Genomic DNA, 71878 nt, shown 5'->3' with positions numbered 1-71878 from the left:
CAGAGACAGATCTCACATCGATGAGACGCTGCGGCTGGCAAATGAGGAAAAAGCAGCAGATTATGCAGGTGAGATGGAAAAACTAATTTTTACCGACATGTGACGTATCTCACTAGTTTCTCAAGACAAGGACCTGTATGTACACTGTGATCTCAAAACTGGCCCTACATATTCTATTCTATTCTATTCTATTCTTATTCAAGATGTTTGCATCTACAGTAGGTCAGTGATTCAGATATGAGAATCACATGTAATTCTGAGCTCTATTTTCTTTCCTCTTTTTTTCTGTTTCTATTTTCAAAATTTCATTATTATGATTTTACTAAGTTTATTCTGAAATTAAAGACTGAAAAAAATTGGGCAAAATAAACCAGCACTTAATGCTAAGATGCTATTTTTCTATTTCCATTAAAACTATGAAGTGGATCAGATAAGGATTCTGATTGGTGTACAGAAATAAACAGCAATCGAGTATATTTAACCACAGGTAAATACCATAAGGTGAGGCCTGAGAGGAAACAAAAGCTGATTTTTGGGGGTGATGTTACGTGTTGTGTTCCAGCGGCCATACAGAGGCTGAGGAAGGTCTACCACACGTCCATCAAACCAATGGAGCAGGCCTACAGGTACAATGAGCTGCGGCAGCACGAGATCTCAGGTACGTTACCGTTACACGTGTGTCTTTGTCATTTGCCTCCCTCTCTTCTGTCCTGCGATGTATTTTCTGTTTGGGTGTTTAGACTTTTTTATATTGTGCATAAGCTTTCTTCACTTAGGATTTTTGTGAGTTTAGAAACATTTATCTGTATTATGCAGTTATTGGTATCACACCTGTGATCTCACATAAATGCACTCATTTTATTCTCTGTAAACATTTTTATTACTTTAGTCATCACATCATTCTAATCTCCACAAGAACGTCTAGTTCTTTTGTTTGTTTGTTTTTCCTCTTGTAGTTTAGCAGATTTAATTTGCACGCAGAAACATTTTATTTCTACCTTGTTTGTAAAACAAAAATGCTCTTTTTGCAAAAGAAAGTAAAACTATGTGATTCCCTGACCACTTGGCCACATTATCCTCATGCCGGCGGACATGTTTGACGAGCTGCGAGTCAAATATGTTACAATGAATTCCAGTCATGACCTCTCACTCATTCATGAACACTCTACCCTTCCTCATTGCTTGTAGAAACCTTACACCCTTACCCTTACTGAGCTTTCCTTCACCTCTCTGTACTCCACCTCTCCTGTCCTCCCCTCACCCCCTCTCCCTCCATCTAACAGCATACCCCGGACGAACCCTGGGGGACTCAGCCACAGGTGGGTGCAGGCAGGCCTTGCCTGTGCATGGCACTGCCTGACGTGCTAAGCCCCTTCCTATCACCCTTCATTGTTTCCTCATAAAGTGGCTTTCTGGTGGTCAAATTATGTCAAATGCACTTTGTTTTGAGTAAAAAGGTACAAGTACCTGAATTTGGTTGTATCAAAGTCTAGAGAAGCTCTTTATCTGGCCACTTCAAAGTCTGCCAGTCATTTCCCTTCGGGGAAAGGGGGTGGGGTGGGGGTGGGGGGTGTTCAATCTACAGAAAGCTGCTTTGTGAAACATTATGATTAATCCAAAGGGGAGGACAGTGAAGTGGATATTTGGGTGTGGTTTTTAATTGCGTTAAAACTAAGGAGAGGGGTGCATGTGCAGCTTGTCTTTAGCTAACAGCACGCCCGTCTGAGGGGTGGGGGGACAGGGTGGTTTCATGTTTGTTGTGAGGGCGTATTAGCATCAGAAAAATGCCTTTGGAAGGTTCAGTTGCATGTGGAAGAGCCATGTTGAGCAAAAACCGTTTGGCTCCTCCTCCTCATGATGGTCTCATTTTGGAAAGGCATCTGGGACGGAGCTGTGGGTCAAGCCCAAACAGCATGCCCAAGTTGATCCTATAAGTCAGGGCTATTTCATTCCAGGCCTGGAGGGCCAGTATCCAGCACGTTTTAGTGGTTTCTCTGCTCCAAAGCACTTTATTCAGTGGTTGAATCACCTGTGAAAAGCTCGTCAGGCTCTGCAGAAACCTGTTAATCGCCAGCTGATTGAAATCAGGTGTGTTGAAGCAGGGTTAAAACCTGCTGGATACCAGGCCTCCAGGCACAGAGGAGAATACCCCTGCAGGTGTTCAGTTGAGTTGAGTGGTCATTCCGTCCATTTCATTCCCAAACTCTGAAGGAACTCCTGGGTCTATCATCCAGGAGGATCGTCAGACCCAAGAGCCTGAGACAGGGATTGCCACTGACATCTGACATCATTAACATCCTACGTGTCTGTGCATCAGGAGCCAGTCAGATGTCAGTCATTTTTGACAAAGCTAGAAGATAAAAACAAAAGTGAATCCCAACAGGAAAATGTAGGAGTGGATTTTAAAACGCGTGTGTTGCTGATTCCACAGACTCCGTGTTTCTAGGTACAGCTGACTAGTAATCAGGCGCTCCAACAAACAGAGATTGGTTTTTAAAGGTTGGACTGAAATAATGTTTCCAAACTTTTTGAGGAGTTAAGTTTTATTTAGTTCATCTGTTGAATATTTTTATGGCATAAACTATGCTACCCTCCCCCTCCAAACCACATCCACTCAGCTGCTCCAAACCTTCGTTAAGAGTGATGTTTTTGTTTAAAATACAGCTGCATGTTGTACCTGGCTCTGTGCTGCTATTCTCTACACTTCAGTTTCATTTGATGAAATTACTTTTATTCTTGTTGCTTCTTCTTCTCTTGCCAAGGTTTATCTGGGTCGTCTGTAGTTTTTATATCGTGTTTTCAGTTAAACCTCATTTCTCAAAGAGTTTGGATGCTGTAGAAAATATCAAAGATGACATTAATGCCCTGTCCACACGTAGCCGGGGATCTGCCAAAACGTAGATATTTTTCTACGTTTTGGCCTGTCATCCACACGAAAACGGAGTTTTTTCACACGAAAACGGATCTTTTTAAAAACTCCGGCCAAAGTGAAGATCTGCGTTTTCTCCGTTTTGGGTGTCTGCGTGTGGACGGACAAAACCGGAGTTTTAAGGTCCGCAACGTCACTTTCCGCGACAAAAAATGCTGACATCACGTGTGCGACCTGTGTTTACACTAGCCGGCATCACGGAAGCCTTCAGAGCTGCGCTCTGTCACTACCCGATCCATCAATTGTCCAAGCGCTTTCTGCTTGTTTGTTTTTGCAAGTGGAATTACTGCTCCTTGCGGAAGACCACAGACGAAGGACGAGGTTAAGACCGGGGGCAGTACTGCCGCCTACAGGTCTGGCATGTCCTTAACAACGTATTTATCCGGATATGTGTGGACAGAGTTTGTTTTTAAAACGCGGTGGTGTGGATGCAGGTTTTTGGAGGGGCGGATATTCGTTTTCAAAAAACCCCGGCTATGTGTGGACCAGGCCTAAGTCTACGGAATTATCCCACGTTTAAACACATTAACTGATTAAAGGTAGAGCAAGGATCTTTTTCTTCCGGGTGGATCATCTGAACCATTGGTCTGCTTAACTGTCAATCATTCTGGAGAAACATTCACGCAAGGCCGTCGTCATACGTCGTCGTACGTTGTTGTATACGTTGCTGGGTAGTTTTCACTTCCTGCGCATGAGCAAAGCGAAGGTTGGGCTTCCCACAGACACCTCTGTTGCCGGTTTTCTGCTCGACAGGTAAGCTAAAGTTCAGCATGGAGAAATTCATTTCAGATTACTGCTTGAAGAATTTGGCTGCAAGGCCGGCAGCTTAACTGGGCGTGCTTTCTCATGCACATTTTTTTTCCAAAATGAGGAGAGGGCGGTTCTTTCCTGAAACTCAGAAACATCCTCCGCTATACCTTTAATTTTGAATCAATGGTTCGCTCTAAACCAGGTATCCTCTAAGTGTCTCGCTCCTGTCAGCGTGCCCCAGGCCAGCTGTCTGTCATCACCATGACTATGTGAATGGATGAACTGTAGGGTAAAGTGCTTTGGGGGCCCCAGACTCAGAAAGGTGCTGTAGAAGTTCAGGTCATTCATCATTTATTTGCAGCCATCTGAGTTATTTTGTGCAGCCTTCACTTACATTTCACAAACGGTGGACCTTTGCCCCTCCAGCAGCTGTTGATCCATCCTTTTTAACATATTTTTGTTCTGGCTTTTTCTAATAAGAATTTTTCACACCTTTATGAGCAGTCCAAATAAAATTATTCACCATCAAATAATTTTGCATTTTTTATTTAACGTTTTCTTGACCTGTGATGATGAATTTGGCCCCCGGCTGGAAAAGTGTGGACACCCGAGCTCTAAACATCTCGTTGTTTTCTGAAAAACAAACAAATAAAAGGGCATTTGGGAGCTGATGAGGCTGTTTCAAGATTTTTAGCTTTGACTGATTTTTGCCTAAGTCTTTTGTTTTTGCATATTTTTATTTTATGGACTTCTCATAAATAACAGATAAGTGCTTCAGCTGTCTGAAGTCTTCTGTTACATTCAGCCCACTTGTTCTTGAGGCATTAAACATAAACTTTATATTAATTGGCCACTAAGTGTGCAGGAACAAAACAAAAAGATTCTGAACAAGTAAAAATTTTCCACATGATTTGCTGAATGTCTGTGTCTCACCATTAATGACACGAGCCAAACCATGAAAGGACATTTTCTTGTTATTTTTTTTTTACAAATTTTGCAGTAATAATAATAAAAAAAAGATTCTGTTTAACCAAGAAAAAATAAATTCAACAGATACACACTAACAATAGAGAATAACAGAGTTAGTTATGTTTTCTAATTACTTAAAAACTGATTATGTTGTCTTGAGACCGAACTTAAAAAATAGCATTCTGGTTTCTTTCTCCTCACAGAGAATAAAAATTCAAACCGTTTTTATTTTTCCACCAACAGAACACAAATAAGATCAACATTTTATTCAAATGAACAAGTTCAGTTGAATTAAATAATCTGATGTAATTTTCTGTGACAGTTTAAGGCTCTACAGTCCAAATAATTAGGGATTTAATCTTTATTCCAAGTATTCTGATATTTAAAAATGTTTTTTCTGTAAGTGGAGGAAAAACTGAAAAATGAGGTGATGCTCCTTAAAAAAGAAAGAAAGAAAGAAAGAAAGAAAACAATCTTTTATATAGCGTTTCTCAAGATAAAATTGACAAGGTGCTTCACAAAAACAACTAATTTAAAATATAAAAAAGAAATATAAAAAATGAATAAAAATATGTTTAAAACGACAGAAATTTTAAATTGTGATTAAAAATGTAAGGAAAGGGAGAGAGAAAATTAATAGGACAGAGGGAAATCAGTAGATCCCGGGAAAGGCGGAATAAGAGCAGAATAAGGAGAGGGTGGTGATGAAGGACAAGCAATAGCCAGCTTGAACAGGTGAGTTTTCAGCTGCTTTTTAAAGGAGACCACTGAGTCCACTGTTCTCAGGCTCAGGAGGTCAGGTCCTGACATGTATGCTGCCGGGAAGAAGGCGGGAACATGCAGCAGTGCTTGGCCCAGGCTCAGGGGCCTCGGATAGACCTTGGCTCCTCTGCTGTCCCATCACGAGGGAGGGGGATGTCCAGGAGGGGAGGACCCAACCTTACCAGGATGTCCCTTGTCTTATATATTCTGGAAGCTGTGTAAATGCAGGGATGGGAGTAGATATTCATGGACCCCATTTCCGCATTCCTGTGGCAACCTGCCCCCCAATTTTATTTGCACATTAATCACCACCAACGACATTCCACGCAAACACACACTTAGGGCCTTGGGAGTGAGCACACAACGGCATTTGGCAAGGGGATCTTTCAGCCTCATCCCAAGTGCCGGTGCCCACTTCCAATTTTAAACTGCACTTAGACACAGAGGACTGTGGGGGGAAGAGGGGTGGTGTGGTTACATCAGCTGGCGTAGGCCAGACGATGCCTGCACTGCCCGCTCACCACAGCCATGGAATACACCTCATCAACACGCACCAACACTGTGTTGGAGCAGGCGGAGGGAGACTAGGGGTCTTAGCACACCTCTGTTGTTGCTTGGCTTCCTGGGGCTGGAGGATAGGAGGGGGATCTGGCTGTCTGGTTGGGGTCTGGGGTGGTGGGTCGCTTTGCTCGGTGTTGGGCAGGGGGGGCTCATCAGCACCCCAGCAGAAAGGGTCGAACTCTGGGAACCGGTGATGGTTGTACCCTTGTGCAGCAGTACCGGGACCAGTGTGAATAGGGTGTTTATGGGGAGCATGAGTGGGTGTCTTGAGTGCATTTTTGTAAGTCTTAGGTTGTATGTGTATGTATGAGCATGAGGGAGGGAGTGTGTGACTGTGTCTGTGTATGACTGTATATGTCAGGTGGGGCCTTTGACTCCTCCCCTCTCCTGGGACTTCTTTTGATGCTATACATCTTCGCCTCCCCTCCCCCTGCCACACTAGGTGTGGAGTGTGGTGCCTCAGTCTCCCTGAGTGTTCGTGGCTCCCGGGTCAGGGAGTTTAAGATTTTTGGCATCTGCCTGATTAATACGGGTAGCTGCCTGGTGGGATCTGAGTCCCTGGGCTCTGTTGGGTCCCCAGCGGTGGTGGTCGCCCCTGGGTCCCGGGTCGCTGGGTTTCGGGTTCGGCCGGCTTGGGGGTGGGAGGCTGCGGGCGGGCCTGGGATTGCTGCTGATATCCCCCAGGACTCTGCCAGCTGCTGGTTGTGACCCCCCGGGGCAATCCTCTGCGCCTCTCGAGGGGGGCAGGGGCTTTTCTGGTCGCAGTCTCCTTGGGGTCCCTGCGCTCTGGGGCAGCTCCTGGATCTCTGAGACTTGGAGCTCCTTCCAACTCCTACACATCTTTTTTTGGGGGGAGGGGGGGGCAGATATGTGGCCCCTCACATTCTCTATTGGATGCTCCTATAGAGAAACCTTACATAAACAAGCGCGTGTACACACACAGGTGCTCACATGGTGCTCTCATAAGTATGGACTTGGGCACGTTCAACACATGTCTTAAGGCTGTGGTTGACACTTAATGCACTGTGATTTATTATCATTTGATTGTTCAGTAAAACAATGTTGATTTTATATCTCCTCATCAGGTTGACGCAGTGATAGTTTGCTCCTGTTGTATTGTTGTGTACCTTTTCATTTTTTCTCCCTCTGCAGGTCTAGAAGCAGACTCTTTTTTTTTCATCTTTGACTGTTTATTTTTGTGGATCCCCCCCCCCCCCCCCTTGTCTCTTCCTTTCTCTTTCACCTCTGTGTCTGGTCAGAATTACAAGCATTCAAAAAAACAATAACAATAAATTTTAAGTGTCTGGCATGACATTGAAACCAGAAGCTTTGATGCTCCACCTGAGAGTAAAGATGTAAGGCTTGTCACAAGCATTCAGACATCAATTCTGTTTGCTTCACAGCCAGAAAGGACACGGGAAAAAAAAGCAAATGATCTGTCACCTTTGGTCTTTAGCCTGGTGCACTGCACAACCAGTATGCTTTGGTCACTGGACCTCAGGGACCTGCTGGGGGTGTAGGGACAGAGATTATCACCAATGAATGACGGTGGTTGTCCATGAAAGGCCCTATAGACCGGAACTAGGATCTTGAAATGAACCCTGAAGTTGACTGGCAGCCAGTGAAGCTGGAGGAGAAGCGGGGTTGATGTGGGTGTGTTTGGAGGACTTGGTCAGAAGCCGAGCACAGGCATTCTGAACCACCTGTAGACGGTTCAGGGAGGTTCTGCTCAGACACGTGAAAAGAGTTACAGTAGTCTAAGCGTGAGGAGATGAAGGTGTGGAGAACTGTCTCAAGTTCAGAGCGGGACAGAATGGGACTCAGCTTAGCAATGTTCCTGAGATGGAAGAAGGAAGAGTGAACAAGAGAACTGACATGAGAATCCGGGGTGAGAGCTGGGTCAAAGGTCACACCAAGATTCTTCACAGAGGGATTGGTGTGAGAAGCAAGCTGACCAAGAGTGTTTCTTACTTTAGGAACCAGCTTGTCTGGGGCCTGTATGAGGATCTCAGTTTTGTCTTCATTCAGCTGTAGAAAGCTTTCAGCCATCCAGGTTTTGATAGAGTCTAAGCAGGAATGTAACAGCTGCAGCTTAGACATCTCATGGGGCTTAAAGGAGATGTACAGTTGGATGTCATCTGCATAAAGATGGTAGGAGATTCCTTTGAAGAAGCTCAGGATTTGCTGAAGAAGAAGCAGATAGAGGAGGAAGAGTAGCGGCCCCAGCACAGAACCTTGTGGGACACCATGAATGAGGGATGAGGTGGAGGACCAAAACTTGGAGAAGGCCACAGAGGAGCGCTCAGACAGATATGAAGAGATCCACTCCAGAGCAGATCCTGTAGCTAAACTGCTACAATGAAAGATAAAAAAGCTTTTACCTTCAGTCCTGTCAGAGTCTATTTTCTTTCAAATGCATCAATTGTAATATGTACTTATTAATAATTTCATGTTCTGTGCCACTATAACATCATCCTTCAGGTTAAATTCAAAGATGTTTCTGATTGTGTTCATTTTAATTTAACTTATTTTATTGGGTGGGCTGTGTTTTAACTGTGGTGTGCTTCAGAAGGGTTTGTAAACCTTTAAGAGGTTTTCAATGGTTAATTGTGTCCTCTAAAAATTACAGAGCTAACAATAAAATAGCATCTTGACCAGTTATATAAAGGCAATGTAAATGTTGCCTGCTTTACATTTTACACAGCATCTTGACATTTTTACAAATGGAATAGAATTATTAAACTGGAAACCCATCAGATGACTCAACCAAACATATGCTTACCTTACATTGTACATTTTGGACTACGCCGAAAGTTGTTTTTTTTACACCCAACCCTGTTAAAATAACAATTGCATCCTTTTATCTGACAGATGGAGAGATTACCTCCAAACCCATGGTGCTATTCCTTGGACCCTGGAGTGTAGGAAAGTCCTCCATGATCAATTACCTCCTAGGCCTGAATGACAGCCCTTATCAGCTCTACACAGGTACGTAGAAATATTTGTTTTTTTTTTAAGTTATAATAAACTATCCAAATCCTGAGCCTTTATAAAAATGAACTAACCCTGAAACGTCAGTGAAGATATAAAAATGTTATATTGACTAACTAGATAGAAGAAAAACATCAAAGCCATAGGGCTTTATTCCTTTTTCCATATCTTTTCTCCCAACTTTGCAGAACTTCCTGCTCATTTTTCCTTCTCTTCATCCTGTAGGAGCTGAGCCCACTACCTCTGAGTTTACCGTTATCATGCATGGGGAGAAGATTCGCTCCGTTGAGGGTATTGTGATGGCAGCAGACAGCTCTCGCTCCTTCTCTCCCCTGGAAAAGTTTGGCCAAAACTTCCTAGAGAAACTAATTGGGATTGAGATGCCCCACAAGCTGCTGGAACGGGTGACTTTTGTGGACACACCGGGAATCATCGAGAACCGAAAGCAGCAGGAAAGAGGTGAGGAGATTCAAAACCTTGTTTCTGTTTTTCAGAAAAGTAAATAACAGATTTTTAGTAACCTTTTGCTTGGTTGCTACCCAGGATACCCCTTCAACGATGTTTGCCAGTGGTTTATTGACCGTGCAGATCTGATCTTTGTGGTGTTTGACCCCACCAAGCTGGATGTTGGTCTAGAGCTGGAGATGCTCTTCCGCCAGCTGAAAGGTCGTGAGTCCCAGATCCGTATCATCCTAAACAAGGCTGACAACCTGGCTACCCAGGACCTAATGAGAGTCTATGGAGCTCTCTTTTGGAGCTTGGCGCCCCTCATTAATGTTACAGAGCCTCCCAGAGTCTACGTCAGCTCCTTCTGGCCATACGATTACGCACCCGACACCAGCCGTGAGCTCTTCAAGCGAGAGGAAATCTCCCTCCTGGAAGACCTCAACCAGGTGATTGAGAATCGTATGGAGAACAAGATCGCTTTCATCCGCCAGCACGCCATCCGTGTACGCATCCATGCCCTGTTGGTGGACCGCTACGTCCAGACCTTCAAAGATAAGATGAGCTTTTTCAGTGACCCTGAGCTAGTCTTCCAGGAGATCGTTGATGACCCAGATAAGTACTACATTTTCAAATCCATCCTGGCCAAGACCAACGTCAGCAAGTTCGACCTGCCCAACCGAGATGCTTACCGTGACTTTTTTGGAATCAACCCAATCACCAACTTCAAGCCCCTGACGGCTCAGTGCTCCTACATCGGGGGCTGCCTCTTGGATAAGATTGAGAAGGCGATAACCAATGAACTGCCCGCACTTCTGAGCAGCATCAACTCTGGCAAGCAGCCTGGTCTGTCATCCTGCGAGTTAACCGGCTGTGGGGAGAAGCCAAAGAATCGTTACAGAAAGAACTGAGGACTAAATCGTAACTTATGAGGAGGAAGTGAGGAGTAAAGGGAGGTGAAGAGAAGGGTTCTGGTGGGAGCCAACCCTGCTTCTGTTAGGACGTTTATATCGCTAGGGAGACAGAAATGAGTTTTTTTTTCTCAGGAGAATGAGGGAAGTTCGTTTGGGGACTTTGAGAACATTACAGATTCTAAATAGGGCAGCTTAAGGGCAAAAGAGAAGCGAACGAGCCACTGTTCAGAGTTTTATTAGGACACACACCCTCGTCTCTCCTTGCACAATCACACTGGACTGTCTCGGACTGTGAGACCGAAGTACTGCCGATGTGAAGAAAATTGAAATAGCTGCAAACTAGTAAAATGAAAGCAGACACCAGCTCTCCTGTCTGTGAACAAAACAAGGCAGAAATCTGTGTTGTAAATCCTAAAATGTATTCTCAGCAGGTTAATTCCAAAAGCCTCAGAAGTTTTTAAGGAGTCTTTTTGTGGGTGCTAAAAAAGCCTTTAAGTTGGACTGATCCTCCAAACCTTTTGCTTTTGAACTAGATTGCCTTCTGCATGTTAGATATCACATTTATGTAAACAGTTGCATGGGTTTTTATTCTGACACGAACAAGAAAGAAAATCCTGTCATTTCCTTTCTGTGACACCTCAATCAGTCCTGCCATTTGTTTTTTTATGATTATTATTATTATTAGTCTTGGTTGGTTGGTTTTCACCAACCTGTGAAACAAGTGGAGGTCTGGGGTTAAGGGTAAGAATCTTCAGAAAAAGGAGGATGAATTCATTCTTCTTTACTTCTTCACCATTCTTGTGTTTGAGTCCGTAAGTTTGCCCGTCGTTGGCATAAATTCAAAACTGTGTTAAAAGTATTTTCTCGTTAGTTTGTTTCTTTCCTAAGAAGCTTCCAAACGATATACCTTTTCCAGATGAGTGACCATGAAAGAACCTGGAAGAATTGAATGCTGCCTTTGTACAATCACTCTGTCATTTCATCTGTCGATTAAAATGTTTGTTTCTTTGTGTAACGCTACAAATAGTATTGAACTGTGCAGACGAACAGCAGACCAGGAACTGTCTCTGCAACACGAAAATGGATCTCAATCACTATGAATGGCATAAGCTGATAAAAGAGGACCCATGAGTTGATCCCTGACCTCAACATAAACACTGTATCCCTCAAAGTATTATTGTTTTCTTCTCAAATATTGACAAAGAACACTCATAAAGCAGCAAATGTTCATCTGACGTACTGCAAAAGAGTATAAAGTATGGCGAAGAAACAAGTTTTAGATATCTTTATGCAATATGCTGAGATACACTTATCCTACGGTTTATCAAGTAATCTATAAAACACCAGGTTCTACTTTTCTAAAAAGCAGGTTGGAAGCATGCACACTCATACATTTCCTGGTAACGCGTTTCCTCACGGCTTTCATGTATTAATTGAGACAAGAGGCTCCACTCTGTGTGTGTGTGTGTGTGTGTGTGTGTGTGTGTGTGTGTGTGTGTGTGTGTGTGTGTGTGTGTGTGTGTGTGTGTGTGTGTGTGTGTGTGTGTGTGTGTGTGTGTGTGTGTGTGAACGCAGACCCTGAACATGACCACTAGATGATGCTGTGCTAAAGAGAAGAATATGAAGAGCTCAACATTTCAACAGATCGGATTTTCTATGATGGCTGGGGTTCCTGATGTTAGGTGGTTCTGTGTTTTTAAATCAGTCTACCTTCCTTCACCTATCACAGAATGAGTGTGTCCTTTTAGAATATCTACTGATTCACCTTTTTGAATGACTTTGGCCCCGTTTTTGGATCTTTAATGGAAAACAAATAAAGATTTCTGATAGAATGACTCAGCAGAATTTTGTGGTTATTCTGCTGAAAAGAAAGCCTTCCTGAGGAAAACGTAAATAAGAAAAATGTTGCTTCTCTGACTCTTTCCCTCCTGTTCACAGCCCATAGTTCTGCTGATGTGTCATTTATTTCTTTAGGCTTTGTTACCCAATGTTGAAGTTGCTTTGGGCTTGAAAGCATGTTTTTGTTCTCACAGCTGCAGTGCACCAGTGACTTCGTGACTGAAAGAGGTGAGGAGTTTAAGTAAGTGTGTGTGTGTGTGTGTGTGTGTGTGTGTGTGTGTGTGTGTGTGTGTGTGTGTGTGTGTGTGTGTGTGTGTTTTTCTCCTGCAAACACGCACACAAGCCCATATATGTTTCATGGATTGCATTTCCGGTCATTCTTAAATGTTCTCCCACAAAATCCAAAAAGGACAAACCTACAAACAAAAACAGGATTTTAGGTTCAGAGGTTTTAAATGAGAGATAATTGTTATTTGGGGATAAGTTAAACACAGAATTCTTACTTTTATGTAATCATTTTTGTTTCCAGGTTGTTTGTAAATGCATTGTAGATTTTTTAGATTTATTTATAAATTTTATTTTATTAGGCTACTGTGTCTCTTTCTTAAGCAAGACCAAGAGACATTTGATTTAACAAATGGAAAAATACAGTTGAAAAACTATTATGGAGGAAAGGTTAATAGCTATTTTATGATTGAATTTTGACCTAAATAGCAAACTATGATATTCATGCCATTTGGGGATTTGCAACTCTTTCGTATACTTCTGAAATGTGACCGTAAGCAGTATCGTGCATCAGGCATCCTCTACACGGGTAAAGGGTTTGGAGTTATTTCAGTTGTGGCATGCTGGAGCTTTTACAGCATGCAGTCAAAAGAGCTCTGGCTACCATTAAAACTGCCATGACAAAAACTATTGAGAACAACATCTGAGTTATTATGGTCAAATTATCTGTGAACTTCTTTCAACTCATTAGTAAAAAGACCTAAGCCTTTTTCATTACAATGAAAAAAATAAATCTGATTTCACAAAATCTGTCAAGAGGAGCAAATGAGGGAACATAATTCTGAACTTTAATGCTTGATGTTTGCTATTCCACAAAAAGGTGGAATCAGGTTATAAACCAGAAAACCCCAAACAGGAAAAACTTGACATTATAACAAACGGCATACAGTGGGACAAAAAAGTGCTTAATCAGCCTCCAACTGTTGTTCTCTCAAAGATGAGAGAGGCCATATTTGCAAATTATGGTGGAAAATAAGTATTTAGTCAGCAACAAAATTCCATCTCAATACTTTGTTATATACCAGAGGTGTGCAAGTCACTGCTTTGCAAGTCACAAGTCTTTCCAGTCAAGTCTCGAGTCAAGTCCAAGTCAAAGACAACCAAGTCCAAGTCGAGTCCAAAGTCAATGATGTGGAAGTCCAAGTTAAGTCCAAGTCCTTAACTTTGAAATTTCAAGTCATAATCAAATCATCTGTCCAACTTCAATTTATTGACAATGATAATAAACTCGAGCTTCTTAAAGCTTCATTTATTTGCTCAAACAGAAGAAAGTGCAACTGAACCTGATTATAAACAAAGAGCTGCTGCATTTAGCAGAACAAGATCAAACCCAGAACGAAGAATGATTCATGATTTTTGTCCATGTCTTGCCACTTCTGTGCTAAAATATCAAATATGCTCAAGTCACCATCAATTCAACAGATGCAAGTTGATTCAAGTCAAAGGTAATTGGGAGTTGGGAGTGACATCATCAAGTCAAGTCGTAAGTATTTATAGATTTTATCAAGTCAGAAGTCATTAAAATAATGACTTGAGTCTGACTCAAGTCCAAGTCATGTGACTCGAGTCCACACCTCTGTTATATACCCTTTGTTGGTAATGAGGTCAAATGTTTCCCGAAGGTCTTCACAAGGTTTTCACACACTAGATGTGTTTCCATTATGAGAACTTCAGGGTAATCTCACTGGAATCTCTCGACACTTGACCGGGCCGTTCGAACGGCCATTTTCCGGGTCGTTTCCAGGAGCCTTCTGAGTGTCTGCTCAGAGGTAGGTACTCGGAGTGGCCCAGTAGGAGGGCCGAAAGGTACGTTGACGTAGGAAAACAAAAATGCATACGGGACGGGCGTTTTTGAAAACACAAGTTGTTTGTCGCGTTCTACGCCAATTGATGATGTCCCAATGCAGCGGTCGCAATGTGCTGGCGTCTTAGCACATTCCTACAGGACCAAACTGTAAATGGAGACATGACAGCTAAGAGGACTGGGCCTTCGGATCTCCCAGTCAATTTCCCCCTCGCTGCATTTACCCTGAAGTTCCAGTAAAGGAAACGGCTATTGTTGCAGGTATTTTGGCCCATTCCACAGTGAAGAGCTTCTCTAGAATAATAATATTTTGGGGCTGTTGCTGACAACACATACTTTCAACTCCCTCCAAATATTTTCTATGGGGTTGAGATCTGGAGACTGGCTAGGCCACTCCAGGACCTTGAAATGCTTCTCAGGAAGCCCCTTCTTTACCCGGGCAGTGTGTCTGGGGTCATTGTCATGCTGAAAGACCCAGCCATGTTTCATCTTCAGTGCCCTTGCTGGTAGAAGGATGTGTTCACTCAAAATCTGACAATACCCATTGATTCTGTCCTTTACACGAATCAGTCATCCTGGTCTCTTTGCAAAAAAAACAACCCCAAAGCATGATGTTTCCACCCCATGCTTTATAGCAGGTATGGTGTTCTTTGGATGTAACTTTGGATGTAAGCATTCTTTCTCCAAACATGTAGAGTTTTTATTTTGGTTACGTCTGACCATATGACAATCTCCAAATCCTCTTCTAGATCATCCAAATGGTCTTTAGCAAACTTCAGACGGGCCAGAGCTTGTACTGGCTTAAGCAGGGGACACGTCTGGCACTGGAGGATTTGAGTTCCTGTGGCGTAGTGTATTACTGATAGTAGTCTTAGTAACTTTGGTCACAGCTCTCGGAAGTCCTTTACTAGGTCCCCCGTGTAGTTCTGGGATTATGGCTCACCATTGTTGTGATCATTTTGACCCCACAGGATGAGATCTTGAGTGGAGCCCCTGATCGAGGGACTTTATCAGTGGTCTTGTAGCCTCCCACTTTCTAATCATTGCTCCCACAGTTGATTTCTTCACACCAAGCTGCTTACCTAGTGCAGATTCAGTCTTCCCAGTCTGGTGCAGGTCTACAATTTAGCTTCTGGTGTTCTTTGACAGCTCTTTGGGCTGGCCATAGTGGAGTTTGGAGTGTGACTGTCTGAGGTTGTGGACTTTTATACTGATAATGAGTTCCAAGGTGCCATTAAACAGGTGATGAGTGGAGGACAGACGATTCTCATACAGAAGAAGTTACTGGTCTGTGAAAGCTTGTTTGTAGGAGACTAAAAACTTATTTTCCACCATAATGTGCAAATAAATTCTTCAAAAATCAGACTGTGCAATTATCTGGATTTTTTCTCATTTTGTCTCTCATTGTTGAGGTACATCTGTGATGAAAATTACAGGCCTCTCTCGTCTTTTTAAATGGAAGAACTTGCACAATTGGTAGATGACTAAATACTTTTTGCCTCACTGTTAAGGCAAGCACCACTTAATCAATAGAGAGAAAAAATGGTGTTGTCTGATTAGACTCTGCAATGTTGTTTGGCATTTCACGGCGTACATGAAAGATAACCTGAGAAAAGCAACAAATAAAAATAACAAAACATGACTTTATGAACGAGAGAAGCTACATTCAGATATTTTCTCTATTGACTGAGCTGCATTTCACTTATTTTAGTCAGAAAGACCCTCAAATCAAAGAAAGAAAATAATCTTTTACATAGCGCCTCTGAAAATAAAAATCATGAGGCGCTTCAACCAAAAAAATTAAAATATTTAAAATATTTTTAAATGATTAGAAATATGTTTCAAATGAAAAAGAAGTGATAAAAAATGTAAGGAAGGTGAGTTTTCAGCTGCTTTTTGAAGGAGACCACCGAGTCCACTGATCACAGGCAGGGGGGGGGGGGGGCTGTCTAGAGTCTGGGTGCCACAGCAGCAGATGATCTGTCTCCTTTGGTGACAGCTGGACTCTAGAATAAAGGAAACACATTTTTCATCAAAATATGTAATAAATTAATGTTGAAGTAAACAGATTAATCACATTTAAATTTTTCAGTACCTTCATGAAGGTATGCTTGTGTTTTCTTGCATGTTGCAGGTGAGCTGAGCTCCCACAGGAGATTCTTAAACCAAACTGTAGAGATCTGGTGGTGATGATTAGTATTCACATCAGGTCACACAATAAAAACACAAAAGAAAAGCTGGAGCTTATTCTTTGAACAAAACTATGTGATAAGCTTATTTTTTTTAACTCATCCTGTTCACTAAGTAAGAATTTCATGATGAAGTTGTCCTCCAGTGGGGAGGCCCTTTCTTCTGCGGCTGCTTGCGCGATTATATGACACAGCACTTTATTTGGGGTCTTTGTCATTGAAATCCTCCTCGTGCTTTTGTTTTTCCACCAGGTGCGTGCATGCACCTTCTCCCCGCTCAGCGCTCAGCCCTTCCTCGCCTCCCCTGTGATCACCAACACAGACATCAGCATCAAGTTCAAAGTAATGATAAAACAGGAAGTAGCAAACGTTTCAAAATAAAAGACAAGCACTTGTTTTCAACGATTTAAGCTTGAAATATAAAAAAAGCGAACTAAAAGCCAGGAGACTTTTCAAATAGACTTTTAACAAGTGTCATCTTTTGTTTTTATTTCGTAATGTATAAGTTATGTTTTAATGGCAAAGGATAGAGCGGATGCCATCATTATTTTAATGTGAAATCCCCCCCCCCCCCCCGTCTCTCTCTCTCTCTCTCTCTCTCTCTCTCTCTCTCTCTCTCTCTCGCTCACACACACACACACACACACACACACACTTCTCGCGTCTGGGCGACACACACACACACACACACTTCTCGCGTCTGGACGGCTGTCATCGCTCAGAAGATGGTGGCGGCTGTAGCCACAGCGTGTTGCGCGCAGTAGCGGGAGAGCGGAGAGCGCACACTGCGTTTCAGCTGCTCCTTCATGAAGAAAACGCTCATATTACGCGGAGAGACGGCGTTCATTTCGCTGCACCTCCTTGGAGAGAATGGCGGGAGTTTACGGCAGCCAGAATATCTAATTATTCTTGGATTAAAGTGGAATTACTTGGAGGTAAAACGACACCCACCTCGCCCGAGCCAAATCAGTTAAGATGCTGTGCGTGCGTGCGTGTGCGCGCGTGTGTGTGTGCGTGTGTGTGCGTGCGTGTTTTGAGGAAGGGGGGCGTTTTGGGGAGGTGGAGACCTTTTAATTAGCTCGGCAGGGCTCTGGTCTGGGCCGATGGTGATCCAGCGATCACGGGGAAACTACTTTGAACTGAAGGAAAAATCATCGCTGAAAGCGTCTTGTGTTTTGGCTCAAGGTTACACGTTTTTCCTCTCTGCAGCTGTCAGGTGGCCACCGGGTATGCAGCCTGGAGCAGCCACGGAAAGGACCGGAGGACGTTTTCCCGGGGCGCACTGACCATCTTGATGGATTGGCGACATGTGGAAGGAACGCAGGAATAGAAGTGCTACCCGTAAGGAGCGTCACCTACACGCCCTTTAAATAAACCCTAATATCTCACAAAAGCCCCCTTGAGTTTGGATCAGTGGGTTGGAGACGCAGCGCCGCTGGAGTCACCGCAGCGGGAAGTCAGGAAAGGACGGGGCTCTGTCCGTGGGAACAGCTGCCATTAGGCCCCGGAGCAAGCATGTGGCTGCCCAGCCCGAGTGGCAGGCCTCTGCTCTCTGATGCTGACTCAGTTTGCATGAAAAGTTTTTCCCGGTAATCAAAATCGCATTTGAGTAAGTTTTAGTGCTTTTGCTGAGTGGAAGTGCAGACCAATAAAAAAGACTTGTGACCCAAGTGAGATCTCTAAAGGGAAGATCGTTTTCCTACTCGTTAAGAAGTCTCCTAAATCCATTATTGACTTAATTACCATTCATTCTCCTCCTTAGGCAGTATTTTCTGAGTTTTATTAAATGTTTTCCAATGAGTGAAGCAAAGTGCAGCCTGCTGAGTCAACTTGGACTGGAACAGAGCAGGCAGCCAGTGGACCATCTAGCCTCAAGTGTGTCAAAACAGACGGGAATGTAGAGGAATGCAGGGACTGACGTCAATAATGAGGTACTCAAAATCTTTGGATGGTTTTCTGGTTTTGCTTCAGCCCGAGTGCTGTCACCTATACGTCGGGTTCTGCTTGTGTTCTCTTCTGGGCTGCACTGCTACGTTTCATCAGTTGTGGACACTTAGTTTGCCTTAACTTTCTAATTTCCCACAGATCCTTGTCTTTTCATTTGTGGATAGAGTAAAAGGCAGCATGGCATCCCCCCAACATCAGCAACTGCTGCCTCACAACACTGAGGTCAGCTGTGACTCCAGTGGAGAGGGTGGCGTTTCAGTGAAAATAGGCAGTAGCGTCAAACACAAGCATGGAGGAGGACCACTGAGTTCGATCGGTGGCGGATTCATAGGCGGAACAAAACATTGCAAGTACAGCATTTCCTCTAGTTGCAGTTCTGGAGAGTCTGGAGTGAGGAGACCTGTGGTCAAAAGTTTTCGCGGTCACAAGAGGATGCCTCAGCTGTTTGAGAGATCAGCAGGTCATTTCTGGGATCCAAAGTTTGACTCGTCGATCCTGGAGGAGGCTTGTAGAGAACGGTGTTTCCCCCAGACCCAGCGGCGCTTCCGCTACGTCCTCTTTTATCTGGTTGCTGCTAGTTTCCTCTGGGGATTGTATTTTGCTGCCAATCCTCGATGCGACAGGGTTGTTTTTCTGCTCCCCACTGCTTCCTTCCTCCTCTTCTGCCTTCTGCTCTTCCTCTTAACTTTTACCCAGCTGTACTCTCGCTGCTACGACCAAGCCTCTTTGCTGCTTGTCTTTGTGACCTTTCTCCTGACTCTGGCCCCTCAGATCCAAACGTTAGGTTTCAGAGAGCTAGACACTCCTGCGCTCGAAGCGGAAGAATTCAATGGCAGGAGACGAGCAGACAACCAGTCTTATGAGGATCTTGTGGAAGAAAACATTAGGTCGCCCTGTCTTTCTTCTGTTGGCACGTTCTCCCTCTGTATCGAGGTTCTCCTCTTACTCTACAGTGTTCTCCACGTCCGTCTCTTTGCCTCTGTCCTGCTCGGATTTCTTTACTCTGTCTTGTTTGAGAGTTTGGGCTGGTTGCAACTCACCCAGTCAGAGGAGAGCTGGAGCTTAGCTGCTTCCTCAGACTGGGACACGCTCAGATGGTTGGGGCCAGCCAAAGTGTTGCTTCATCTCTGTGCTCATGCCATAGGCATCCACCTGTTCGTCATGTCTGAGGTGCGTTCTCGTAGCACTTTCCTTAAGGTTGGACAAGCTATCATGCATGGCAAGGATCTGGAGGTGGAAAAAGCCTTGAAGGAGAGAATGATTCACTCCGTTATGCCCAGATTAGTGGCAGATGAGCTGATGAAGCAGGGTGACGAGGAGATAGGCAGCGATTATTCTGCCAAACGTTACTCCACCAGTGGAGCAGCTGCTGTCATCTCCAGCCCCAAAAACAATAAACGGAAAAAAACATCCATCCCTAAAGGCCAGATCATCTTCAGACCCTTCAACATGAAACGAATGGAGCCCGTTAGCATCCTTTTTGCAGACATTGTGGGCTTCACCAAAATGTCTGCCAACAAATCTGCTCATGCTCTAGTTGGGCTCCTAAATGACTTGTTTGGACGTTTTGATAGACTTTGTGAGCTCACTGGCTGTGAAAAAATTAGCACTCTAGGAGACTGCTACTATTGTGTGGCTGGTTGTCCAGAACCCAGACCGGACCATGCTTATTGCTGCGTAGAAATGGGCCTGGGCATGATTCAGGCAATCGAGCAGTTCTGCCAGGAGAAGCGGGAGATGGTGAACATGAGAGTGGGCGTTCACACGGGCACTGTGCTATGTGGTATTCTGGGCATGAAGCGCTTCAAGTTTGACGTTTGGTCAAATGATGTCAATCTGGCCAATCTGATGGAGCAATTGGGTGTAGCCGGGAAAGTCCACCTATCGCAAGCCACCTTCAACTTCCTGGATGATCGGTACCAGCATGAAGATGGAAAGGTCAACGAAAGGATAGGACAGAGCGTGGTGGCTGACCAACTCAAAGGTAAGCATTTTTTATAGCTGTACTTTTTCCCTACGACGTTACAGTATATGTACTTTAATGCTCTAAGTCTGTAACTGACTTGAATACGACGATCCTAATATTCCCTCGCTGACTTTGTCCTTCAGGTTTGTTCTGTAAAACTTTTCTCCCATCTAACCAACTAAATTTGTTGAAGGGCCAGAGTTTTTCAATCAATCGATCAATTAATCGACCGATCAATCGATCAATTAATCGATTAATCAATCGATTAATCAATCAAATCTTTATTTATATATAACGCCTTTCACAACCCTATTCGGGCACCCAAGGTGCTAGAACACATCGTAGAAAGACATACAATCAAGAAAAGAGAAGTTAAAACACAGAAAATGACGCGTAGAGCATAAGACAGAGGAATAAAACAATGAATAAAGGCTATAACAAGAAATAAAACGGCAATTAAAAACAAGGATTAAAAATAACATAAAAGCAAGCCGACTTCAAACATGCTCTGTAAACGCTAAACGAAGAAAAGAGTTTTCAGTCGACTCTTGTCTGATGGTGCAACTGTAGCCGGGTCTGTCCCAGCAGACACTGTGAGGGCCAGATGCTCTTCTAAAATGAAGGTAAAAGTATCTTAACAATATTTGTTTTCCATCTAAACTCTTTTGATTGTAGTTTTAGTTGTTTGCAGAATGTAAACAATTATTGATAATTGGGACATGACTTTTGCCGCAAAACTTCAAAGTCCTCTCAATTGGCGTTAGGGCCCAAAGGGTTGGGGGCCGGATGTGGCCCGCGGGCCACCATTTGAGGTTCATTGCTCTAAATCCTAAATTATCTTAGCTTATTAAAGTCAAAGCAGTGGTTTAGGATCAATTGGATTCCATCATCCTGTTCTGATGTGTTGGCAGAAGTTTGAGTTTGTATCCTATGCAGACGCCATCTTATTTCCCATCCCTCCCTGCATTGAGCCCACTCTTTGGTCTTGTTCAGTTACATTTCCTGTCAGACGTCCTCGATGTTTTAACTTCGCTTTGAACCTCAAGGATGGCTTTCAACGTATGGCTCACCTTTTAAAATGAGACATTTTCCTGCAGCATCTTCTTCCTCTCTCCCCCTCTCTTCTCCGTTTCTCCAAATTGCCTGGCTGCAGGTTTTATTTGATACATTTATGCAAATAACCCCAGTGTGACTAAATGTGTGCTTAATGGATCTTTTCATCATTTTAAAGGTGGCTGATCCATTATCGCTCCTTGTAAGTGAAATGACGGTATGTGACTAAGGTGTTTCAGATGCTGCTCATTTGCTCTTTTTGAGTTAGCATTTAGGACGATTCTTTTTGGTATTTCTGCGTTGCCGGAGGGCTGCATGTTTAATTTTTGTCCTGTGCAGTTTTTTCGTAGGGAATATTATGAACTTGTAATGCACACATTAGTAATTTACACATTAATAATTTGAGATCCATAAATTATCGGTTAATCTTTATGACCACTTGGCTTTTCACAGATGGAATAGCCGTCCCTGGATATAATCAGATCTACCAGTGAGAGAGCAAAACTTAAAGAGCAAGTCACCCCCTACCAGTCTTACTCCACTCCCACTTAATGTTTGAAAAATGCTACAAATGATTTTACCTGGCAGACCAAGAGGGCAGAGCTGCTAACAACACACACACACACACACACACACACACACACACACACACACACACACACACACACACACACACACACACACACACACACACACACACACACACACACACACACACACACACACACACACGTTCACAACAACATTGTGACATCATATTGTGCCAGCCAGCATCATAGGGTACCTCTTAGCCAATAGCGATGGCAGATTTAAATTCAAATGCTGTCCAGAGGTTTTACCTGAACACTTGACAGTTGTAGGCAGCATATTTAAATATTAAGATGCACTAAAGTGCCAAATTATTGACTACATGTGTCTACAGCATGGTTACACACTGAATTACATAGTTTATCAGCAAAAAAAAGTTGATTTGGGGGTGACTTGCTCTTAACCAACTTTCACCAGACAGTAGTGATTTATGGTTGTTTCCTTAATTCTCACAGTAGTTGGTGATTTTCACTCTGTCTTGTTTTTTAATTGTGATACCCATAATATAATTACTTTCCTCCACTTCTCCCATTCTCGACACCTTTTTGCTTTCAGCACTTATTTAGTTCTTATCCACTCCTTGTAGGTTTTCTGTGCCTGTGATGGAACTGGCTGTCAGATGAGAGTTGCTGTAAAACTCCCTGTTCTGTCTGGCTCAGTTGGTGTAAATCACTTGGTTGGCGTTGCTGCCAGACGCGGATCCCTGCTGAGTCTGGTCCTTGTTGCTTCACTCACAAGCAAATCGTGTTGTCCAAGCCACTGATCACTGATCAGCTGTTGTCTCATCTTTGTGAAACTTTTCTTGCTAGTTTTTGTGTCCACTCTGACACTAAACTGGAGAAATAGGGTCTCCTTTCCTTTTGTCAGCCACAGGTGCATATTCTCAGACGTCTATCTCCGGCTTGTCGCCTCGTTTTAAAGGTTCGAGTTATTTTTGGTCGGTTATCGGAGAGGTTTACATAAAGTACAGCAGCATGTGGTGAATTGAGTGTTGCAGCTGCGTCCTGCTGCTTCCTCTGCTCTGACCCGAGGCCTGTGGTTTTATAAACAAATGGAAATGTGGTTCAGTTCAAGTGGCACAGGATTAGATTTGTTGGCACTGTAGCCTCACAGCAAGAAGGTCCCCCTGTTCAAATATTGGCTGGAACATTTGTCTGTCATCTCCATGCTTGAGTGGGGTTTCTCCAACTTAACCTACAGCCTGAAGGTTCACCTGTGGAAGGAGCATTCATGAGGATGTTTGTCTTCTGTGTCGCTCTGTGATGGACTGGTTACCTGATCAGCAAAGATCTGCACATTTCAAGCAAAACACTTTTCAAAATTTCTGGTGTTTGATAATTCTTTGAAATTTTGCTCATTCAGAACGGAAGCCAGAAAGAAGCAAATGATTGAAAATGAGCAATAATATTGATTATCTGCAATAGACTAATGTCTGTTCAATTCAATTCAAATTCAAAAATACTTTATCTATCCCAGATGGAAATTCAATTGTTTCAGTACAGACAATTCCAAGATCAGACATGCATACATAGACACATGACAAGAATTGGTGACTGTGGTCATTCGCAACACGAGTCGCGCTATCGTTATGGATCAAGAGGGTTTATGTGAGGATTGAGTCAGGGGGAGGGAAAAATGTTGGGTCCATTATTATTATGGATGAGCTCAAATCTTGAGCTGTTGGTTGAAATGTGCCAGTTTTCAGTTTTAGAGGTGTAATTTGTGATTGGGCAATATGAAATTAAAGAAATGGATAACACTTTCCTGCTAAGTGCTAATTGGCACAAGCAATAATGGATTTCCCATGTGGACGTTTTTGCTAACATGTTGTAACTAAAATACCGATAATCACTGTTTAAGATAAGTAACAACCAGCCAACGTTAGCACTGTCCGATCAGACCTGTCCAATAATACAAAATCAGAGCTGGCCATTGTAATCAGAATCCATGCATATCTGCCCAGTTTACCTAAAAGTTTTAAATCCACAAAATATTAAATGTGAACAATTTATTTATTTATTTTTTGGTTGTCTCAGAAAACGGCACAATCGTAATCCAAAGCCATCACTTGGTTGGTTGAAATGATCCTCTTCAAAAGCTCAGAGTGCACTGCTGCTTTAGCTCGGCGTTTTTGTCTTTTCAAGGGTCTGAACAAGAATCCAGACCTTGTTTTGTTTTGTCTTACTGGGAATGCAAGCTAAACTTGGTTCCATTTCCCTGGAAAGTGCCCGTCTCTTTGTGCTTGATGCAGAGGGATGAGACCTGCATAAGATTATCCCTTTTGGACCAAACGCCAGCATGGCTGTATTATTCTGCTGCTATGAGTCTAAACACAGCTTCACACACTGCTGTCTTCTCTTCCAGGAAACGGTTGTATCTGGGTAAATAACCTTGTTTGTTGGACGATGACGTGGGTGAATCATTGCTATCGTGCATGTTGTGGCCTTAATCTCTCACTACAAAGGTGTTAAAGATTACAACTCCTACTCTGCATCAGAGAAAACCGTTATATTAATGTCTTTATAAGCAAGAATGAAAGAATGCTCATAGGAAATTGTAATTCCCTCAACCTTTTCCATCTGAAAACTCCTCCTCTGGCACCACGCTCTCACTGGCCATTTCTGTTGTCGCACCTCAGTGGTTGTCATTCTCACAAGACACAGATTCAATCTTGGGTGCTGTATTTTACTTTTGCATACACTCTTTTCTTCCCAAATATAGGTTATGCTTGAAGGAAGTTTCTATTTCTAGAGCCGTTCTGTTTTTTTTTATAATTGCTTGTTTGCTCCACTTAAATGTAAAAAGGACTGATTAGTTTAAGATGTCGACAGCTCTTTTATGTAACGACATATCTTGTTTCTGCTAATGAAGATTATAGATGGGGCTTCTCAGCTGCCCCAGGGTTCATAAGACAGGCTGAGCCAGTGAGTTGACATTGTAAACGCAACTTTCTAAAAGCCAAAGAACAGAGCAAAGTTTAGCAGATACAGCATGGCCTTGGCTCACACCTCTCACCCCTGTCTTACCTTGACTTCTAATTAAGCAGGGCTGAGTAATCTCTCCTTGGCTAAAGTGATTAATGTTAGTAATTCTCCTTCGACATATCTCCTCACACTAACCTCGTGTTGTTCTGACCCGTGAGCACAGCACAGCACCCTCCTGCCAGACGAGCATTTTTATAACCGTAAAGATCGATCGCTTGTAATGAGACTGTCATGGTTGTGTTTATTTATGAAGTGGCAGCAAAAGAAGACAACAATGAGAACAGGTTTCATGTCAGATGGATTTCAAAGGAAACCAGCCAAGGCCAGCGGTCATGATCGATTAGACGCCAGAGGGAATTTGTACATTTGTTGATGGTGTTCATGAGTTTGCCCCGTTTTCTTGTCCAGCTCTAGGTTTTATATCAATAGCTGGTAAAGTAGATGGGTAATATGAAGCCAAAGGAGCGTTTGGCTGCTGTTTGTAATGTCAATGCAAACCCCGTGTCCACTTATTCTACAATAGTGGCCAAAGGTTTTGAGAGTTTGGAGCCTTGGTTTTATGCCAGTTTGGACTCCACATTATTTTCAATTCAAGTTTTCAATTCAAGTTTATTTATATAGCGCCAAATCACGGCAAGAGTCGTCTCAAGGCACTTCACATAATAAACATTCGAATTCAGGTCAGTTCATTAAGCCAATCAGAAATAATGTTTCCTATATAAGGAACCCAGCAAATTGCATCAAGTCACTGACTAGTGTCAGTGACTATACAGCAATCCTCATACTAAGCAAGCATAAAGCGACAGTGGAGAGGAAAACTCCCTTTTAACAGGAAGAAACCTCCAGAGAATCCTGGCTCAGTATAAGCAGCCATCCACCACGACTCACTGGGGATCGAGAAGACAGAGCACACACACACACGCACACACGCACACACACACACACACACACACACACACACACACACACACACACACACACACACACACACACACACACACACACACACACACACACACACTCTGATGGAATCATTTAGAAAAAGCTACATAATGAAAAACAACACTGTAAAACCTGTGCAGGATTCTAGCTCTAACTGAATTTAAAGCCAAGGTCAGCAGATCTGAAGTGGCATGACACACTTTTCCAGAACTGGGTAGCCACTCCAAAGCCATGGTTGGAGCTGGTTTACAGTCCTGAATATGCTAGTTGGAGTTTGAAACTGCAGAAGGTCAGAGAGAGCTCCATCATTGTCTGCTAAAGTGTATCTAGCAGTGGGATTGATGCATTACCAGAGCGGGGCTTGTTCAGGAATGAGGTCTGAGAGCAACTGCACACACACTGAATTGAAGACTTTAGAAGGATGACCAGGGGCTTTTGAAGAAAGGCAGCAAAGAAGTCACCTTTTTCTAAGAAAATCAACAAAAACGAATAGTCTGCTAAAGGTTTGAGGTTTTAGTTTTCCATTGAGTCCTGGGTCATGCCAACAGTAGAAGCTTCTCAGCCAAGGGAGTGGACTGACTCAGGCAGCCCCGAATAAGGAACGGAACCACAAAGAAGAACTACCCCAGTCATATATGAACAGATTGGTGATGATGCCTTTGCCAGTATGGAGCACCATGTCATGAGGCAAAAATAATAACTATGTGGCTTGAGAAACAAAATATAAGTACCGTAAATCCTCTAATATTAGCCTGTATTAACAGCTGGGTCTCATATTTTGGTCGGAGTCGGCGGAGGTGAATAATGGCCGGCATTTTATTGTGGCCGGGTGGAATGTGGTAACACAACACATTCTCACACCCTAAGCGTCGGAAACAAATGCTTGGTCAGCCACCCTCCACGTCAGACCCCAGACGCCAAAAGTGCCCATTTTCGTTACTTATGTGCGAAAAGGGGTTTTCCCCTTTTGTAACTGCAGATCCCAATGCAGCGTAAAACTGACGTGATTAGATATCCGCTGATGCGGCACCGAACCTCATCCTAACCTTAACCCTCATTTCACCGATGCGGCACCGAACCAGCTCATTTAACCGCACCTAAACCTTAACGTTTCGCTATTTATAACCTTCCCCTCTCCCTCATCCTAACCTTAACCCTCTTGCTACCTAAAACGTTACTCTCACTGTGATCAAGCGTTTGTTTCCCCTGCATTCTGACTCTGACAGTCAGAGTCTGACTGTGAATTTTCGTATTTGCCGCCCAAGGGGAACGTTAGAACATACCATCTGGCGAGGGGGAGGTTACACATACCCTCTACTTTTAACCTCCACCTTGGTAGTTGAAACCTCCCCCTCGCGTTGGCTCGGTCCAAACTACCAATCACGAGGCGGCTCCCGCCGTTCTCTTCGTAGAGCCAGCTTTTAAAGCGATCGACACATCACTAACGTGTTCGCTAGCAAGATTGTTAAGGTTAGGATAGGGGTGAGGGGAAGGTTAAATAAGAGGATAAGGTTAAGGTGAGGTACAAGAGCTTGTTTGGTGCCAGTGTAACGCTGCATTGGGATGCAACGGTAGCGGCCATCCCATCACGTCAGTGTAACGATGCATTGGGATCTGCAGTCAAATAAGGGAAAAACCCCTTTTCGCACATAAGTAACGAAAAAGGGCACTTTTGGCGTCAGGGGTCTGACGTGGAGGGTGGCTGACCAAGCGTTTGTTTTTGACGCGCTGGGAGTGAGAACGTGTTGGGTAACAAGCAAGTACCACGGGGGGGTAGTCAAAAACTCCAGCGAACCATTAGTTCATTTTGCTCAAATAGAAATTGAGGCCTGCCTCTAATTCTGGTCCTCCTTCCAATAAAGGCCTGGAGCTTGATGAGCTTGAGTCAAATACAGGCCCGGGCCTGTATTAGAGGATTTACGGTATTTTGATCCATAGCCAGAAAACTCTCCAGAACTTAATCATGTTGAGAACTTGACCATAAAGAAGCAGATGGACAAATAAAAACATGCAAATTCTGAGAAACTGCAAGCACTGAGTATGGAAGAAAGAGCTGCATCAGCCCTGATTTGGGCCAGCAGGCGACTGACAGCATTGTCTAGAGGGAATTACAAACACTGACTCAGTATAAACATCGTGAAAGTGTTAGAAAAGCCTTTGAAACCATTGAAACAGCAAACAAAAATAAAACACAGAAACGGCGGACTTTGTAAAAACCAACGTTTGTTATTCTCTAAATGTTTTATGGCTGTAGTGTTCTCACCGATTTCAGGTCCTGCACAGAGAAATTATTAGATCCATTTGTGGTGTTTCAGAGCCTCACATGCACACGTTCACTTCCATTAAAGCCCATGTGAATTCTGTTCCAAATTATAGCAAATTGTTCTGCATTTGCCTGAAGCTCAGTACAAATGCTTCTACCCGTCACCTTGATCACACTGAATCAGATTTGTTAAGAACTTTCTTGTTAAGTCTTGTGTTTAACCTGAGATCTGGCCAGGTGAATGTGTTGATTCAAGCCGTTGCATTTTCTTTTGTGTTCAAAGACAACACAAGTAGCTCTAACAGCTTGAACCGCTACCGCCAACTTCCTTGTTTTGCTTTTAAGCCTCAGTCTGCTTGATTTAGCAGTACATGAACCAGACTGCAGGTTGGGCTTTCAGTGACCTCCTCAGCTCACAGCTGATTCCCTCAGAGAACACAAGAAGGACTTTTAATGCCAGTTGCAATCCAAGATGGTGGTGGGGGAGTGGGGAAAATCCAAAGAAACGAATGAATCTGAGATTGAATGCTTTTGACCGGAACCTGGCTTTGGTTTGGCAGAGACACAAAGAAGCACATTTATACTTTAAACCACAACGCGCCTGGATCTAGATAAAAAATGGCATACATGTTTCACTTTTTCCCTCACACTCTCAAGATTGTGTGTGTGTGTGTGTTCTGCCTACACATTACTGTACTTAGTGGGGGGGGGGGGGGGGGAGACAGTTTTGCTTATTCGTCCTAATATATTTTCAGCTGCTTTCTCCATCTCAACTGTCAAATGCCTCGCATAATTTTCTTCTAGACTCCTGAGCTCAAATCTGTACACACACACACACACACACACACACACACACACACACACACACACACACACACACACACACACACACACACACACACACACACACACACACACCTCTACTACAGCAGGATTATTAAGCTTGTACTAATTCAGGGGAATTGCAGAGCGACTGTGTTGCTAACTGCTCCGCCCCAGTGAACACAACGGCTTTGCACTAAAGAGGGGTAATGAGTTTCTGAATAAAAGGCAGGAACATCACAAAAACCCGTCGATAATCTTATCTGCGTTCAGCTCTGAGCTTTCTACTAAACTTTTGACGACTTTGCTCTTAGCGTCGCTTTGTCTTGCTTTCTTTCTTCGTGTCAAGTGTGAAAAGGCATCTAATATGACTGAGCTGGTGGAGGAGACAGATTGTGTGAAGCAGGATGCACTGCCAACATGAAGTCTAGTACACCATTTCAATAGGTACAAAAAGCCTTTTGGCATTTTTAATGTCAGCCAGTGTGAGACTACAACATGAAGTAAAATACTGGGGCCCACAAAGGATAAAGGTGCAGGTGACCTTGAAGATAATGGACGGTTTTTGGCTTATTTTATCTAATGTTCGGCCTGATGCGTTAGGGTTTAATTTATGTGATATAATGGAAAAAAATTAACTAAAGCAAAATTATACGATTGAGAGATTAATTTCTTGGCAAAACTCTTAAAATTCAATATATTTTAAGAAGTACTGAACTGTTTTAAACTGTTGCTTGTTTAAAGAGAAAACACCTGCTACTTTATTCCAACCCCTTTTCAGGTCAAATGTGTAATTTTTTAATTATTTCAGTACATCTTGTGTAAAGACTTGCCCCATAAAGCTGTATGGTGATTGTAATCAGCTAGGGTTCCACATGCAACAGTTACAATTCTGATATTTTTCTCAAGCTGCTCTTTGCTGATTTAGGCCACATTATTTTCTTTCAGTCATAATCCTCCAGGTTCTTCTTAGGTGTGTTCTTGCTGTGTCTTTCTAAATCCATGCTTTCGTTCTTTTTTAAACACAGAAACAGTTTTGTTTACCTGTTTGTAGCTACAGTTTCGCCGACGGCTGCCGGCTTCTTCAGGCTGACGCTGATGGTGGCGCGTCACTTCCAGGTTCTGTTGGTTATACAGTACAGGCCAAAGGTTTGGACACACCTTCTCATTCAATGTGTTTTCTTTATTTTATGATCATGATCGTTTACTAAGGAGCCAACAAGAGCTAAACACCTCCAGGAACTCCTTCAAGAGAATGTCAAAAGTGTGCAAAGCAGTAATCAGAGCAAAGGGTGGCTATTTTTAAGAAAATGGAATATAAATCATGGTTTCAGTTATTTCACCTTTTTTGGTTTAAGTCCATGACTCCACATGTGTTCGTTCATAGTTTTGATGCCTTCAGTGAGAATCTACCAATGTAAATGGTCATGAAAATAAAGAAAACACATTGAATTAGAAGGTGTGTCCGAACTTTTGGCCTGTACTGTACGTCTTTGGGATTGATCACAAATTGTCTAAATTAGTATTAGCAGATCAGAGCTGTTCAATTATCAAAAAATGGCATTGGCCCTCAACATCCCAATTGGTGCGTCTCCGATCTTTATCTTTACAAACCATCTTAAAAACAGTTTTTCTTAAAACATCCAACCTTTCATTTCGGTCTGTGATGGCAGATTCAAGTGATTTATCTTTGTGGATTTTAGCTACATTGTTGTTGGTGTAAAACACAAGGTTTGATGTAGTGGTTCTATTCATGTAAGATGAATACTTTTTAACATAAATATTGATGTTAGAGCCATCTACTGAAGCCCAGAGGCATCTGATGAAACAGGAGAGTAATGTGCTCCAAGTTGTTAATGGCGCTGCTCCATTAACCACCACTGAAATGGTGGATGGCTGCAGGCAGGCTAACATATGGGCCATTCCCATCTGTACCGGGTCGGCCCGGGCCGGGTAGTGTAGGTTGTTTACATATCTGGGTGGCCTGGTATTTTTCCGGGCCAACCAAGGCTCATTCTCAGCCCTCTTCTCGAGGGGGTCTGCTTCAGGCCGACCAGGGCCAACACACCCACTGCTGACAGCAAATTCACACCTTCCATTAGAGCAAGCCTCTGATTGGTGGGTAGAATCAGCCCACATGGGCTTAAGACAAGGATGTGTGGAATCAACCGGGCCAGGCTGGGGCCGACTGGGGCTACCCGGCCCGGGCCGACCCGGTACAGATGGGAATGGCCCAATACATAATCCTGTACTTTATCTCTCAGATGTGTGGAGGTGGATATTGACAGTTAATACCATTGTGCTCAGCATAAGTGAGTACACTCCACTACATTTGTCAGCAAACCTTTAGTTTCCTTTCACAATCAAAATTTTCTATGAGATACCAAACTACAAAAACCCACAAATGTGGGCCATTGATTGCAAACAAGATTTGCTCACACAAAGGAGAGATTTTCCTAACGAATCTATTCACAGTTATAGTCTTAGGAGAAAAGTCACACTTAACATCTACAAAATTCTAACAGGCATTCAACCACATGAGTCTGGTCAATTTAAGAGGTGTTAGAGGGCATTACTTATCAAAGACAAACCCTTCCCATTTCATGCTGTCAGCAATGGCCCCACGTGGACGAGAAGTGTCACAAAATTTGAGAAATTAAATCATTTCTTTACACAATAAGGTGAGGGCTACAAGAAGATCAGCAAAGCTTTAGCAAAAGTGATCCAGAAATGTAAGAATTACAGAGCCGTCCAGGCCGTCCACAGAAGTTAACATCTCGACAGGAGCGTCTTCTGATGAGAAGCGTTGATGAAAATCATCGTGCAAGTTCACTGCAGTTGGCTAAAGCAGTAGAAAGCCAAACTGGTGACCGTTTCCTGTGACACCATGGCGCTCACTGCAGAGGAATGGCATGCATGAGTATCGTCCACGAAGAAAGCCTCTCCCAAAGACCTTGCACAGCAAGTAAGCCTAGGATTTGCTAGGGCCCATGCTGAAAGAGATTAAGACTACTGGGACTCTATTCTGGAGTGATGAGACAAATATCAGTTTGTGGAACTAATGGTTTCAAAACTGTATGGTGTTGTAAAGGTGAGGATTTCAAAGAGAAATGCATGGTGCCTACAGTGAAAAATGGTGGTGGTGGTGTCATTATGTGGGACTGCATTAGTGCTGCTGGTGTTAGGGAGCTGCATTTCATTGATGGAATCATGAACTCAGGAACAATGTACTGCTCTATACTGAAGGGGAAGATGCTGCCATCACTCTGTGCACTTTTCCAACACGACAATGATCCAAAACACACTTCTAAAGCTACTGTTGCATTCTGAAGAACAGGCTGAAGGTGATTGAATGGCCAAGTGTGTCTCCTGATCTGAACCCAATCCAACACCTGTGGGGAATTCTGAAGCAGCAAATTGAGCATCACTCTCCATCCAGCATCCAGGCTCTAAAAGAGGTTCTTCTTGAAGAATGGAAAAAGATCGATGTCGCAGTATGTCGCCAACTTGTTCATTCCATGCCTTGACTTGGTGCTGTCCTTAAAAATCCCAGTGGTCATACAAAATACTAGATTTGGGTTTATACTTCTCCAAGAGCTCCGCAATGGAGAGACGCACATGGATTGTCGGAAAGGTTTTCACATGCGAACTTCTGCGCAGGCATCGGAGGGAAGCTAGAGATTTCTTTGCGGCCGGTAGGTGGAACGTCCTTTTCACAAACTAGAAACTCGAAAATAAAGAATCAAGGAAAGGACATCAGAAAGTTGCTTTAAAGAGACAAAGACGGATAGTCAGGTTTCTAGAGTTTGTCCTCTGCACAGTCCATCTGGACTTGGTAAGGACATTTACCATCTGCAGCAACACACACTCACACATACCCAATCTCTGCATCGTGGGTCCTGCCAAGGCTAATTGCCATGGCAACAGGCTACTGAAAGGGGTGAGGGTCAGTTGGCTCTTTTTAGGTGCTATTCCAGAGAGAAATGGGTTAAATACATTGTTATTGAATCAGTGGAATTTGATCTAATTTGACAGTGAGCCCCACAAAAGAAACGTGAAGGAGAAAGCCAAATGTGTGCAGCGATTTTACTCAGACATGTCTCCAAAAGACGCCTACACAGATAGAAATGTAGCACATTTCCTCTGAAAGATCTGCAAACCTTGGCACGAGTAGAAAAAGTGCCTGTCTCCCGTTTTTGTTCTCACACAGTGAGTTAGATCTCCTCCACTACAGCATTTGTTGTGCAGAAACTCTGGTGATAAATTGCTTTCATGAGTTGCTTATGCCATCTAAGCTTTTGTCTTTTTTATTATCAAGGGTACAGAAAAGGCCAGCACGCCTATTAACAATCACACTTTTACTTGTACTGGCACTGACTGATGGAGCTCATTCCTAAGGTGACGCACACAATAACCTCTCACTCCATCTGCTACCACGTCATTCGGTGAGAAACGTTTCATGTTGGTTTTGCCCTTCAGTACAAATAACCACACACGGAGTCCCACCCCGTCCGTGATTGTAGTGGCTCATTAGGGTGCACAGCAGGAGTGTGCATGTGATAAATGGTGGTGTGAATTATGAATGAGTTGACAAAGGGCGCCGGTTCCTGCTGAAGCTGGTGCTAATAGCACACGGTTTGTGCGTTTTCAGCTTGCTGCGTGTATGCATAGATATAATTGATTAGGCAGGTGTAATTAAAGCTATCTCTTTAAGGCCTAGTCCACACGTAGCCGGGTTTTTATAAAAACGAATATCCGCCCCTCCAAAAACTTGCTTCCACACCACCTCGTTTAAAAAAAAAAACTCTGTCCACACGTACCCGGATAAATACGTTGTTAAGGACATGCCAGACCTGTAGGCGGCAGTACTTCCCCCGTTCTTAACCTCGTCCTTCGTCTGTGGTCTTCCGCAAGGAGCAGTAATTCCGCTTGCAAAAACAAACAAGCAAAAAGCGCTTGGACAATTGATAAAGCGAGCGCAGCTCTGAGGGCTTCCATGATGCCGGCTAGTGTAAACACAGGTCGCACACGTGATGTCAGCATTTTTTGTCGCGGAAAGTGACGTTGCGGACCTTAAAACTCCGGTTTTGTCTGTCCACACGCAGACACCCAAAACGGAGAAAACGCAGATCTTCACTTTGGCCGGAGTTTTTAAAAAGATCCGTTTTCGTGTGAAAAATGTGTGTTCCTGCTCCAGTAAACCCAGTTCAATGGTTACATTACCACTTCAGTATGTTCTGCAGAAACCTGTTAACCACCGTGCTGAAGCAGAAAAACATTTAAGAATGCCGTTTCATTTGTCCATGATAGCTTCAACAACTGGATAACTTCTCATCTTTTAGATCTTTTATTAAGATAAGATCATCTTTTATTCACATTCACAAGATTTTAAAGGGTGGCATCACATTAGGATTTGAAACGCTCTGAACAACAATGAGGAATTAATGAGCTGTTTTTTGAGTATTTACAGAAACTTGTTGGGTTTTAACCACTTTGTGGATAATCTTTAGGGTACTGATGAAATGTTTGGTCTCCCTTGGAACGCTGAAATCTTCAGTTTTTTCACTTAAGGAGTAATTAATTACAAATGAAAGAGTTATCGATGATTCCATTTTTGGTTCTTTTTAAAACACAGGAAAGGTTTCTCTTTACCTTGCTGACAGATTTGTTTGCCGACTGCAAAAAATCCTCAGAGCTGACGCCGATGGTGGCGCCACTTCCTACTCCGTTTATCCGCGGGCAGCTGATTTATATACACACACATAAATATACACACACACACACACACACACACACACACACATATATATATATATATATATATATATATATATATATATATACACACACACACACACACCCATGTGTGTCAGTTCTTGGAGGTCATTTAAGTTTGTTTGTGCAGCCAGTTGGTTTGCTCACATTTTTGCTTGAGTTCAGTTGTTATTTTGACCTCTTTTATGAGCTCAGCATTTATCTTTGTTAAATTAAGTTCTTGGGTTAATAATCAAAAAAAGATTAAAAATAAATAAAAACCCTAGTTTTCTAAATTATTCCTGTGATTCCTCATGCTTCACCACCGGCCCCTCACAACCAGGAATCCCCCATGCTGTCACACCTAAAGGCTATTGCCAAACAACATGTGTGTGTGTGTGCGTGCGCGCGTGCGTGCGTGCGCACATGCATGCATGTGCACCAAGTACCTGAAAGATTCCCTACTGAGGCTGCTCTCCCTCTTTTTATCACTTTGAATGAATCTTTTTTCCTTTGCTTTATTTCTTGTTTCCGTCTCTGTAACTGTTAGTACGCTGCCTCAGCCGTTTTTTTCTAATGCATCATCAAAAACGTAACATTACAGCGATGTTCCTTAGCAGCCACTGTATCATATTGATTCTGTCCTTCTTACAGAGACATTGTGAACCCGTTGATTCTCCGTTTCAAGTCTGATGTGGATCACTGTGCAGATCCCCTCCTCATCTCTTTCCAGGGTAGCGGCTGCACTTGTAATTAGCAGCATCTTTTGTTCCTGCTGTAGCTCCAGAGAGAAAGTTGGAGCTCGACCGAACACGTTTCATCATCAACCCCCTGTGAAGTTGCCATCACTCATGTTGTGATTTGTGAACAGACAGTTGGTGGTGCATGGGTGGCTTGCTCAGATCACTCATCCACTGCCATAGTTGTAGTCACAGTTTAATTGTTAAGGCAGCGCTGCCTGCAGCTATTCCGCTGTTCCAAATGTAAGTAAATATGTTGGCAGTGTGTGAATGGCAATTGAATTTTGTTTTAAATGAGATGAGGCTTCCTAAATGGAGGAAAGGGACAACAATATTGCATGACTGCTAACAAACATTTAGCAATATTGGCAAAAGCAAGATTTCTACATCCAGCACAAATTAATTCAAAGGACATAAAACACGTTTTACATTTCCAGGTCACCATTATTTATCTGTATTAAAGTCTTTTTCTGGAGTATTTTTCTTATCCGATGGCACCATCTAGTGGCTGAGAAGCAGTTCACACAAAGAATTTCTCCTTCCGCTTTTTAAAATGATGACTTCACGTTTCTGTTTATTAATGTGCTTCTGTAGCCGACAAACAGCTAAAACATGCTGTTTAACAAGTATTATTCTTATGTCATGTTGTGTTCTCATATATTTATATTTTAGAGTCTTTCTTGTCTGTGAAATGTTCATCAACTCTGCATCAGCTGAGGTACTTCCTTAAATTTGAAGCACTGCAGTAGTTTAACGCTATCGATTAGTTCTGGTCAGCGCTCATTTTCCTATTGCACGAAGCTCAAGGGGGTGTGCTTAGCAAAAGTACATGAGATAATCATTTTTATGGATTTTATGGATTTCTGACAAATCATACATAATTTCTGAAAGGGGAAAACTCTAGAAAATACTTAAAGTCCCAAATAAATTAAGCCGAGGAATAGGGATGTGCCAATGCAACTTTTTTTCACTAAGGATATGATACCGATATCGCAGCCTTAAGTACTGACCGATACCGATATCTATCTGATATAATATCAGCACAAGTCACACATATATTTATGTCACACATTTATATTTCATAGTGTGGAATGTATAGAAGGCTTGATCAAGTGATATTACTTAAACAGAAAACAAAATCTGGCAACAATAAAAACTTGACACATTTTTATTAACCTTTGGTTGCATAAATGTGAACAGCTGAGGTTAGGGACATAAGGAAAAAAACACAACATTATTCACTGACCAACTGCTACAACTGAGTGTCTAAAGTTTCAATTTCACTCACTGCAAAAATCCTCATGCAATGTTTTGTGATCCTGCTTCAAATGCACGATGAGGCTGGACATATTAATCTTCCCCGGTTTTGTTCCACCGCTGGGAATTTGTGCCTAACGAGTGTTGCACCGAGTCAAACTGTCGTTTTCAGACTTTAATGAAAAATACAGCCACATGGCTGACACTGTTCCTCAATACTTTGCTTGCTAACACCGTTCTGATCACGTGGACTTTGCATGCTGGATCTGGGCGCTGATGGATAGAATTGCTGGAATGGAATTTAAAGCAGAACGTACTGCTAATGTCGGACATTTCTGATGCAGTCCGATATAATTCAATACAATGTTTTTGGGCCAAAGTCGATATCGGAACAGGAAATCCCTACCGAGGAATGAAACATTACACATTCCAACATTATTTGGGATTGAATGGACCTATTTGCACTGTGCCAAAATGTTAAGTTGTATCATATTAATTTAATTATCATTATTAATTTTAATTAATTTATTAAAACCCAAACATTCATCAGTGATACATAAACTGGTACATCACCATCAGTCTCAATTTATCTATAATATTTCTGCCAGATTAACAGTGGCAAACGGGATTGAACTAATGACAAATGAAGTGATTTTAACTAGAACTAATTAATTTATTTGCTTATCTTTTTCTTTCTGAGATGGGGATTGTTCCTGCACAATCCATTTTTTTTACCTCACTTAGATTAGCTGCTGTCTTAAGGTGTGATTAGGTCCAAAATCAAGTCAGTAGCTTCAGCATCAAGTATTAGCCTTATCCTCTTATGTTCGGTTCAATCACATCCTGACATGTCTGTCAGGAATAAGTAGAAATAAAGATCTGGGCAGTTTACATTAGAACACAAATGCTGAGAAACACATCGCTGTCATTGTTGTGGTTTCATTGTGTTATCTCACACAGCCGTCACACCTGCAAGTTATGGGTCACCGTCAGTTTCTGGTGAAACTGTTTGGAAGTGTTTAAACGGTCTATTGAACTTATATTTTTCTTCAGAATGCTGCACTCACATTTCGCATTAGGGATTCAGGAATTCCCACTTTGGAAAAATATAACAAATGTTACTTCAAAGTTAATTTCTTTATGTGCTTTTTGTGATGGAAGGTGCTAAAGCTTGTTCAAGTGGGTATTTCTGCAGTCTACACAGGTGTGCTGAAAGGCAAACAGGCCGTATGGTCATCATTATGTGAGGGAGAAGAAGAGCAAAGGGGAATTATCTGTCAGAGCGCCACGCCGGCACGAAGCAAAGAAAGACGTAGACGGAGAGGGAAGCTGAAGCGCTTGAGATTATGTCAGCTGGGGTTATTCTTTGCAACGACTAGCTTTTCATGCCAGGGTGTGTGTGTGTGTGTGTGTGTGTGTGTGTGTGTGTTAGTGAGTGAGTGATTTCAGCTGCATCCATTGTTCTGCCAACAGACCATGCAGCCAGGACCTGTCAAGGATGGAGGGATCACAGGCACAGAATACAAAACAGAACAGAGAGCGTGACGAGACAGGCGCAGCCAAGTGAGCGTTAGTCTTTAGGGAGAGGTCAGAAGTTTCAGTTGCTGCTTTTGAGTGACCTGTGGTAGGGCCCGAGGATAGCCGGCAAAATCACAAAGGCCACCTCTGCGCTGAGTGGGGACAAAAAGAGAGGAAGGATATTGACATGTTGAGTGCAATAGGAAGGGAGACCTCGGGATGGCCTGATGTTTGTGAGCCGACAGGATTCTGACGGAATCTCGGATTAGAGACGTGATTTTGTGCTAAAGCTGGACAGGTCGTGCTGAAGATAACACAGCTGGTATGCAAGACAGTCCGCATCAGCTTATCAGTCAGGCTTATGAGAGTTATCTGGGCTCTCCAGATGTTTGAGAAGAACGTTGTTGAAGTAGTTGTTTCTTAGTTGGACGTCATCATGCAGCTTTAGTTGGAACACCGGTACAGTGTTTTTGTGGAAGGTCTGACTCTGTGCGGATACTTGGTTGAGATTTGGTGAGGGGAAACTGTCTTTTCTTGTTTGACATTGTGAATAATCGTGCTTACGGTGCGTGTCCTCTCAATGCCCAGAAGAAACAAAGTCGGCAGAATTGTCCTGCTCTAAAGAGGAAGGTCACCACCAAGCCCCCCTCTCCCATTCATGCGCGTCTCAGGAGACATGCAGACACTTACTGCTTCTCTGTTCCTGACCGCCTGGGCCCTTCTGCTTTCCCTGGGACAAACACCTCATTCATGTTTTCTAGCGCAAGTTCACTTAGAAACTGAACTATTTTATTTGTTGCTTTTTCTGCACTAAAACTAGTTCTGTTATTGCTTCTCTGTAAAAATGTGATATTTTTAAGACATCATATGTCAGACATCTGTGTGTGTCTGTTGTGCATCATCTTGCCGTGATAGTTTTCATAAACAGTGTGTCACTTTGGACAGGTTTGCCCTTTCTCCATCAACAGGAACAAGGTGTGCTTTAAATCCCTGAGAGCGGAAAAGGTGATGAGAGAAGGAGGGGGCTTCTTGCTGACAGTGCCACATGGCACCAGGACCTGCTCCGCCTAGCAGGGCTTGTTCCTCTGAGCCACCTGGCCCTGATATGCAAACCTGTCATCATGAGAAGATCAAGCCCACGGTGTGTGTGTGTGTGTGTGTGTGTGTATGTGTGTGTGTGTGTGTGTGTGTGTGTGTGTGTGTGTGTGTGTGTTGCGCTGTTTGCTGGTGTTTTTAACAAGCCTCTCTGGGACAACAGTGTTGGCTTTTAGAAGCTGAGCTGCAAATGGAAAGTGAAAACTAAGGTTTTGCTCTGAGGTCTACACAGAGTTTTATACCACTGATGATGGTTCTTTTCGACTTCATTCCTTGAGTGTGTATGTGTGAATGATGTGCTAAAGCCACGAGACTGTGTGTTGCCAGGCGTTTGCACGCCTCTGAGTTGTCCTTGTCTTTGCTCAGGGCCAGAGGAAAGCTATGAGTGTCGGATGCGACCACAGCGGTGTGTGTTGTCCTTTAACAGTGTGTTTGTTTCACACCTCCAACCTCTGCTCTGAGGCACTCCTAGCATCATACAGCGAGGCTTCTGGGCCAATTATTGTTCCATGAGGGCTTGGCAGCGAGCTGGAGTGAGGGTATTTGTTTGCAAAGTGTTTCTCATTTTGCATTCATGTTGTTCTGAACAAAAGGACTTTGAGATGGAGATAATGTGACCGAGCTCTCATAGGTAAAGGTTATCTACTGTTCCCGTCAGCTGATGGCACAAGACAGGACAAATCATGTCCCATAATGCCTAGTGAGGCTGCCACTAATGATACTCTTCAATTAGCCCAAGGACATCTAAGGGGGAAAGGAGCCAATGCGTGCAAAGACCTGCCTCAGAAAGCATCGGAGTAATGTGCAGTGTGACAGACTGATGGAAAAAAATTTCACAAACTGCAGAAGAGAAACTAGCAGCCAGAGTTTGAACGCACAGTGTGAAGTTTCCAGACCTTTTCCCCAGCTGCAAGGCCGAGCACAGCTGTGTTTCGATGATGCTGGGGCACTGCTGCAGTGGGCTGTGGAGCAAGCTTCATATCAGGACCCACAAATCTCAGCTCTGACGAGGCTAGATTGTAGATCAGATTCTCCTCGGCAGGAAAGAAACAGGCTCGCTAACACAATTAAAACCTTTTGCATCCCCTCAGATGAACTGAGGAGATATTCTGAAACTTTGACAGCCTTTGCATTTGATTTATGCTGCTTCTCTGGCTCTTGAGCCTCTGACGTGTAAAGAGAACAATGAAATGCAAACAGCTTAATAAACAATCACAGTATTTTGTGGGAAAAGCAATTATAGTTTCCTGACCTACGCATGACGCATTTGAGGGTCATTTTAGTTTGACAGAATAATCAAGTCAGCCACACTCTTATTTTGATGGTCACCAGGGGTTAAAGGCTCTAGTGATGGGTCAGCTGATCTCACTTGTCATGGCCAGATATGGTTACGAGGGTTTTTATTTTTGAGTTTGGCTCTCCTATTTGGTTTCTTTTGTGCGTGTGTGTGTGTGTGTGTGTGTGTGTGTGTGTGTGTGTGTGTGTGTGTGTGTGTGTGTGTGTGTGTGTGTGTGTGTGTGTGTGTGTGTGTGCGTGTGTGTGTGTGTGTGTGTGTGTGTGTGCGCGCGTGCGCATGCGTGAAAACGCATTTAGTTATCCGTTTGGAAGCAACACGAGACTAAATAAGTTTTCCGGGTTTTCCCCCTACTGGTTGAAAGTGGAACTACAACGGTCGTAAACAACCCTGCAGCAGCATGCTGTAAATAGTGCTAACAACGAGCTAATGCTAACAAGAATCAACTGATTTTTAAACTACCGTAAATCCTCTAATACAGGCCCGGGCCTGTATTTGACTCAAGCTCATCAAGCTCCAGGTCTTTATTGGAAGGAGGGCCAGAATTAGAGGCAGGCCTCTATTTCTATTTGAGCAAAATGAACTAATGGTTCGCTGGAGTTTTTGACAATTAAAATTGCGCCCACATTTTCAAAGTTAAACACATTTCTTTTAACAATGGTAGTTTCTGCTTCAGCCATCTCCCCCCTCCCCCTGCGCAGCGGCCGCAAACTCACTGATGCGCCTGCAGCCTCTCGGAGTTCCTGCTGCTCTAAACATTAAAATAATTATTTCATTTTCTGTTAATCACTTCTGATTACCTTCAACGGTGTCTGTTTGTTGCAACCACCAGGTACAAAAACTAACTTGTTATTATTTGACTATTTTTCTGTCCTGCCTGTTTATTATCTTCCTGCATCTCCTCTCAATCCTAAAGAGAAACTGCTACCTGGGTTAATATATATTCACCTTATGAGTTACCTTTGAACTGCAGTTCTAAAAGATCTACCGACCGCAAAAACAGCGGAGTGTGCGCTGCTTGCCGGCCGCATCAGTGATCGGTGCGTCACCGGATGACAAGTTGATGCGCCCCACTCCACAGCTAAACGCATCAGGTGCAAATAAAAGACAGAAAACATCAAAGGAAATGAACCGACATGGACGATCGCGTGTTAAATAATTTGGGAACACCTGATTGTTACTGTGGCCGTGCTCAGGAGGCAGATTACCGACCGCAAAAACAGCGGAGTGCTCGCTGCTTGCCGGCCGCATCAGTGATCAGTGCGTCGGAGGACAAGGTGATGTGCCCCGCTCCACAGCAGCGAAACGCATCAGGCGCAAATAAAAGACAGAAAACATTAAAGGAAATGAACCGACATGAACGATCGCGTGTCAGTACCGACGCTGTGGCAGAGCGTGTTGACCCCCCCCCCCCCCACGAGCGCAGGAGCTTGTCACCTGCTGACAGCAGGCTGCTGTCTTTTCCGAGGGCTGCATCTTGCCGGTCATTATCACGTGACAGTGACTAGTCGATGACAGGCATAAAAAGCCACTATAGTGAAGTCGACTAGTTCATACAACCCCTATTGCTCCCCAGTGTTCTGCAGCACACATTCTCTTTGAACTTGATATCAAATTTTCGCCTCCTCTTCGTCTCCGCACGGTTAAAGTTACCCTCGCGGTCTATCACTCGCAAATCAAAAGTGAGACGATGACACAACCGCCCCCGTACTTGCTTGTTACCACATTCCACCCGGCCACAATAAGAGACCGGCCATTATTCACCTCCGCCTACTCCGACACCGGCCAAAATTGGAGACCTGGCCTTTAATTGAATACCGGCCTGTATTAGAGGATTTACGGTAGCCATGAAGTAAAAAGATCCACACGGTTGGACAAAAACATTATTACTTTCACGTCCGGTAACAACAAAGCCACCAGGTTATCATCAGTGATTTTGTCGCCTGCCTCTTCTCCCTGAAACAAGTGTAGGTCACGTCAATGTTCACTCTGGTTTTAGCTCTTTGCTTCACCTCCGAAGACATTACTCTATTACTTTTACTTCCAGGCTCAGACATGATGCCAACACAGCTGATAATTACAGTTTCTGGTCAGCAGAAGCTTACTTAGTAATGCTCACTCTGGCTGAAGAACCACTGAAACAGGATTGAAAGAAATAGCTTAAAGCAGGGGTTCTCAATCCTGGTCCTGGAGGGCCGACATCCAGCATGTTTTCATTGTTCCTCTGCTCCAACACACTTGATTCAGTGGTTGAATCACCTGTTCAGCACCTCTTCAGGCTGTGCAGTAGCCTGTAATCACCTGCTGATTGAAATCAGGTGTGTTGCAGCAGGGAAGCCACTAAAACATGCTGGATACCGGCCCTCTAAGACTAGGATTGAGAACCCCTGGCTTTACGTGTTAAAAACTCTTTAGTGTTGCTAAGTGAAATGAGGAAGAATTCCAGGTCACATTTTTATCTCCTTTGCTGGCTTTTCAAGACTTGGAGCACTTAAAAAAAAAAAGATTCCAAAAACAAGGGAAATGTATCACAAAAGCTCTAATTTTCTCTGTTCATCGCTGTTGAAGATGCAACTTGGTTTGGGAGTAGACCTTTAAGCCCACCTTTAACTGAAAAACAATAAATGGTCATCTATCTTCAAAGTCATCATACAGGACTTGAGGGAATACAGGCCCACATTTAGTCTTTTCGTCCCAACAAGTCTCTAATCTCCATCTTCATCTGAACAGTGACATCTGGGCTTTGGTCTTCCTAAATTTGCTCCATCAGCTTGAAGAGCTGCTTTTTTGAAAAATTCCAGTTAGAGGTGTAGCGTTATGAATATGCCATTTCTGCCCTTAACAGCTGCCCTTTGACACAGTGACAGTGTGCATAAATTGCCAAGGTCGTGCGCTTGCTTCTGATGTTTACATTCCAGCAAAGAAGACAGAAGAAGGACGAAGAATGCTTTTCATTAGTTAATCAAAGAACTTTATTTCTAATAAAGCTAATCAAAACAACTGTTGGTCAATAATAATCAGGTGACCGATCTGTGAAATCAAAATGTTATGATTTATGTGTTTAATGAATAACAGGACTGGGGCTGACTGAGCTATGGGCCATTCCCATCTGTACCGGGTCGGCCTGGGCCGGGTAGCGTAGGTTGTTTACATATCTGGGTGGCCTGGTATTTTTCCGGGCCAACCAAGGCTCATTCTCAGCCCTCTTCTCGAGGGGGTCTGCTTCAGGCCGACCAGGGCTAACTCACCCACTGCTGACAGCAAATTCACACCTTCCATTAGAGCAAGCCTCTGATTGGTGGGTAGAATCAGCCCACATGGGCTTAAGGCAAGGATGTGTGGAATCAACCGGGCCAGGCTGGGGCCGACTGGGGCTACCCGGCCCGGGCCGACCCGGTACAGATGGGAATGGCCCACTAGACATCCTGATTCACATAAGGTAAACGCATGACACATTGTTCACTCATCCAATCAGATCTTCCTTTCTGATGCGTGGCAGAGCTCTGTGGTGTTTAGTTAATCTGTCCACTCCGATTCGCTAAGAATCATAAAAAACTAAGCTTAATAAAACAGAACAACGCCATTTTAACTCAGTTTTTCAACGTAGTTCCAAGGCAGTTCCAACGGAGTTCTAACCAAGTACTCAACCAGCTCTCAAATCCATCCGATGTCCATCATCGCTAAGTGAAGTACAGACTGGCCGGCTGTATTTTCTACTTTTAAGCTGAGAACTGTCAAGCTGGAAAAGTCTGTCGTTTTATCAACAAGACGACAGTTCCTTCAGAATAAAAGCTGAACTCTCTGACCCAATAAAGGGGGGGTCTCTACGTGACGCTGAAACCTGCCGTTGTACCGGGAGACTATCCATAGACTGGTTTGTCGTGCTGCTGATGCTGTTTCACCAGTTCCAGCACCAAGGAGGGTTGAGGACCTGGCATCCGGATCTAACACGGGGGTCTCCGCACGGTACGTAGATAGGCATAGATAGCGTCTCATGTCTTCCTCCTAAAGCCCATCGTCGGTCAGTTAGGAGCGAACAACACCTCGCACTCAGACTTGCCTCCACCAGATGGAGATTCTGAACTGACACACACACACACCAACACTTCAGCATTACATTCATCTGCATCCATCATTAGAGAGTTAGTCCTGGTGATTGTTTCAAATAATTATAAAATAAATATTCTTAAACGTCCCATCTCTCGCTCTCTCTTCTTGTCTCTAATTCAGTACAAAGTAATTGAATAAAATTCCCTGTAATAAAAACAACCTCTTTTGATTCTAAGGGCCCGGTCCAAAGAGTAATGTTCTAGCCCAGGTTTGGATCAGTGATATCTCTGAACCTTAATAAAAGTGTAAGAATATACCAACTATATTCCGCTACAGAGGGTTTTATCCTCTTTTTGTATTTATTTGCACTTGTCTTTTGGGTTTATCATTCAGTGTATGCAGAGGTGATGCCACACACAAGTACAGTTCAGTGGATTTCTGGGTTTTTATAGTTTGCAACAGAAAATGTGTAGTAATGAGTCCAAACTGCTTATTCGCCTTATAACTGTACATGCAGAGTAGCGTAAACCAGCTCATTATCTTTGTTAGGCTCTTATGATGTTGAATAATGAAAGGCGAATGGTTCAGTGATTTCCTTTGTGATGGATTTGTCTTTATTAAACAGTTCTGATGATGTAACCACTCAGCAGGCACCAGCACTTAGTTGTGACTTCAGTAGTTTTGCATGCTTCAGTTGGAATTAGAGTTTCTGTATGGCTCTACTGTAGTGTAGTTGTGGGAAAACGGTGGAAAGAACAAATCACCTGTTCCATTCCACTTTCTGCCTAATGAAGCTGCAACAGTTTTCTTGCTTACTTTGTATGCGTCGTTTCTAGACATGATTTTGAACCATAAATGGAGGAGAAAAATAACCCTGCTGACTCACAAACAGATGCTGTGTGCAGGGTAGGAAGCGGAGAGGCATTTGATTAGTAAAGTAATGAAATAATTCAATACTGTGCTTGTGTGTTTTGTGTGTACGTTGGTGTCTCTGGCTCTGCTTCTAACGCACACTCACAAGTTTCATTTTCAAAAGCAGCCGGGAGCGCTCCCGGTTTCCTGCTGCCTGTTTTCATCTGCTGTGTCATTCTGCATCACTGGTGCGAGGAATTGGTTCGTTGTTGCCACCTTTTTCCACTTTCATTTCCTATCCTGGAATCTCATCCTCCTGGACGTTGACATAGCTTCAGTAAAGTCGTCCATCCACACCTCTGCTTCACTTTGCGTGAAGGTGTTTTAAATGTGTGTGTGTGTGGGTGGTTGGATGTGAGTGTGTCTTGCTTTCTTACTCTATCATGCCATCAGTCCCTTTTTCATTTTGTTGCTTCTCTGGAAAATCCGTGTGTGTGTGCGGTGTTGTGGTCAGTGTGTGTGTGTGTCAGAGTGCAGCCGTGGGGTGGGTTCCACACTAGCAGCGACAGGCCTGTCTGAAGCACTTAACTCAGACAAATCTCAGAGCCTGAGGCTCTGGCCCCACTGACAGCTGAATTATGTGGCTGAGCACACTCACCTGTGCTTACCTGCTGCCAGTTAGACTGACTCAAAGCCAATATGTAAGACCCTTCTTGCCCTATCTAGTGACTGAAAAGGAAACTCCCTGGAGCCAGTCTAGAAAAGGAAAACAACCTACAGGTGTTGGGTATTCTGTTCAGAGGACACAAGTCAGGGGCACAGGAAGAAACCATCCCAGATGTGGTTGAGTCATCATTCCAAACTGTAGCTTTGTTATCATCTCTAGAGAACCGGCCGGTTCCTGTGGCTGGATTTCAAGGAGAAAAAACGTTACAAACACCCAGAAATGTTCCTCAAATGCTAATAACCTAAGACAAATGAAAGGTTGGAGGTGTTCAAATAAATGGGGTCTCTTGTAACTGAAACTGAACCCTGGGCACAAACGCCTAAATGTTTCCATACGCTGGCGCTTGTTATCCAAAACGGAAATATTAGATTTCACACTGTAGAGACACCTGAGCTGAAGCGAGATAAACGGGAGGAATTTGAACTAAATAAAAATCTGTCCTCAGGCGGATTGAACAGGTGGTAAGAAAAAAGCACGGAGAGACGATGTAGGTGTCCGCTACATGTGTCATGCTGAATTATCTGTTTGATTTTAAACAGATGAATAATAGAAAGAACCTGTATAAAGGCACCGTCTTGTTTATGGGAGGAAAGACGAGAGTGATTCATTTGTATGACCTTGGCTTTTACAAGTGGGAGAGATTCATATTCAGGCTTTTTTCGCTTTAAAAACCTGCTTTTAAAAGTCACTGAGGGAATTCGCCGTCAGTCTCTGAATCCTAATGTCTCCCTCCATGTCTCCACGCACACGCAGGGAGGACTAAACTCAACTTTGACCTGCGCACGACTTGTGTTTTTCCTCTCCCTCCAGGCATGAGGACCTACCTTATATCCAGCCGAAGGTTTGAGCCTCACTGTAGCTGCTCTCAGATGGGCCCGTCTGCACCAGAACATGCTCATGTGCCCAGGTTGCACACTCCAGATGGAGCCTCCTTGACTGGCTCCCTTCCTCCAGACAAAACCAAGGTGAGCTCATCTGCCTCTGAGAAATGTTTTCGAGAAACTTGTTTATTATTGCACATCTTTGCTGCCTGAGGAGGAACACGGAGCAACATGTTTCACCACATTCCAGTATGTGGGCACATCAGAAGCTTCTATAAATATTCATTTTATTGCATGCATGTAGTAGTTTAACCTTGTATGGGACTGCTGCCAACTGTCACCATGGAAGCTCACATTTTACCTTGTTGCTAGTAACTGCATCAGTTGATATTTGTGCACCAACCATTCTCCTCACTTTCAGTACCACGCACGCACGCACGCACGCACGCACGCACACACACACACACAAACACAAACACACCATTTATTTGTCAGCCTGATTGGAATGTCATTTGAGCAAGATTTAACTGTTACTAAAGTAAAAGTGTTCTTTTCAGCTGCTATTTGACTCAATGACCCTAAAATGAGAGGTGCAGTAGCTTTTCCAGCATTTCTGCTGCTTTCTGAAAAACAACCCCGTAAATAGTTGCGTCCTCTGCAGGCCTCCTACACACATCATACTGAGTGATATGCATTCTGAAAGAAGTTTAAAAGATTTGTTTGTGTAAACGTATTTGTTTGATAGAAAGGCACATTTTTTTAGCTTAATTGTGCTTTTTACTTAACCTTGTTCTACCATGGCACACAGATCTCACATTCACACTGCACTTGCTGGCAAAGACTGTGATCCAGACAATAAACAGTCACATTTTTGTCTTTTGTTTCACATTACTGTACTCTTACAACTCAACATGATCCTCAGTGAAATCCATGAACTCTTGTTCCTCATAATTTGAAACCTGTCATAATTGTCCTTAAATGACTGATCTTTTAGTGATTACGTCCTGCTGTGTTTTTCCTTTTGCGTGGTTTCCCCCCCATCTGTGTGCAGTCCCCCTGTCTGTCCTGCAGTATGACCCTGATGGCAGGGGAGGATCCAGCTCTGGAGGAAGGAATTGTACACAATGGCTGCCACGAGGACACCAAAACTAACAGCAAGGTTAGTTTGTTGTTGTTACCTGTTGCAAACGGAAAACGTGTTGCACGGTCTGTTTGAAATGAAAACAGATCATTTTCACCCATTTTGTTAACGTCATTTTGACAAAGCTGATGCCACAAAAGAATTTGGATCGGTGTGAGTCTCCTATCTGGACTACTTCACAATACTGCCGACCTACTTCCAGAGCTCATTATCGCACCTTCTTTCATGGGAATTTAAGATCCTCTCAGACCTCTCTTCCTCTCAGGACTCTTCAAATCTGAAGTGCTCCCCTGCTGTATCTGCTGGGCGCAGCCCCAAAACTGTGAATGGCCTGCTCAGTCCGCAGCTAGAGGCCTTGACTAGCAGCCAGACGTCACTGTGTGAGATGCTACAGGAAAAGGAGAAGAAGTCGTGGACTGGAGGAGCTATGGGGATGGACCACTCGGCTCTCATCCCACTGCGATCCAAAAACTTCAGGGAAAGGAGTGATGCTCATTTTGTGGATGTTATCAAGGAGGACAGGTAGCTGAAGATGAATGCGTAAATCCTTTAAACCTTGTAAATGTAGAGGCCGATTCTTTGAATTGGAGAGAAATGTGCTGAGCTTGGACATGATTGGTCGTGCATGTGTCTCTTGCAGTCTTATGAAGGACTATTTCTACAAACCTCCATTAAAAAAGCTCAGCCTCACCTTTTTGGAGAAGAACCTGGAGTCTACGTACCGGATGAGCTACCAGGAGGAGGTGTGTGTTGTGTTTGAGTGTTATGGTGTTAAAATGTGTGTGTGCGCGTGTGTGAGAGACATTAAGTCCCATTTGTTCTCGCTTATTGTGAGTTTTTCCGTGTCGGAGTCTTGTCTGGGAAGCCTGTTGGCTCTAACGGACTGGTGAGACTGCGGCAAAGAAAAATCACTGCAGGACCTTTGAATAAATAATTTCTTAGGTTGCAGTGACCTCTGCTGGTTTAAGCGCAGAAGTGCATCTTTCACGGTGTGGTTGCACTGACTGGAAGTGGGACTGTAGATATTTTTATTAGATTGGTATGTGATTGATACTTTCTGCCCGTCTTTGGGCTCTTTCCCTTGTCTCCCCTCCCAGGTGGAGATCCAAGCAGCAATGCAGACATTTGCCAGCCCAACATTCAGTTCTTTCCTGGACATGTTGCTCTGCTGTTTGGTTGTCGTAGCTCTTTCACTCGCTTGTTTCCTTCGGCCGCTTGTGACCCAGCAGAGCCTTTCCACACCAGCTCTGATTGTAACGGCGGTGGCTGCCCTGTTGGAGGCTCTGGCTTTGCTAATTGCTGTACGGTAAGAGACTTAATGCTGAAAACGAGTCTTCAGCTACCTGGTTTTTGGTCCGTCTAAACAATGATCAGTTTTTCTGTGTAAAGTAAGTGTTATAAACTCGATACGGAGAAAATTCAACTACCCTTTCTGTTTGTAAAAGTACCCAATGCTGCTTGATAAATGTTGTGTAAACCTCAGCAGTAAATAAACTTTATATGTACTTTAGCAGATGTATAGATGGAAAAAGAACATTTAGACAAACAATTGAACATCTGTAAAAACTAAACAGTGTTTTACACTGACGGTTGTAAATGCAGCCGTTGCGTCTTACCTGTGTCTCTGTCTCCAGTGTGGCCTTTTATCTGGACAGGATGCTGAAGTGCACTCGGCTGCTGATGAGAGCCATCTCGGGCTGGGTGATGCGTCACTTTGTAGGAGCTGTTCTGGTGTCTCTGCCTGCTGTTGCAGTCTTCTCCCACGTCTCCTGTGACATGCATCTCTCTATCCAGGTAAATCTCACTTGCATGTTCAAGGTTCAAGGTTGTCGTTATTAATCCCCAAGGGGGAAATTGAATTGCCTTGGACAAGTAAACACAACATGCACATCCACACAATAAAACATTCACTGGTCCTGATAAAATATAAAAATATCAAATATACAATCATACGAAATGCTCATTGTAAAAACGCACCTGCAGCTGGAATAAAAGAGTTCCTAAAACGTTCAGTGGAGCACCGGGGCATTAACATTCGCCCACTGAAAGAGCTCCCGAGATCCTTAAAAATGTGGTGAAGGGGGTGATCCTCCAGAGACATAACTGTCTTAAGTTTACTCTTCATCCTTTTGTCAATGATCATGTCAAAGGAGTCCAAGCTTTGCCCAACCACTGAGCCTGATTTCTTGATGTCTTCATGTCTTTTCCCCCTCAGTTTTAACTGAACTGAACTTAGCAATACCCTAACTTTTATGTTAAATATTCATTTTGTCCTATTTGTAGGAAATGCTTTCTATTATTTTACTTTAAAGAGTCAATTTCTTTTGGATAACTTTCCTCTTGTTTTTTGCCCCTCAGTTCACCATATTCATCTGCTGTGCCATCATCATAGCCATTATTCAGTATTGTAACTTCTGCCAGCTCAGCTACTGGATGCGCTCTACAATAGCAACACTGGTGGGACTGACGATGCTACTCTTGCTCTTCAGCTCCCCCTGCAGGTATGATGCAACTCACAAATCTGTAATAACGAATGAATGTTTAAATTATAGCTGCAAAGTCTTCTTAAAACCCAAAAATGTGTGTCAAAACTGATAGTTTCGGGAGAGACGATGCAGTGATACACACGAGTCTTTCACTAACCAAGCCAGCTTGTTCCTCCTCTTTTCTTTGGAGTTAATTCAATTGTTAGTTTATCTTTTGATCACTAGTCTTCATTTAAGGAAAATAATTTTTTAGCAATGATAAACTCACAAGTTTTCTTTAAAAAAGGGCAACATTACTGTCTTTCAACAGCATGAGCTGCTGGTTAAAGTGAAATATTGTGAAATCAGGGAAGTGGGCTTTTTTATTCAGGAAAGGTAGTTTAGTGTCAGAATCAGTAAAGGAAGCAGATCCTTCTGGAGCTGTGCTATGATTTGGAACCATTTGTGGAGCGACAGACGAACAACACAAGTCCGATTCCAGCCTATATTCAATTGTTGGAAAGCTACAAGAACCCCCAGAACCATCCCGATCGTACACGCGTTGTCAAGGTAACCAGACTGAATGACAGCTCAGAGGAGGCTGCACTCTCAGACAACAAAGATTTCCAAATGAGAGCTATACTAACTTCAAACAGAACATGCAGACAACTCACTGTAAATGACAACAGAATGAAACATTCCGTCTGTTATTCTACGTTTTTTTTATTCGGTTTTATGTCGAATCATTTTTCGTTATTTCTGACAGAGACCTCTCATCTGTCCCGACCACGTTTACGTCTGCAACTTGTTTGTTTCTCCACCACTTCAGCAACCAGCGCCTCGATCTCGCTGTCAATTAAAATTTCTTATTTTTTTCTCATGAAGAATGCAGGGAATCCCACCATGAGCTGAAGACGCAGTGTGACCAAATATGGTAAATTCATGTTGTTCCTGTATGTAATGGGCCATTCCCATCTGCACCGGGTCGGCCCGGGCCGGGTAGCGTAGGTTGTTTACATATCTGGGTGGCCTGGTATTTTTCCGGGCCAACCAAGGCTCATTCTCAGCCCTCTTCTCGAGGGGGTCTGCTTCAGGCCGACCAGGGCCAACACACCCACTGCTGACAGCAAATTCACACCTTCCATTAGAGCAAGCCTCTGATTGGTGGGTAGAATCAGCCCACATGGGCTTAAGGCAAGGATGTGTGGAATCAACCGGGCCAGGCTGGGGCTGACTGGGGCTATCCGGCCCGGGCCGACCCGGTACAGATGGGAATGGCCCATTAATGATCGTGAACGGACACGACCACCTGGGTACGCACAGGTGGGATTTATCATCAGACGACTGTGGAGGAAGATGTGTACCAGTGGCCACTGCGTGTTTCATAAATCGTGATTTCGACCGTTTGTACCAACATTGTAAATTTCGTTCATAGGAAGGAATATAGGAATATTTCTAAGAACATTTGATGAATGGGGGGCCAGATTTGGAAGAAAATCTTGTGCGGAATACCGTGGTCCGTGCAGGACCTGCCTGTCAGACAGCAGACTTCACTTTGTACAGGAGCGCTGTGCTGCAGCTGCCTGCCATGCAGCTAAACAACAACCTGGCAGCGTAAAATCTGCCTGACCCGACCTGAGCTCAGGTCATTTTGACCCTCGATCAGAGACCAGTCGTTTCCATCCTTATGATAATCTCCCACAATCAGAGTGGTGGGAAGCTGGACCTTTGAGTGATCTGTTGGAGTGGAGCAGAGTGGCTGTGGAGAAGAAGCCCTGAGAGGCCTGCACACAAGGGGATCCAGGATGTTGCAGCAGTTCTCCAGAGGTAGTGAGCAGGTGGCAGGGCGACTGCGGGTCCCAACTGTGGCTTAATTTCCCGTGCGTGCAGGAGTGGATCTGGGGGGAACTTCGGGTCGCACCCTGAGCTGAAAGCAGCGTAGTTGTCTGGAGTCCCCCGCCAGGCTGTTGGCCTCTAGTAGTCGCTGGTGCCAGAGACCGACCAATTATCATTGTGTTCAAGTTATTTTGAGATTTCTGTATGTTGGCAGAGGGAAGATATTTTGTCTTCGTCTTCGTCTTCGTCTTCGTCTTCCTCCGCTTATCCGGGTCCGGGTCGCGGGGGCAGCATCCCAACTAGGGAGCTCCAGGCCGTCCTCTCCCCGGCCTTGTCCACCAGCTCCTCCGGCAGGACCCCAAGGCGTTCCCGGACCAGATTGGAGATGTAACCTCTCCAACGTGTCCTGGGTCGACCCGGGGGCCTTCTGCCGGCAGGACATGCCCGAAACACCTCCCCGGGGAGGCGTCCAGGAGGCATCCTGACCAGATGCCCAAACCACCTCAACTGGCTCCTTTCGATCCGGAGGAGCAGCGGTTCTACTCCAAGTCCCTCCCGAATGTCCGAGCTCCTCACCCTATCTCCAAGGCTGAGCCCGGCCACCCTACGGAGGAAACTCATTTCGGCCGCTTGTATCCGCGATCTCGTTCTTTCGGTCATTACCCAAAGCTCATGACCATAGGTGAGGATTGGGACGTAGATCGACCGGTAAATCGAGAGCCTGGCTTTCTGGCTCAGCTCCCTCTTCCCCACGACAGATCGGCTCAGCGTCCGCATCACTGCAGACGCTGAACCGATCCGCCTGTCGATCTCCCGATCCCTCCTATCGTGAACAAGACCCCGAGATACTTAAACTCCTCCACTTGAGGTAGGACCTCTCCCCCGACCCGGAGGTGGCAAGCCACCCTTTTCCGGTCGAGAACCATGGTCTCAGATTTGGAGGTGCTGATCCTCATCCCAGCCGCTTCACATTCGGCCGCGAACCTACCCAGCAAGAGCTGAAGGTCAGAGCTGGATGAAGCTAGGAGGACCACATCATCCGCAAAAAGCAGAGACGAGATTCTCCTGCCACCAAACTCGACACACTCCACACCACGGCTGCACCTAGAAATTCTGTCCATAAAAGTGATGAACAGAACCGGTGACAAAGGGCAGCCCTGGCGGAGTCCAACCCTCACTGGGAACAGGTCCGACTTACTACCGGCTATGCGGACCAAACTCACGCTCCTCTGGTAAAGGGACTGAATGGCCCTTAACAGAAAGCCACCCACCCCATACTCCTGGAGCGTCCCCCACAGGGTGCCCCTGGGGACACGGTCATAAGCCTTCTCCAAATCCACAAAGCACATGTGGATTGGTTGGGCAAACTCCCATGCCCCCTCCATCACCCTTGCAAGGGTATAGAGCTGGTCCACAGTTCCACGGCCAGGACGAAAACCACATTGCTCCTCCTCTATCTGAGATTCGACTATCGATCGGACCCTCCTCTCCAGTACCTTGGCGTAGACCTTTCCAGGGAGGCTGAGGAGTGTGATCCCCCTATAGTTGGAACACACCCTCAGGTCACCCTTCTTAAAGATGGGGACCACCACCCCGGTCTGCCACTCCCTAGGAACTGCCCCCGATGACCACGCAATGTTGTAGAGACGTGTCAACCATGACAGCCCTACAACATCCATAGCCTTGAGATACCCAGGACGAACCTCATCCGCCCAGTTCATCTACCTTCTCAAAAAGTGAGCTTTAGGCCTGGCACCTTGTCGCTGAAGATCGAAAAGCCTCGCCTTCCAGCAGGGCTTCTAACTTGACAACGTTTGAACATTCCTGGTCTAAATGATGCTCAAATTTTATTTGAGCAACGTGCATTTCATGACACAATCATCTTGAACTTATTTGTTGATTTTTTTTTCTCCAAAAATTTCAAAACGGTTTATTTTAGCGTGTTTTTATTTATTTTTATAATTGTAATTTCTGTCCTTTTCTTCTGACCCAGGTTTGAGAACCAGAACAATGTTACCAACAGCTCCATCTTCCTCTTATCAGACAGCTCAGCAGGTGCTGACCCACAAAACAACCCAAAAGACCTTCTTGCTCCTGAAGTCTGCGTGGCCTTTTTCCTGCTCCTCCTCCTGGTCTGGTTCCTTAATCGTGAATTTGAGGTCAGCTACCGTTTACATTACCATGGCAACGTGGAAGCTGATCAACACCGCATCAAGATTCAGAATATGAGGGACCAAGCCGATTGGCTGCTTCGAAACATAATCCCGATCCACGTTGCGGAGCAGCTCAAGGTCACCCAGAGCTACTCCAAGAATCACGACAACGTGGGTGTCATATTTGCCAGTATTGTTAACTTCAGTGAGTTTTACGAAGAGAGCTATGAGGGAGGCAAGGAATGCTACCGTGTTCTGAATGAGTTAATTGGGGACTTTGATGAGCTTCTGCGCAAACCTGCCTTCACAAATATTGAAAAGATCAAAACTATCGGCGCCACCTACATGGCGGCGGCTGGACTTAACGCTCAGCAGTGTGCAGACGCAGCTCATCCCCACGCTCACCTTCGTGCTCTATTCGAGTTTGCCCTGGAGATGATGCGAGTAGTGGATGACTTCAACAAGAACATGCTTGGCTTCGGCTTCAAGATCCGCATTGGCTTTAACCATGGCCCTCTGACAGCCGGGGTGATCGGCACAACCAAGCTTCTCTATGATATCTGGGGTGACACTGTCAACATTGCCAGTCGCATGGATACAACAGGAGTGGAGTGTCGAGTTCAGGTCAGCGAAGAGAGCTACTGTGTGCTCAGCGGTATGGATTATGAATTTGATTATCGGGGCACAGTTAATGTGAAGGGCAAAGGTCAGATGAAGACCTTCCTTTACCCTAAATGTAGTGACAGTGGCCTTGTACCTCAGTACCAACTCTCAGTGTCACCAGAGATCCGAGCACAGGTGGATGGCAGCATCGGGCGCTCTCCCACTGATGAGATTGCTAGTATGGTGCCCGCATCCAGCGGGACTGCAAGCAGCGCCATTACTATGGTGCCCAGTGCCAGCACTGGTTCCTCAAATACAGCAGGGCTAAGTCAAACGAAAGAGGCAGACATTTGTGAAAGATGTCCATCCGTAGGGACATCTCATCCCAGAAGATCCATTTCTCACAGTGGCTTAACATCTATACCTGTTACTAATCTTGAAGGACATTCTCTAAATAACAAACTAATTATCTCAGCCTCAACCCAGCAAAATACACTCCAGAATCCAACAAGACCACCGAAAGACGTCAGAGACAAACAAGGGACCGATAATGACAATGTTGGAGAGTTAACCAGGCTTTAAGTATTTGCTGTAGTGGCACTTTTATTATCAGCCTTCGACCCTTTAAGCCCGTGTTCACACTAGCTGACATGTGTACAAACTCTGGATTTTGTCCTACTTCAGGTAAAGATGGGACTTTAAGAAGGACGCATTGCCTTCTTTATCTGCCAGGTTGTTTGTGGTGTAAATACGAGTGGCTGATGTTATCAAAGGAGGACCACACAAAGGGCGACAGGCAGGAAGACAGGAAATAGAAAAATGTGACGGCATATGCTGATTCCCTCTTGCCTGCTAACAATCCCATTGTCAGCCATTTCCTTATTCCATTATCTCTGCACCTTTAATCTAGATTATTTTGTTCACATGTCTTTTAAGTGCCTTTAGAATAGATACGATATCAACTAGGCCCATTTGTCTGAGAATAACAAACTAAAGAGAAAACTATGACTAAGAAAACCTTCGGAGAAAAAAAAAGCGTTGCTTCTGTACAGGTGTACTTTTGAACTAAGTTTTTGCTATGATCATTCTGCCTTTTTTAATCTAAAATGTAATCAGTAATGTGAAAAGCATTAAAACATGTAAAAGTGAAGTACGTGAAGGCAAAATAAAAATGATAAACACTGCACAAAGATGCTGATGCTGCTGGACACGTTACAAGCCGAAAACTCCTCGTGAGAGCCCCAGCCAGGACTAATTGATACAACACTGACAAGACTGTGTGTATTTGCATAAAGTAAGCTGTGTGTGTGTGTGTGTGTGTGTGTGTGTGTGTGTGTGTGTGTGTGTGTGTGTGTGTGTGTGTGTGTGTGTGTGTGTGTGTGTGTGTGTGTGTGTGTGTGTGTGTGTGTGTGTGTGTGTGTGTGTGTGTGTGTGTGTGTGTGTGTGTGTGTGTGTGTGTGTGTGATTGTATAATAAAGCCAAGCAAAGTTTACGAGGAGAGTTGCCTGTGGGTCACTCAGATAACTTGGTCCAATTACAACAGTACCAACACTTAAGGACGGTCTCTGGAGACTAAAAAAAGAAATTAATTTGCTGATGTGGCAGCTTGCTCTCATACCACAATTGAGTTCTTTTTATTGCCACAACACCAAGGGATGATTCCCTCAACTATATTTATTCTGCATGGGCTTCTAGTGTGTGTGTGTGTGTGTGTGTGTGTGTGTGCGCGTGTGTGTTCTGTGCTCATGATCCAAACTCTTGTGGGAACTGTGTTAATGAGTGTATAAATGGCTTCTATAAGGAGCTGGTAAAACTACGGAAGGACTAGAGGAGAAGAAACTGCCTAAAATTTAGAAATGATCACACTGTGTTTTAAAGTATTTGATAGTTCTTTCGATAATCGATAATCAGTAGAATGTGATGAATATCTTTGTGTTTATTGTTGCATTGAACTTGAACTGTTTGCTGTTTAGGATTCAAAAGAGCGTACTGGATGCAAACGGCTCGATGCGTTTGCTGCCTCAAACCTTCTGCTGCATGGAACTTCGTGTGACAGCACTGTAAATGCAAAAGCAGTGATTTTTAAGCTTTAATCGCTTTTGTCACGTGAATTATTATTTATGTATCTAGCACAACATTTTCTGTCAGTTATTTTTCTGAAGAACGAAGGATTGTGTGCTCAGAGGCAAACGGGTTTACTACATTCACATGCTTGTCTTAATTTTATACAGATAGAACATCACCTCGTATTTCTTTCAAACTGCCATTTCATATTGAGAAGTATAAAAAAAATGGCAAAAACAGATGACCAATCTGCCTTTGTGTATCCATAAACAAATTCTGCCACTGTTTGTGTGCAATAATTTCATAACTTTGCTTCGTCTTGTACTATAATGGTTAGATAGCTTGTGCCTTCCAACGGTTCTCACTTTAGGTTGCTTTCATTGTGACAATTTTGATAAGAGCTTGGGATCTGAGCAGTGCCTTTTCTGGATGTGTACAATAAATTGTAAATGTACACAATAACATTTGACATTGTTTGCTGTTTAAATCCATGTAAGGGGTTCATTTCCATTTTGATATTATGTGCCCTATAGATGTCTTAAGTGTAACAACAACAAAGGTTAAAAGGGAAAAACACATTTTTGCAAATGAGCACACAACCCTTGTAGCAGCCCAAACTTTGTTGGTGACTCTTCAATAAAGGGATAATAAATGCTCATCTATGGTTAAGTGCTGGTAGGGGTAATGATTAAAGTGTTACTGTAAAACATAAAATTGTATATTTTTTTTGTAATTTTGATAAACTCTTTTGAATCACGTGTTTTTTGTGAAATAACATTTTTGAGACAAGAAATGAAGACACACATTTGTAGCCTCAGATTTGATTCTGTCCAGCTTTGGTTATTGCATGTACACGAGCATTCAGGTTTGTGTTGAATCAGTTGCATTTATTGAGATGTAAGTGACATTCTCTACCAGCAGAAAAGGGAAAACCATTGCCAAAGAGTGTCATTATCATCTCTTGCAACCTCTTTGTATATTGTCTTCATTTTCAGGTTGTTTTTCCACAATCAAAGATCATACACACACTAAAATGTTAAAATGCAATTGCACAAGGCTGCAGTTTTTATGTACAGCAAGCCTTTCTATTGTAAAGTATTTGAGCATTTTCTATTATTTGTATAAGTGCATGCACTAGAGTATTAAATAGTTTAAAGAGCTGGACAACTTAAACAAGATTATTCCAACAGTGTTAATTTGCATGTATGTAAATATGTATGAGCGTTTGTAAAAGTGTGTTTTAGAAGGAATGGGATTTAACTTTAGCAAAAAGTGTGACCTGCTGAGGCATCAGCCAATACAGATTTCCTTTTGTTTCTAACATAACTTATTAAATAAAATGAGGACTGATATAATATTAAATCTGCAAGTAGTTGGCTTTGGGCTAGTTGCTTTTGATTCTGCTAATGCATTTTTTTCTTTTGATTTTGCAAATGTTTTGTATATAGCACACCAACAGTTCAAATTAAATAAAAATGGTTGCTGGGAACTGATGTCCAACTGAATTAACAGCTTACACACCACAGATTTAAACCATTGATAGATTATAATAAACGCACTTCCCACAGTATAATCAAGTGTAAAAGATTTTCAAATTTACAGAAATGTGGTATTAGAATTTTTATTTTTATTTACTAATGGCAAGGTTATAATTGGTTAAGCAAAAACGTTTGTGTCAACATGTTTTAAGCCCGTTTTAAACTGAATAGTGCACGTACAAATTTAGTGGTCTATATTCTGACTGTTCTGCATCCAAACCAAGATTTTATACATCTTGTGCAACAATAAGAAATTTCAGAGTTATCTGTTAAGCGCTTTGATTACTCATCACATAATGTGTTTGTGCAAAAATTATTTTTTTTTAACAAATAAAAATACTATCAAGGTATATTAGGCAAATGCATGAGCCACAATTTATTTCAGTGTCTATTGTTAAGTGAGTTTTTTTAATCAAAATTTTAAAGTGTTTTCATATATATATATATATATATATATATATATATATATATATATATATATATATATATAATGCACTATATATATATATATATAATGCACTATATATGTACTTTATATAGTGCATTATAATATAGTATAATTTGCCCTCAAAGTGCAGAAATTCAAGGCTCTAATGAAGGATTAATGCAAAGTGAAAAGGGTTTAAATTACTATTTTGGCTGCATGTTCATACAAACAAATGTATACATCATAATTTTTAAGTAGTTTAAATAATTTTAACGTTCTGGACGCTTGTTCCTCTTATCTTAATCTACTGTAAGTTATAGTGCAATATAAAGAGACACGGGTAATTTAAAAGTTTTTCTGACATAGCACCCCTAAAGGCATACATACGTTGAAATGACGCACGGTGGGACACAGGTCTACGTCAGGGCGTCGAAGCGCGACAACCCCCCCCCCCCCTCTTAGCTTGGAAGAAAAAAAAACGTTTTTTTTTTTTTTGTATCGGAGGAATCAACAGCCGCCATCTTGACGCGGCTCAGAATCGGGATTTCGGTGGGAGCACTAATTTTCAAACCGCTCGGAGCCACCCAGACCCGGCTCAAACGGCATTTTTCCTCCAGAAAATCCAAGACTTGGTTCTTCCGCTGACAATGAATCCAAACATGTGAGGCTTCCGTGTGTTTTTATCGTCTCGAAAGACCACTGTATATTTGATTTCCCTTTAGAGAGCGCCGCTGTTCGCCGTATCTCCGTCCACAGACGCCGTAATTCACGGGAGACAGCGACGAGAAAAATAATCCGCCTCATAGAAAATATTTTTTAAATTTTCTTCTGTTTATTTAGGTCAAAAACGAATTTTATGGTTGCTTGTTTCGACTGCGAAAAAAATGATTTTGTTTATACGTAAAATCGCCGAACTGTGGGGAAAGGGGCTCTCTTACGCTTTGTGTAATATTTTATGAAGGCCTTTTACTTTATTTTTCTCGGGGAAATTTTTTAGACGTAATTATTGAGGATAATTATGTGGGTGTTGGGTGTTGGATTATCATGGGGTGATCTTCGGTGGCGAAGCGTGGCGCTGTTGCCTTTCTTTTGAAATAATTTTCTTCAGGCAGAATTTCGCCCGTCTGCCAGTCAAGAAAAACTCTTAGCATTGCCTTTTCGGACGCCACATTGGGAAAAGTTCCCCCAATACCAACACTAGAGACACGCGTCTTGGAGTCATCCTGCTGCTTTTCTCCTGCAACATCATCCTTCCATAACACCGAGCAGGATGGCTGACAATCTGCTGGATGCGGGACCCCCTACTGCAAAGCGACCCAAGCTCAATTCACCCCTCTCAGGCTCGGATGGTCCAGGTAAGCATAGTAAGACACTTCATCATTAAAGACAATCAGATTGTAAGGATTTAAACTACAGGGCATTCTTCCGGTTCGAAGATAAAGCATGCACCAGCTACTTCAGCGGGATGCACAGAGGTTACTGGAAAACTGTACATCAAGTCCTTGTAGTAATTTTAAAATACGGTAAACCATTAATTGATTGAACAATGCTCTAAAGGTTTAGTTTGAAGAGCTCAATGTCCGTTATATATATATATTTAAACTATGATTTTTTTCATCTCGGTTTTAAGTGTTTTAAAAAGTAAGTTACATTTAAAAATGACAAGACTTTGCATTTGCATCACTTAATTACAAGTTTGTAAAATGTAGGATCTTAAGTTGGTTTTCATTTTGATCCTTAGACCGTGGTCATGCATGCACGCCTTTAACATAATAGTTTTAGCTTAAGAAAAACATTTGATTCAGTCATTAAACACATAGAAAATCTATTCTATTTTTTGTTATTTGTTTTTTCTAGTCATTGCCATCTGTGCAAATTCGTTATCTCACATTTGAACTTGCCTATTTATTATCCTGTTATTACCAGCTCTATTTTAAAAAGCGCTCGAATAAAAAAAAAAAAAAGGGGGGGGGGGGGATCACGTGACCAGTGGACTTGAAACATTTTTGTTTGTGCGTATGTGGGTGTCAGACGTGCACGACATGACTTGGTAACTACCTGCCATAATACGGCAGGGTATTACAAATTACCTCTAGGGCAGGGGTGTCAAACTCTGTTTTGCTCAGGGGCCACATTGAGGAAAATCTTAGTCCCAAGTGGGCCAGGCCAGTAAAATTAAAGTATGCTTAAATTAAAAACTGCTTCAGATTGTTTTCTTTGTTTTAATACGATCAACATAAAACAAAGCTGGAGCCTGAGGACAGTGTATCCAAAATAGTTTAAGCACAACATCACTATTAATAATAAAACACTTGAAGTGTATTTGAAAATGTGAAATACAAAACAAAAAACACAGACTATTCCTCAGTAAGTCAAATAACTGATTCACAGATCACATGGCTATATCAGTTTCATGCATGTCTTTGACTCCTGATACCTGACATCTTTTAGCTTTCACCAGCAGTTTAATTGAAAAATGAAAGCTTATTAAATAAGGTTTACACAATCATCTCGCGGGCGGGACTGATCCGGCGTGGGCCGCATGTTTGACACCCCTGTTCTAGGGTCTGTGTCTTCACTTGTCCAACCTGCAGAGCAGCTCTGGGTGTTTTATTTATTTACCTGGACTGTGAAAGAGATGATTTAATCATCTGAAAAGTGTGTATTTCACAGAAGATGTGGTTTAATTAATCTCATGGCATACATCTGCTTAAACAGATTTGACAATGAAATAGTTTTTAAATTTCTTTGCCATTGTAACTTTTGCTACTGCATGATAGTTGACACATTTTTTCTTTAAGTATTTGACTAGTATTTATAACTGAACATGAACTTATCATACTCGAAAAGAAAACTGTCTGCCGCAGGTTTTAGCCAAGTCCAACAAGCAAGGAATTAGACTTCTTAACAAGCAACAAAACTTGTTTATCATTAAAAAATAAGATTATGAATACATTTGAGCAGTGGTTAAGTCAACAATCACAACTGTTGCATCCAGTTTTTTCCTGCACATTATTTGTCAAATTTAGGTTTGGATGTATGCAAAAAGATAACACAAAGTTAGGGCTGCAGCTACAACTTTTGATAGCTGACCGATCTGTCATTTTGCTTTCCTTCGATTAGTCAATGGCCATTTAAATTGGTGGCTACTTCCTGTGATGCATGTCCTGTTGTGGGCTCCAATTTGTTATTCTTAACTCAGCTGCTAAAGCTCGTGTCTCCTTCTTCTCGAAAGTTTTTCTTCACTGTTAGGGTTGTGTGAAGTTTTAGCAACCTATCGACCGATTTGGTGAATAACTGAAGGTTGAGCCAGCACCATACCATACCATACCATACCATGTTTATTTATATAGCACTTTTAAAAACAGCATGACAGCTGACCAAAGTGCTGTACAGTAAAAAGGACAAACCCCAAGATAAAAACGGATAAGTCATATAGGAGGTAAGTAGTATAATCTAAAAAAATGTAAAAGAAACATACAACAATAAAATAGAGTCACAATAAAATGTAAAAATACTAAAAGCTAGATCATTGAATAAAAGCTAAATGATAGAAGAAGGTAGGGCTGCTCAATTAATCGAATTTTAATCACGATTACGATCTGAGTTTTGAATGATTATAAAAAAACAAAACAAGCCGATTATTTGCTCCTCCCGCTTGCGCTGCCCTGAGTTGCGCTCATCCCTAAGCGCTCCTCCCACAGTGTTGCCAACTTAGTGACTTTGACGCTATTTCTAACAGCTTTTCAGGCCCCTTCTTGACTTTTTAAATCTTAAAAGTATCTAGCGAACACCTCAGAAACATCTCTGGTAACCCTTATCTACTTTCTGGATAACTGTCGTCGACATTTCCTGCAGGTTAGCTAAACACTCCGCCTGCGTTCCGGACCGTTCTTCAGGACATTAGGAAAGGGAATGATGTGGTGATGTGTCGGTCGCTAAAGACAGCTCTCGGAGCCGGCTCCTTGTTGGACTAACCAGCGTGACAGACACACACCGCACCTGCGGAACCCTGAGCCGCTAAAAACGGCTAAATGTGCGCGTGCGGCGTGCTAAACACACGTGCAGCTTGCCCCGATTGCTGTGAGACCGGGTTGGGGGGTGGGGGGTGCAGCTGTGGTTGGGACAATTATTACATTAACTGATGGACTTGTAAATAAATGGTTTATAAATAAGGTAGAAATAAGTTCCTCACGCTGATAAATAATAGCTAACCTCTCTGAGGACACGGTGCTAGTGCACTCTCCTACAGCACCTTGACACGACTCAATAAATGTTATGCAACATTTTGTGAACATCAATTTATTTGCATTAATTTGTTATGAATGCCACTGTATAATTCTTGCTGTCAGTATTTGCAAGATATTGGTATTTGGGTCTGTACTGGTTAGACTTAAATGATTTAAGCCAAGGTCTATAGCCCTTGGGTCATAAACTATGAGCTATAAGTATATTGGTCTTTTTATACTGGGAATCAGGAGTTATTTTAGTGATCATCTTGTTTCTTATTTTTGTCCTGATTGTGCCCTGAGCAATTTTATGACTGAATAAAAACAAATAAAATCAACATAAATTGAAAAATCGTCCTAAATATTCATGATCTCAATTTCAGTCACCATAATCGTGATTATTATTTTTGCCATAATCGAGCAGCCCTAGAAGAAGGCCTTCAGTACCGACTTAAATCGACCCAGTTCTGGGGCCTGTCGAACACTAAGGGGGAGAGCATTCCAGAGTTTAGGAGCAGCGAACGTAAAGGCCCGCTCTCCACGAGATTTATACCTCATTTTCGGGACGCACAAAAGCAAATGATCTGCAGATCTCAGGTTTCTGGTTAGAGCATAAGGCTTTATCAGTTCTGAAAGATAAGCCGGGGCTTGACCATTCAGAATGTTGTAGACAAAGGTCAAAACCTTAAATTGGATGTGATATTTAACAGGCAGCCAGTGCAAGCGTGCAAGGACGGGTGAAATGTGACAGCATCTCGAGGTGTTTGTCAGGAACCTAGCCGCCGCATTTTGCACTCCCAGTAGATGCTCGATTGCTGAGACGCTGACACCAACAAGTAGTGAGTTGGCATAGTCTAAACGTGTGGTTACAAAGGCGTGAACAACCGACTCCAGCTGAGGTCGTTTGACTATTGACTTTAAGCGCGAGATGCGACGTAGTTGAAAAAAGCAGGACCGGACTGTAGAGTTAATTTATGAACTCATTAATAGATCAGAGTCAAGTTTCACTCCCAGACTGGATACACAGGTTTTAAGATTTAAAAACGGTAGAGGGTAGTCACTAGGGCTGCAACAAACGATTATTTGGATAATCGATGAATCGGATGGGGTCTCGACACGATTAATCGATTAATCGGATTACATGGGGAAATTTTTAAAAACTGCTAGGGAAACGTTATTTCTCTCCTTCCTTCACTTTATTTAACACAACATTATTAGAAAACAGTTCAATAGCAGAAAAACAACATGCCATCACCTAAATTGTCTTATAAGATGTATAGACAGAGACCCTAAGCTACATCTATCTGTGACCTAAAATGCTTGGTCCAATTAAACAGCTTAAGGGCAATTCTCATCTGTTTTGTTTGATCTCATCTGTAGACATTTATTATAACTGGGGATGTCAAACAAGTAATTTTTAAATGTAATTAAACATTGGCTGTGAATTAATCTAGATTGATCACTATTTCCAAAAATGACTGAAAAAATAAGTTTTCACACACTCCATGGAAACTTTCAGAGAATCCACAAATAGTGGCTTTCAAATGGTTTTGTTACTTTTTGCAAGTTTAGAAAAGAAGCAGATGAGACATCATGTCTGATAATTTAGTTTTTCATCTGATAATATTAGAACATGTCAGTAATGTCTGAGGGGCTTTTATAAACACTGTAAAACTAACACTACTGGAGAGGGTATGAATTACACAGAGGCTTCTGGGGAGCCCAGTTATGGGGGGCATTTTGCCTTGGCCCCCAAAATGTCTTGAAACGGCCCTGGGTGTGTGACTGAGTGTTGAAGGTGACCTGAATAGTATCAAATTTATAAATACTACATGTGTATAACTTATTGTTTTATACAGGTAAAAACGTGTAGTGGAGGTAAATCTATCTACATTTTACTTTTCAACACTTTGTTTTGTTGTTTTTATTGAACTATTTTCCTGTCCTGTCTGTCTCTCATCTTCCTGCATCTCCTCTTAATTCTCCAGAAAAACTGCTGCCTGGATTCTTACTTTTTCACCTCATCAGTTACTTTTGAGCAGATCAAAGAGATCTCCTGACCGCAAAGCGCAGAGCGCGTTTCGATGCTGCGTCAGTGAGGTGAAATCACCTGCAGCACAGGTGATGAGCTCCGCAGTAGCAGAGCGCTGCAGGCACAAATAAGACAGAAAATAGAGAACATGTGCAGACATGAACGATCGTGTGCTAATTATAGTTTTTTGGTTGCGCCACTTTGAGAATGGACCGTGCGCTGGAAGCAGCTGCCTGGATCGCTGCGCAACAACAGCGCTGTGCCGCTCTCTGCTCAAAAGAGTCCAAAAATGATATAATATAGAAAACTTTTTTCCGGCTCCCAGATGTGTAGGATATCCAGCTCCCCCATAATTCGATCCCTGCTCCTGGATGAAAAGCCGGACATTTTCGTCAATACAAGAACCCGCAGTCTGGATGCGCCGGACAGAGTGAAAAGTGGACACGTCCGGGGAAAACGGAACGTACGGTCACCATAGTCCTCATAAAGCGGGAAATTATAGATACAGTATTTTGCTCGTGCCCTGGGCCCTTTAGAGTTCGTGGGCCCTGGGCAATTGCCCAGTTAATCCGGCCTTGGAACCGGTTCGCAGCAGCGCGAGTCCCCCCGCTCATCTAATAAGCGTCGCGCTCACGACTTTAGACTCTTTTTTTTACCAGCTTAGGGTATGTCTAGCCTGTGTAATAATCCGGGACTTGGATGAATCACTTTTGAAAAGTTTTTAATTTACCCGGACACAAGAGTTCTCTCCTTCCTCGCTGATGATCCCGACATGCTTGCGTTTAAGACGCTGCATCATCCCGTGCCATGCCAAGTCTGACCTAAACGTTGCAGGTAACGCATGTCTTCGCCTGATTTAACTGAAAATGCTCCCAAACTTAAAAAGCTTTTACTTTTTTGACTCTCGCTGCTTCTGCCATGTTCCTCTTCCAAACAACTGCCGGCTCTCCCTCGCGCTGATCTGTCTGCGCTTTTGGAAGAGTTGTGCGACACAACGAATCGATGACTCAATTCGTTGCCAACGCTTTTAGTAATCGATTTTCATCAAATTTATCGATTCGTTGTTGCAGCCCTAGTAGTCACCAGGTGCATGCTTTGGAATTATTGGATTAAAACAAATGGAGGCAGTCTTGTTTTCGTTAAGGCAAAGGAAGTTCTCCGACAGTCGACAAGGAGGCGTGTTGAGTCAGGTTTACTTAAAGCCAGATAAATCTGGCAATCTTTCGTGTAAAGGTGATAACTTATTCCAAGGTTTGTCAGAATCACCCCCAATGGCAATAAGTAAATCGAGAATAGGAGTGGCCCTAGAATCGAACCCTGAGGCACACCCCAGTGAAGTGGAGTAGATGGAGAGGAAAAGCTGTCAATGTAAACACTAAATTGTCTATCTGACAAATATGATCTGAACCAATGTGAAGTGGGATCCCTGTTACCCCGATCCCTGTTACCCCCAACTTAATCTCCAACCTTCTAAGTAGGATGTCATGGTCCACTGTGTCGAAGGCAGCAGAGAGGTCCAGGAGTAACAGAAGGACATGGGAACCAGAATCAGTTGCCACCAGGAAATCATTTAATACATGAAGATGTGCAGTTTCTGTGCTGTGGTGAGGTCTAAAGCCAGACTGAAAGTGATCGAGGAGACTATGATCTCCTAAGTAACTGGAAAGTTGAGTGTGAACTACTTTCTCAATAATCTTGGATAAAAACGAGAGTTTGGAAATCGGACGATAATTAGAAAAATCAGTATGATCCAGGCCAGGTTTTTTCAGTAAAGGATGTACAACTGCATTCTTAATGGTGGTTGGAAACACTCCAGTTGAAATGCTGTTGTTGACGATTTCCAGAATAAATGGCCCCAGCACAGGAAGAGCCCCAACTAGTAGTTTTGGTGGGAGGGGGTCCTCTGGAGAACCAGAGGGTTTCATGGACCTGACCAGCTCCTCCAGATCATGAAGAGACAACAGTGTAAAATTAGAAAATTGACTTAGACTGGTTCCTCAATGGTGGGCTGACCCAATGGTTAGACGCTTGACCTAATATTCAGAATTTTAAGCTGAAAAGAGTTCATAAACTGTACAAAGGGACGTTGTTGGCACTGAGGGTGTAGTTGTATCTTTTAAAGAGAGAACCGAATTAATGGTACAAAATAGTTTACATTGATCACCAAGATGTGTTGTGATTATATTACTAAAGAAGTTATTTCTGGCTGTTCTCACTGCTTTCTGATACAAAAATAGAGAATCTTTCAACATTTGTAAGGATATTTTTAAATTGTCCTTTTTCCATTTGCGTTCATGAGATCTACACTGGCGTCGAAGAGCTTGAGTGTTGTCATTAAGCCAGGGATCAGAAACAAATCTTTTTCTCCGGCTTTTAAGAGGAGCAGCAGAGCTAAGAGCAGCCGAGCACACAGTATTGAAGGTGGTCACCATATCATCTACTTCCATGAATTTAGACCTGAGTAAAACGGTTGAAAAGCCATCTGCCAGACCAGATGATAACAGAGTGAGAGTAGATGGCGAAATACACCTGACGTAATGGCGTGCTTGATGTCTTGCAGTGGGAGGTGTCAAATCACAGATACTGAAAATAATTGGAAAATTATCTGAAAAACAAACCGGGTTCACTGAAAGATCAGAAACTGAAATTCCAATAGATAAAACTAAGTCCAGGATGTGAGAGCGATCATGGGTAGACTCCTTAACCAGTTGCTGGAGGCCAAAAGAGTCCAAAATGTCCATGAACTCCCTCACTAAAGGCCTTGCAAGACAACAAATGTGAATATCAAAATCGCCAAGGATAGTCACTCTTATCATATTTCGGAAAAAACTCTGCTAAGATGTCAGAAAATTCATTACAAAAGTTAGAATTGTACTTTGGTGGGCGGTAACAAAGTAAGAACAGCACTGGGGAGCTAAAATCCAGCTCAAAAAGTGATAATTCAAAGCTACTAGGAGTCACAGAGGCCGAGAGTTGTTTTAGGTGGAGGGTAGAATCAAACAAAGTTAGTAGACCCCCACCACGACCGGAAAGTCTAGGCACGCTGAGCACTGAACAGTCTGAAGGACAAAGTTCTGAGAGAGCAGCCGACTCACCAGGCACGACCCAGGACTCCGTCATGCAGAACAGGTTTAGCTTGTGATCGACGAAATTATCTTTTAAAATGGCTGTTTTATTTCCAATTGAGCGTACGTTCTGGAGAGCAACCCTAAGGAGTGGTGCGGGCTCCGAACAGATTGATTGGAAGGACGGGGCAGCATCGTCCAGCATTGGGTAGCTCAGGTTAGCAGAGTTAACAAGGCCACCGCCTCTGGACACGCCCGCCGCGTCGGCCCGCACAGACTGGAATCCACTCGCCGATGTCCCTGGAAGAGAAGGATGAGGGACTCCATGGATGATCCAAAAGCTGCAGCTGGTCCGATCTCCAAGGCCGGAATGCAGAAGTGGCCCTGAGCCTTGCTCGGTGCCCCCCTGGCTTGCCCCGTCTGCGACGTCTCCTTTGTAGCCACGCTGGAGACCCTGGGTGGAGGAGGAATGCCAGGACCGCAGCAAACAGAGGGATGAAAGTTTTCCCAAACCTACTGCCTTGGAGATCTACGGAACTCAATGCCTGACGAAGATCCAGAAGGGTGAGTCGATCATAGGTAATACTCGAACTAGAAACCACCAGCAGACAGCTTGGGAACAGAAAAAACAACGAAATAAGCAAGAAGAGTAAACGGCAGGCCAAAAATCACAGGCGCCATCATGAAAAAATGCACCATTACTGCAGTGACAGTTCCCAGTCAGACAGCTGTTGGCGCTGTGCGTGAAGCAGTCTTTTGAACATAATGCAGCTAGAAGTAGAAGTAGTTTCTTTTACGAACAGTTCTAGGAAGGCTGGGAGGTTGTGTGCATTCATCAGCTATTCCAAAGACTGCAAAAAAACTCCAGATTTGGAGTAAAATCTTATGTGAGCAGTTTTTCCCCTAGAAATTTTTTCAGCTGTGGTGTGGGGGATGTAGGTGTCACCGTTTTGGTGCCGTACTTCGGCCGTGAGGGGCAGGGTGCGGGAACTTTTCGCTGCCGCGCTCCATGTATATATGTGTGTGTGTGTATGTATGTATGTGTATATATATAATTAAGGTCGGGAATTGATTAAAATATATTAACTAATTAATCACAAATCTGAAAAAATATGTATCACAATTAATTATAATTTTTTTCCAGAAACAGCAAGCAATAAACATGAAAAAAAAATAGGTTTGTTTTATTTAGAAAGTGCATAACTTGTTGAAGTGTGTAAAATCACTGAATACTGTCTTTAACAGAGAAAACCTTAAATCAAATCCAGTTTCTGTTCAAAAACATTGTTTGAAAAAGTCTATTGTGTAAGCAATGAGCAAGAAATAAATCTAGCACAGTTAGCTTATGTTATTCAAATGTCATTTTCCACAGCATCAGTTGAACTAGGATTGCCAACTCCCCAAAAAATAAATAAGGGACACCTCGCTGGCATGGCCCCCAAATGCTTTGATGCGGCCCTGGGTGGGACAGAGTTTTGAAGGTGATCTGAATTGTATGGAATTTATTATGCGCTTATAAATAATGTTTATTTTATAATGGTAAAACATGTAGTGGGATAAATCTACCTACATTTTCTTTTCAAAGCTCTTTGTTTTGTTTTCTTAATATTATCCTGTCCTGTCTGTCTCTAATCCTGCATCTGCCACAGAAAGATGCAGGATCTAGTTCTCCAGAAAAAAACGCTGCCTGGCTGTGGCTGTGGAGCACGGGTGATGAGTGCAGCAGCGATGCGCGTCAGCCATGAACAAAAGACAGAACGTACCAAAGCAGTTATGAACCATCGTGTGTTAAATATTTTTTGGTGGTGCTGCTTGGAGAATGTTACTGTGGCCGTGCGTAAGACGCAAATGCCGGTGGAGCGCATGAGCGCTCTGCCTCTGTTCATCTTCTCTGCTCAAAAGAATCCTCGATGCTGAGAGTCCATAACATGGGTAGAAACTTGATCATTTTTCGGGCTCAGTAAATGATGGTTTAGCAATATTGTCCAGGGGGAAATATGGAGAAATTTTGGAGAATGGTGGCTCCGGGTTGGAGAGATTGTCAAATAAATTGCGTGATTTGTTTAACACGTTAAAATAACAAAATTAACGCTAATAATTAATGCGCTAATTTTCCCGGCCCTAATACATATACTGTATATAAATAAAATATTGGACATTTTATATTTAAAAGCATCAGTCTGGTGCATTTTGAGAAAAAAAGTAGAGTTACAGGCTGGTGAGAATGTATGATAAAATGTATACATATTCACTGCATTTTAATATTACATTTGATTGATTATATATCCTGGCCTGTCTTTAATCCATTTTGAGCACCGACTACAGCGAAATCCTCTAAAGCATCCATGCTGCTCAGTACCATAACTGTACTGATGTCACTAGTTGCTAAAGAACCAATCAGCTTGCAGAGCTCGCTGTTGAAAGTGTGAGCGTGCAGAACTTGCAAAACTACATGACTCAGTTTAAGGAACAAAGTGGAATCAAGCTGCTGTTATTCATTTGTTGTTGATGTTTATAGAACCTAAATCTATCTGCAGGGCTTTAGGCCCAGGGCAGAGTTTTATACCACAGACCAAACCACATCCAGATCAGTAATGTTCACAGCAGAAAACGATTAGCTATCTGTGAACACTTTTATTTTGTTGTTGTCCAGCTTAAGTAGACATCTGCTTATTTCTAACAGCTGAGCTGTGGGAGAAAATATAAATTTTTATTTAATCTTATTTTCCATCACCTGTGGGTTTTACACGTTCACTTAATATTAAATATTAAAATATAAATAATAGGGCTGTAGCAAAGCGTCAATGACGTCGACGGCTCGATTAAAAAAAAATTGTCGACGTCAGATCCGGTAGTCGACGCACCACGCCCACTTGTTGCATCCCCAGGAGTTTGTAAATAGAGGTGGAATCTGCCTGTTTTTCCTCTAGTTCACCCTCTTCTCCGCCAAATACTGAAGACCCGGAACAATGTCCTTCCGCTACTAGATTCCTTTCCTGTTTTGCCCGCCTTCGTCTCCCGGCAACGGACAACAACTTCCGGGGTCAGATGCGCTGCTTCGTCTCTACCGCAGATGTAGAAAATCACTGGGAGCGTTTCTCCCTTCATAAAGGAGCTTCTTTCAGACATTAGGAGAGTGTTTTGGTGGTATCAGTCTCTCCTCCATCCTGGTCTGTTTGCTGGGTATTTTTGGTTTATTTAAACTTGGTAACTTG

General features: G+C 43.1%; 3 protein-coding genes across 6 annotated transcripts in view; all 3 read left to right on the top strand.

The window, feature by feature from the left end:
- The window catches only part of srl (sarcalumenin), an 18151-nt gene extending 7602 nt beyond the window's left edge, over nt 1–10549 (top strand). The window contains exons 2-7 of one of the 2 annotated variants that reach the window (XM_015945591.3): nt 1–68; nt 563–658; nt 1284–1319; nt 8843–8959; nt 9188–9421; nt 9506–10549. The exon at nt 1–68 is cut by the window's left edge and continues 25 nt beyond it. In XM_015945591.3, the coding sequence (XP_015801077.1) occupies nt 1–68; nt 563–658; nt 1284–1319; nt 8843–8959; nt 9188–9421; nt 9506–10317 (1363 nt within the window). In that variant the 3' untranslated portion in view covers nt 10318–10549. The remainder of the gene's footprint in view (nt 69–562; nt 659–1283; nt 1320–8842; nt 8960–9187; nt 9422–9505) is intronic. The other variant, XM_015945592.3, reaches the window with a different exon arrangement.
- A 7779-nt stretch (nt 10550–18328) lies between these two features.
- On the top strand, nt 18329–56146 carry LOC107376487 (adenylate cyclase type 9). Of its 2 annotated transcripts, none has more exons than XM_015945597.3 (9): nt 18329–20368; nt 47100–47254; nt 48162–48269; nt 48517–48773; nt 48892–48994; nt 49349–49557; nt 49907–50045; nt 50610–50752; nt 54546–56146. In XM_015945597.3, exons 1-9 carry the CDS (start codon nt 18562–18564, stop codon nt 55888–55890), a joined length of 4266 nt encoding a protein of 1421 aa, XP_015801083.1. In that variant the 5' UTR covers nt 18329–18561; the 3' UTR covers nt 55891–56146. The 2 variants fall into 2 exon arrangements, with proteins under 2 accessions (XP_015801083.1, XP_015801082.1); XM_015945596.3 differs by having other exon boundaries at nt 49886–50045.
- A 4277-nt stretch (nt 56147–60423) lies between these two features.
- Nucleotides 60424–71878, top strand: part of crebbpb (CREB binding protein b) — an 87802-nt gene continuing 76347 nt past the window's right edge. For both annotated transcript variants that reach the window (XM_015945595.3, XM_015945593.3), the window contains exon 1: nt 60424–60692. In XM_015945595.3, the coding sequence (XP_015801081.3) occupies nt 60608–60692 (85 nt within the window). In that variant the 5' untranslated portion in view covers nt 60424–60607. The remainder of the gene's footprint in view (nt 60693–71878) is intronic.

This window comes from Nothobranchius furzeri, chromosome 12 (genome assembly GCF_043380555.1).
Source record: "Nothobranchius furzeri strain GRZ-AD chromosome 12, NfurGRZ-RIMD1, whole genome shotgun sequence".
In the NCBI taxonomy this organism is placed as follows: domain Eukaryota; kingdom Metazoa; phylum Chordata; class Actinopteri; order Cyprinodontiformes; family Nothobranchiidae; genus Nothobranchius; species Nothobranchius furzeri.
Note: the sequence above shows the minus strand (reverse complement) of the source record. Positions and strands in the feature narration are given on the sequence as shown.

What these genes read in the sequence shown, in the direction of transcription:
- LOC107376487 (XM_015945596.3), top strand. Translation starts at nt 18,562, where the DNA reads ATGGCATCCCCCCAACATCAGCAACTGCTGCCTCACAACACTGAGGTC. An exon ending in GGATGAGCTACCAGGAGGAG is followed by an intron (nt 48,995 to 49,348) that starts GTGTGTGTTGTG and finishes CTCCCCTCCCAG; the next exon opens with GTGGAGATCCAAGCAGCAAT. An exon ending in CTCTTCAGCTCCCCCTGCAG is followed by an intron (nt 50,753 to 54,545) that starts GTATGATGCAAC and finishes CTTCTGACCCAG; the next exon opens with GTTTGAGAACCAGAACAATG.